This window comes from Lactuca virosa, chromosome 9, assembly GCF_052849685.1.
Source record: "Lactuca virosa cultivar CGN04683 chromosome 9, Lactuca_virosa_CGN04683_v6, whole genome shotgun sequence".
Lineage (NCBI taxonomy): Eukaryota > Viridiplantae > Streptophyta > Magnoliopsida > Asterales > Asteraceae > Lactuca > Lactuca virosa.
The window spans coordinates 36,583,256-36,655,344 of NC_136434.1; the positions used below are offsets into that span (position 1 = coordinate 36,583,256).

The window sequence follows — 72,089 nt, forward strand, 5'->3', positions numbered from 1 at the left end:
ATTGCTCGCCTTTACTAAGACGTACAACGATGTTGTGCTAAAGGCTTTTCTGGACACTGCTTTTGAGCAGTATACAGGAGCAATTGACAAATCAACGAAGGCGGTTGAAGCTTCCACATCTTCTTGCCAGAAGGCTACAACCGATGTTGCTGAACTTATTCACAGTTCCAAGATCTTTCTTGAATCCCTTAAGGGTCATGCTGATGTGAATGCAACTAAGGTAAATGCTTTGGTTGACTCTCTCTCCAAGTCACTTCAAGGGGATCAAGCCAAATTCGAGACTGTTCGTTCTGAAATTCAAGCTGAGAACACTTCTCTTCTTAGCTCGGTGAATTCTCGTCTTGAAAAGATCCATGCTGATTTAGCAAAGGAGAGCACATTGAGGGAGGATCTTGCTCGTCAAAACTTTACCGTTGAAGTCCAGAAGGCTCAATTGGCTCAAGCTGAGCGGGAGATTTCTTTGTTAAAAACTGAGCGTGCCATTTTTCGAAGTTGTGCTGGTGACGTTTTGAATATGCTGTAGAATGTTCTTCAGGCTCATGATCCAATTCTTACTATGACAATTCGAAATCACCTGACCTCCAAGCTTCTTCCTGCACTTGAACTTTTACATGAAATGAAGGGTGTTTCGGAGCGATTCGTTCCTCCAAAACAAGGGGGATAAGGTGCTCAGAAAACAGAACCAAAGATCACTGTCAAAACAGAACCGAAGGGTAATGAAGCTTTGGGTTCTGGCAATCAAGAAAAGAAGAAAGGTCTTGCTGATGATAGTGATGAAGATCAAGAAACTATTGCTGATGCCCTGAAACGAAAGAAAAGGGATAAGGACTTAGATGAAAACCTTCGGGTTGCAAAGGAAGCTGAAGAGAGGGAGCGAAAGAACAAGGAAGAGCATGATGCCTTAATTTGCAAAAAGGCTTTGTTTCCTCCTTGGACTAAGGAAATGCTGATCAAAGAAGCGATAGAATTTCCAAGCATGTACTGGCTGGAACCTGTAGCGTCGTTTGATTGTGAGAATACGAGGGACTCACAGTTTGATATGCCTATAACACGAAAGGCATTTACTTTTCACTGTTTTGATTCAACAGTTCAAGTTCCCTCACCTCACCCTCAAGTTGATCGTGAACTTATTGATTTTTATCTCAAGTTCAGTCAGCCGCAGTATCTGACTTGGAGTGCACAGAAGATTACAACTGTCAAGGTACTGAAACCTTCGCCTGCAGGGAAGTTTGTTAATGTTAATTTCAAGATAACTCGAGGTTCAGACAACTCGGTTTCTGTGATTTCCCTGGCAGATCATCCTAACTTGAATCCTCATGATTGGATTTTATTGTACAACATTTTGCTCACTAATGCGAAAGAGTATGAGACGATCCTAGATCATCTGAAGAGGATGTTGGCTTCCTATGTCCATGAAGTTGCTACAATGGATCAGGAGATTGCTAGTGTTTTGAAGAAGAAACCAACTGTGAAGCCGACTGCAAAGCCTGGAGATGTGAACAAGATGAAGCTGGGTCAAATTGATTCTACACATCTCACAGTGATGTTCACAAGAGGCGAAGCTAACAGATTTCTTTTCACTCTTGTTGATAAGCATCTGTTCTCAACTGACTGCTTGGAGCATATAATCAATATTATCCATCGATGCAAGCACAACAATGAGTCAGACAAGAAGAACTTCACTGACATGATTCGGTGGTATATTACTTTTCGTCATACTTTACTGGACATTATACCGAAGGTGTTCAAGACCATCAAGAAGTCATCTATAGCTCAACCGAATTGAGCTCTCGGCTCCATTGACGCAAAGGGGGAGATTGTTGGGTATTTTATGTTGCGTCATGGGCTTAGTTTTGTATATCCGGATTGGGCCTGTCCATCCGTGATTATTGATTAGTGTGACAACCGTCAAATTTCGGTCAAGTCAAAGTCAAACAAAGTCAACAAGTCAAACCGGTCAACTCCTTTAACCCTTGTATGTTAGGGTTTACATTATACAATTCGCTATTTCAATGAGAAAACATCATTTGAAAAATTCATGTGTTTGATTTTCCTTAGCCTTAACAGTGCTAAACAACGAACCAAAGCGATAAAACACTATTGCACAATCATCGGGATTGTGTAAGACACTAAATCATGGCTTAACGGGGTTTATGGACCTTTCGTTGCGAAGCCGGACACTCAAAAAGATCACAAAAGAAACCTCTCACAATCTCTTTCACTCAACCTCTCTCTATTAAAATCTCTCCCAAATCTCTCCCGAATCTCTCCCAAATCTCTCTCAAAAGTTCCTTCAACTTTTTGTAATCATTCGGGCCATCCCGACCCTTAACTGGGTCAAAAACCACTTGAAACGGGGTAAAAACGGGTAAAATAGGCTTAAGGACCCAAAACTGAAGCTTCAGGACCGAAGTCCCTGTCATAAAGGAAGACGACACACATTTGTCTGTCGTAACCTTACGACGCGCGTGTTGATGACACGCAATGAGTATCAAGGAAGCCCCTGTCATAAAAGAAGACGACATGCATTTTTGCGTGTCATAATTTTTCCGGTTTTTCGACTACGACTTCGTTTTAGGCCCGTTTTTCATCATTTTAACGCGGGATTTTCACCAAAAACTTTATTTTTACAGTTAGAACTCTATATTTCAGTAATCCCCACGTTTTTAGGGCCATTCATACCAATAATTAGTGGGGGAGGTGCTTGAGGTGGAAAGATGACTTTACTTTACTTTATGACACATGCCACCACTCACACCCACTACATGGCCAACTCTTTCCCACTACATGACCAGCTCTTACCCACTACATGACCAACTCATACCCACTACATGACCAGCCCCACTCCTTGTCTAAGTATAAAAACCCATCCCCTCTCTTCATACTTCTTTCATTCTCTCATTTTCCTCCAAGGATCACACTCCAAATTCTCTCACCATTCTCTCTCAATTCCAAGACTTCCAAGGCTGATTATCAAGCTTTCTTCCACTCTTGGTAAGTATAATTCATTCTTCTTATGATTATTACACATCCTTCTACTCAAAATCATAAGAATCTTACACAAACATCGTCACCTTCATGTTAGGTTCTCGATTCGTCAAGGCATCTTCTAAGTGTTCTTGGGTTGAACACTTCTCTTCTCCAACATCCATCCTCTAATAACACATAAGGGGAGTTCATACCCCTATATTTTCATGTTTTTCTTAAGTTTTAAGGGGGGGGGGGAATACAAGTTAAAACACCAAAAACACAACTAAACTCATTTAACAGTCTTCAATAGAAACGTTTAACTCCATTCACAGACTGTTTTGGTCAACTTAAACATTTTAGTTTTCAAACTGTTTCAGATGCATATATTTCAGGTTCATACCTTTAAAATGACTACTTGCACATCACCATATGATTTTTCTACGATTTATGGTGATTTTTACAAAACTGTCTATCATTTCAGAAACAAAACCGGACCAGTCTGTGAATATGAATATTTTCACACAAGTTGGAGATCACTAAAAATCATGAGAAAATTTATGAACAAACTAGACACACTTTCTAAACTCTCAGAATTTACGGTTTTTGATTTAGACCTTTGATGATTTTTCTATAAATTTTCTAAGAACAGTAACAGAAACGTTATTAGTAGAAAAATACCATCAATTTCATTTACGCCTTGTAACTCGTTGAGCAAGGTGTATATCAGTATGTAATCATATATTATTACATTATGTCATTTTGTCTTGGTAATTAGACATACATCAGAAAACAAATGGATTTTTACCTTCACAAGTATGGTAAATAATTAATTTTTATAAACAAAGTTTACATCCGTTATACACAAACATTTGGTAAACTATGACAATTATAGTTTATGAACACTACTACTACCCTTGTTGTGATAAACTATAATAGGTATAGTTTATGATACATTTACATAACAAACTATAATTTGTATTAATACTCTATTCTCGTTTAGCAGGTCCTAAACCAAAACTATTAATTATATTAGGTTCTACGCCATTTTGACCCGAACCGTCTATCGTACGACACACGCATTTCATTTTGGGACTAATGTGAGTAATCTACCCCATATTTTATAATTTTCAATACTTTTGGGGTATATCATGTGGTTCTAATATGTTCCAACTTCATTTTATTGTTTTATCACAATTGAGACATTGTTGGGACATTTATACGTGAGTCATTAATTGTACAACTATTGTTGTTTACGCTACATGTACTTGTAGTGCATTACCATTTTTAGTCTAATCTCCATGACTATGCCCGTATTCTTGAGGTACGTTACGGACAATAATAGCGCTATTGGGTTGACCACCCCGCATTGGGACGCTAAGGTGATTGATCGCACGTGGTTGAGTGTGTTTGATGATTAGATGCTCCATCCTATATATATTATATATATATATATATATATATATATATATATATATATATATATATATATATATACATATGTATATATAGGGTGAGGACTTATTGTTGTTGTTATCATTTGTTAATCAATTTTGGATTTATAAACCGTTATCTCAAATACAATTGTTTGCCGACTTAAAAAAAAAAACAAATTTCAAATTATAAATGTTTCAACTTCACAAATTTTCTCTACTAAAATTAGATTACTCACCAACTCTCGTAGTTGACCTGTTTTTACCCATGATGCAGATTTGAAGAATGAAGTTGATGAAAAATAGGTTGTGCCTTAGAAATCCACAAGACTATTTAAATTTGATGTAATAAATGTTGTTCGTATTTGGATTTGTATTTGTATGTTGTGGATCTTGTTTGCATACTTAGTACTTAATTGAATCTAATCATATTATAACATAGTTGTCATGAGACTTTGAACAATATATCACGCCTTGATCGATTCCGACAAGGATCGGGGTGTGACAATTAGGGTTAAGCTATAAATAGTGCATGCATGTATGCCTTAGATACGGTCGTGATTATTATCATTTATTGCTTTGTAACCCTAAACACCTCTACAATCGAAGTTCTTAATCGAGCTCTTCTGAGGTGTTAAAGCTTAATCATTCGACATCAGTTAAACCATTCCTATGTTCTTTATTTCGTTATTTATTGTTTTTCTGCTTAGAATCAATCAATCCTACTAGAACTTTGTTCTAACAGTATCCAAAGGAATTTTGTGGATAGCCAATGAAAATACATCTCTCGGCTTTGGGCTCAAGTTTTTCATGATTTTCTCGTCTCACGAGAGCCTCACAATCCCAGACCTTGATATGTGCGAGCGAGGGAACTTTCCCTATCCACATCTTATGAGGTGTTTTGGTAACCTTCCTTGTGGGAACAACATTTAGGATATGAACTTCCTATTCTTTACCTTTTTATGATCAATGTCCATGACAAGAGCACTTGTCGCAGAAGGGAGATGACTTTTCTTCATTCCCGATTTAGCAGTTTGCAACAAGTTTTGGAGTTGGGTCAATGTCGTCTACATGTTGTTCAAATGATAGGTCGAAACGAATTGATCATAACTAGGAGGTAAGGAGTTAAGGAACATGTCAATGGCTAACTCCTTATCAAAAGACACATTGAGTTTCTCCAACCTCTCCACATATCTCTGCATCTTTTGCACATGAGCGCAAACAGAGTTTCCTTCCTTTAGCTTACACACTATTAAGGACTTGACAACATTATAGCGTTCTTGTATCGCCTTCTTGTGAATCTTTTCAGCAAGATCGATGCATATTTCATATGGCAAGCTGTCCTCATAGAACTTCTGCAGCTCAGGTGTCATGGTTGCAACCATTATGCAAGCGACCTTAGTGGCGTCGTCAGTATGTTTGTTATAAGAAAAAATTTGTTCAGGAGTGGCAGTTGATTCATTGAGTTCAACAAGAGGTTTCTTGAGAACATACTCTTTGTTATCATAGGAAAGAGTCATCTCCGTGTTGTGCATCCAGTCCATGTAGTTTGGACCTGTCAGCTTTTCCTTCGATAGAATCGACAAGAGAGTAAAGTTGGAATTTTGAGTGGAGGTTTGAGCAACAGGAGCATCACTGTTTATAGACATTTATAATAAGAGAAATAGTTTCAGTTAGTTGATATAAATCCTTAATATTTTAACCCAATTTAATACTCAAGGCTAGGATCCAAAATACAACTCGAAATTAAGAAGAGGGATGCCATACTCTAATTACAAATTTATTAAGGTAGGTGAAATGATTTCACCAATTTCAATCTAATATGAACTCCTAGATCATTTGAGATTAATTGAATCAAGTCAATGGCATGTTTAATCTCAGATTATGCTCTTCGAGTTGTGACTGGGATACCGAGGATCACAAACAAGATGTGAATAACCATACAAACCTGCTTGACAACCTCGATGTCATTTATCATCTCAAGTTGACGTGATGGTAAACCACACACTCTATAAAAATGATAATTTTCGAGTTGTTCCATCATTTCAACTTCATAGTCCCAAATTAGTGTGTCAGTTAACCACACACGCTCCAGTAACGTCTTATTGAAGAAATGATGTGTGTTTTCATGGATTAACATACATTTCACATTTCTACTAAGGTAACTAGAGTGAGATTATTAAAGAAGGTTCTAGTACTTTATATCATTATACTTTTAATGAGGTTATGTCTGATAAACCCGTTCGGCTAACGACCCTCCACCACATAAAGGAGCGGTGGGTGAAAAGGACACCCGTTCAACGGTCATTTTATAGGATGTTTCCTTATACCCTTGTTATAGCATGGCTTCCCTACTATTGATTCGACAGACTTTTCTTATACATATAGTATTAAACGTTTAATAACTATATATAAGGTGTAATTTAAAACGTTTTTTAAAACACAAGGTTTAAATATTAATTATCTAATTTAATCATACAACTAATTAGTCAATTACAACCTATCATGGATTTATATAATTATCTTCTAATTAAATTTATTATTAAATCCATAAGGATAATTCAATTTAATTAATCAATAATTAAAATTATCTATTCAAGATTATCTCCTAATATTTGGGGTTTTATTTGTAATCATATAAGGCATTCAAAATTCGGATATTAGCATAATCAAAACTAGATAATCACTAAAAATAACCCTACTAATCAGATTAGGCAGAAAAATCCCGAAATTTGGTTTTATGCTGGTGTCACGTCATGGCAGAGAGTGTGCCACTTCGTGACAGACAATTTTCAAAAAAAAAATGTTCAATCCATCTAATGCACTTTCAATATTAGACAACCAGATTGCTCTGATACCACCAAAGGGTTTTATAGGTTATAAACACATATACAATATGGAAAAACACTTAACAATTAAGAGGGAACATGCAACCTATAAGGATCTATGTCATAACACTTTGAAGGCAACATACTATGAATAACAAAACTAGATGAACCCTAAAATAATCAAAATCATGAAATTAAGGTTACATACCTTTGATTTATTGTAGTAAACAAATCACTTCAATTCATTCCTTTGTAGATCTTGGAAAGAAAGCACCAAAATTATGATGCCTCTAATGGTTTGTACCCAAATCTTAGAACTTGAAGACTATTGAGGAGAGAGGAGGGAGAGGCAAAATTTGGCTATCTTTCTGGAAAAAGGAGTGGCCGAAAATAGGAGACCCAAGGCCCCTATTTATACCTGCTTAGAGCAACTCCAATGGGCCTCTAAAATGGTGCAAAGCCTCTAAAAACCACTCCAACGGACCTTCAAAATCATCATCATTTTTGTAAAGCCTCCTGGCGGCCTCCAAATTTGGCGTGTCTATCTTCCAACACCAAATGTATCATTATTTTATTATATATACTATTTTTAACACTATTATAATGATTATTTTAGTCTATATATTATTTCTAATGTAAAATTCTAGTGTGTGGTTGGAGTGAAATCTGCATTTTAGTGTTACAAAGTCACCATTTTAGTGTTCTGTAGTTTGAGTTGGTCTTAGGAAACCCTAGAAACCCTAAATTGAACATATAATAATAATATTTCAAATCCGGGTGGTTATCTAGTTTCCTTATCACCAGGAGGCTTCTATAATGCTTTTATTAGGGCATCCCAAAACTATCCATGAGGGAAGGTTCTGGAACTCATCCCTTGTTTAACTTTTGAATAATTACAACTCAACCCTTGCACTCTAAATTAATTCAAATTAATCCAAAAATAAATTCCAATTAATTTATGATTAATTCTTAATTAATTCTTAATACTTCCAATTAATGTATCAATCACAAACTATATTAACAAACCACTTATTACAACTTATTAATCATGTAATAAATTAATAAATCTTTCTCTCTCTACAAATATCATTCTAACCAAGTTCTAGTTTTGAAGGCAACCCAAAAAGGACTTTTCTTTTAATTACAGGTATATACAATTTAGTTATGAGTTTAGACACCTTAATCCAACAGACACAAACCCTAAAGTTAGCATCCTTAAATAAGGCTCAAGGCATAAGATCTAGGGTTTTGAACCATCCTTCATTGCGTTGCGGTCCATACGTGTAACTTCCCAAAAATTTCAAAGAGATTTTCAGTATATAAATAGATTAATCAAGTAAAACCTTTGTTTTAAAAAAACCATTAAGTAACATTCATTTGATTAAATCGATAATATATCACAGTTAAATTACAAAACCACGGAAACGAATATCTTCGATGCATGTGTACAGTCCCGGCGAGCTCTTCCCACGATCAACCTGCAAAACATTTAATGCACAACTATAATCATAAAGCTTAGTGAGTTCCCTAATACTACATATTCCACCATATATACAATGAATCAACATGCAATCCCCGACTCTAGCGCCGAGCAACCAAAACTTCTAACCACACACAACTTACATAACGGGCATCGCCCAAACATAAATAATTGGCCTCACGCAACTATATATAACGAGCCCCATCCAAGAAGTAAATGTGCCCAACCCAACCTCCACTGCCAGGAGCTACATCCTGGTCTTCTGTGCAAATGTCATGGGCCAAATCCTGATCTTTCATACAATTCATAAAGTCATATGTAGTCAGGGATAAGATAAGGTAATGTACCTACAAGCAAACAATCAGTCAAGAACATCACAATAAGGCATTAAACCTAGATTCCTGAAGCTATCCAACTTAAAATACATTGAACCCCAGCTACCACTACCACATAATCATGTTACATAAGCATAGAATATATACTAGCATACTACATACCCTTGGCACTAGCCTTCCTTAGTTACCCTGTCATTAACCACTTCTCAATTAACTCGTTCACCTGTCAAACATACATATCCTGATAACCAGCCTTCCCTAGTTACCATAACTTTTAACAACATCATACGATCAACAAACAAGACCCTACCAATCTTACCTACCATGCCTCCAAGTGTTCTACATAGACCATGCATAACAAGGTGTTATTCTAGTCAACTAGCATACTTGTTCTCTAACAGTACCCTTATCCTACCATGCAAAGGATATACAATTGGATACATGACATAGTGAGAAAACTTACTTGAATTGCAGAACTGGAGAAGTACCTCTTCGCTCTCGACTCCTTGCACCGATCAGACCCGTCACTCGTCTAACACCAAGAAAAAGGAAAACCTCAGCCAAAGACCCAACCCTAAAGTTTAACCTAAGGTCAAACCTAGTCAAAAGTTGAAAAGTCAACACTTGGTCAAAAGTGCGCCGTGCACTTCAAGAAGTGCCCAATGCTTCGCCATATGACAAAATAGTCGGGCACAAGGGTTTAAAAAAGCGTGACTGAGACAGTCTAGAAAGCACGTCGCGCTCAAGGAAAAGTGTGTCGTGCTTTGGCTTAATCTAAAAGGTATAACGACTCAATCCGTTAAGTCAATCCACCAAAACACAGATCTGAACTCCCTTAAGTTCTAAATGGATAATGTTTCCAACTTTATCTATCAAGCCTTTCCAAAACAAGCAAGATCTAAACTTTAAGTCCAAAAATTCCAAGAATGCACTTTTAACAACTTAATTTATTAAGTCCAATCCTCCGACTTTCAAATATGAAACAACATGATTCCAAGATAGATAAAGTTTGCAACTTTATCCAGAATAATGACACAAACTTACAAGATCAAGACTTTAATGCACTAGAAGGCAACATACTTTGCATAGCCAAGATAACAAGCGCCAAGATGCCAACTTTCTAGATTTAAATGGTCCAAAACATACTTCTATCAACTTAGAAGGAGCCAGAGTCACCTTAACTCCAAGCTCATCACCAAAATAGGACTAAATTGCATAACATAGATAAGTAACAAGATCTAACAAATGAAGAGGAAAGCTTGAAGCTTTATACTCACAATGGTACAATAAAGGTGTTAACGTGTTGGATCTATACTTGCTCCTTACTTCAATGCTTCAAAAGGAAACTTGATCTTCAAGCTTCAAGCACACTATGAAGAAGATAAGCTCCCAAAATGATTCCATGGCTCAAAATGAGAGAGAAAGGGTTAATGTTAAAGAAAAATCGTTCAAGGGGTTATTGGGGATGAGAATGACAAACCCTAGGGGATTAGTGGCCTTTAAATAGTCCCAAAAACCCTAAAAATCGCAGCCTGTTGGGGAAAAAGCATGACGCACATTTAAGAGGGCGCCTCATGCTTTTTCAGCTAAATTCCTGATTTCACGGTTTTCAGCGAATTCTTCAAACAACCAAAACTTCTTCGTTCTAACTCCGTTTTCAGTGATCTTTATATGCACGTAAAGGTATCGACTAGGCCCAAAATTCTATCTAATTACTTTTGACTTAAATCATACTTATCCAAATTTATTAATACATTCAAAAGTCTGAAATAAGAACTTCCTAAAACCGAATGTTACAACTCTCCCCCACTTATATTAGATTTCGTCCTCAAAATCCACCCATACCAATTACTTCTTAAATGCCTTTCGAACCCCTCATGGGTTTTCCAAGCCCACACCTTTCTAGATGAGCCAAAATGATCTTCCTTACCAAAGTCTGCAACTACACGCATAAGATCTCCAAAACTAGATGCATAAGCCATACTCAAGCAGAAACTTTAAAAGGTTGAATCCTCATCCACTATTTCACTGGAAAAATACTCTAAACAGGCACTTCTTCAGGGTCAAAGGCTGATTCAATCCTCAGTAAGAATTATGCAACCTCACGAAAAACGAACACAAACACATCACAACTAACAACGTCGAGAAGATCTAACATCCTTATCCATAATCTGAATACTTCAAGATCATTCTTGACTTCCAGGTAGACAAAGCTACCCCATACATCAACCATATTGACCAAAACTCACAGATCTGATCCAACCAAGTCCTCCCCCGGCCTTGGTTCGTGTTACTGATAACTGGGGAAATGAATTTTTGACTAAATGTCATAGCCGAAAAACTCACACTCAGACGTAAAAGCAAAACTCCAAACCAAATCCTAACTAACATATAAATGTGCCTTGCCCACAGGTCTCAACCAAGATAAAATATAAACGGGCCTCGACCACGGGTCTTACCCATGATAACATATAAACGAGCCTTGCCCATGGGTCTCACCCAAGATAACACATGCCTTACCCAACAAGAAAAGCTAAACAAGTCTGAACATCGATACGGATCTAACAGCCCTTAAGCCTAAAAAAAGGAGCGACTAAATAAACACTGACGAGTTTGCCTTAACCTAAGTTAATGTTGTGGCCCTCCCACAGTCTTACAATGCTCCTGAAGCTGCCATGGGCTCCCCCATGGTCCTTCAAACAAAATTATAAAGATAAAAAGCAAAAAATGACATGAGATGGACCCTTAGTCTACTAGACTCCATTAGGTGTTTGTGCTGTGCTTCAAACCCCAGGGACTTCATCAGACAAGAACAAACAGAGACATCCTTACATAACCCTCAACCTGAGCTTATTCACTACTTCTATCTTATGTTGCAATCAATGCTTCAAGTCTACCCGACGAGATAACCTTGAATCTTCAACATTTGCTTCCTTGGTCACATCTGACTACTGAACAATATTCTTTGCATAAACTTCATTCCCGTCAACGAATTGAACCTGCTATCATATATCCTTGAATGAGAAAATTTAGGATGACCTACACTCTAAAGTCCTTCCATTTGAGTAAGCGATTCTTCCCCACTTGGATATGGATAGACTTTGATGACTCTAAAACCATTCAAAATTTCGAGCCAACCCAAGACTTTACTACGTGGTTCTCAACAACCACCACTGAAATCTAAGGAAAAAGAGAGTCTGAATCCTTCAAACAAAATTCCAAGAGTTCCAACATACACCCACAGCCTCACAATAGCAACAATCCACACATACATCATCATTCAAAATGAAACTAGAGTTGATTAATTCAATATCATTCTACAGATCATCTATGTTTACAACTGAAATAAGGAAAACATAACAAACAAGATACTGATGACATCAACAAAGAAGCATCCACCCAAAACGAAGAACTATAATTCTAAAACCCGGCCCATGGGACTCCAGTTGTCCCGAACCGTCCATCTAGTAACTTCCAAGCTAAGGGTGTTGGATCCAAATCCACCTCATCTTCTCTTATGGAACAATTAGTCTTAACATGGCATGGCTAGCTACAAAATTAGCACACCCTCGACTCCCTCTGACTATAGTCCCGACTGTAGTGACCCTACTGACCGCATCTAAAACATCTTGTAACCGACGCACGACAAGTAGCCTGATGAGAATGACTACACCTATCGCAAGATCCGTGAGTCTCTCGATCTCATGACCGAAAGTCAGTCACCCTTGAATTTTTGACTGTTGCTGTTGATGTATAAATCCGATCATGTTTCCCCTTGTGCTACTAGGTCTCCAACTCTAGCTCTTTTTTCCCTGACTACCACCACCAAACCTACAAGAATCTTATGACTCGAGATACTCACATGCTTCTGGATCTCCGATCTCAACATTTCATGGCAGCGAGTCATCCTCATCTCCTCTGCAACTGCATACTGTAGGCAAAGAAACACTCTTTCTCTGAACTTGGTGGTGATCTTAGTCGCCGACTCTATAGTCTGATCGAGTGCCCAATACTACTGGGCCAACTGTTGAACCTCAATCGCCGGCATAAACTCTCTTGAATCTGGTGACAAAATCTTCCCATGAAATAGACTCGACTGCATCGGGCTCAAGGATCTGGACAACCTCACACCACCAATCCCTAGTTCTATCGAGCATGAGACACTTTGAAAATCTGACCTTAGCCTCAGCCGGACAAAATTTGGCTCTAAATAAACTCTCCACATCAGAATCCAACGCATACTAGTGATAGGATCCCTCTTCCCAAATAAACGAGGAGCTCCACACACATCAAACTCCCTAATGGTAACCTCTCAAGTCCTGAATCAAACCGAACTCCCAATCAGCCCGAAGAACCCTAAACCGCTCGTCCATCGTTGAAATCAACTCTTCCCTGACAGAACTGATCAAACCAAGCAGATACTCAATCAAGAACCCCGAAACCTCTATAGCGATGAAGACATAGACATCCCTCTCGCTCAAATCTGAATCTCTAACACGGAAGGTCTCCATCCTGAATCTGAAAGATAATGGAAATACATCAAAAATCAATGCACCGTGCAAACCCACACCATGCATACCCACCTACAAGCTCACTGGTATAACTGTATCACCTCGTTGACCCAAGTATGAATCATTTGATTTAAGTTGTACGAACCCAATACTACCTTCCACACCTATCCATACCCATTCAAAGGACTATTCCAAGACTCCCAAGTCACTTCGCATCACTCCACTAAACTCCCCACACACATGCATACAGCTAGCCATATGCATAATACTATACTTCCTAGACTTTCCTTCTACGACTCTTCCCTTCCCACTCGCTCCTGCATTGCTAGGCATCTCTACCAACATCACTGGTTGCCTCGTGCATGCAAGCTGTACACTATACATTATCAAATAGGATGTCGAATAAGTGATTCTTCCCTAAGATGAAAACCAAACAAGGAACAAGAAATAAAGCTAAATCAGTCATTCTAAGGCTAGATAATCCTAATAGTGTACAACTTTAATATATACACCTAGAAATTGACATTATCAATCTAGACTTCAAGCAGCACACAACAAACAATTCCCTAGGCTAATTGGCATTAAAGCTGCCATGCAATTCTATCATGCAACTCCTGAGCAGATCTACAACTTTCATTCTAGCATATATAACAGTTCATAGCACAAATACAAGATCATATGGGTATATTGGAAATTACTTACTTCCTGAGCTCCGACCGACTGTATGCATTGCGTTTCCCCATTGTAATAAAATATTTTTAGAAAATTGTTTTTTTTGCATAAAGGTATTTTCTTTCAAAAACTTATTTAAAAAATATCCCAGTCCTCATTTTGAGTTCAAACACGCCGCAAAATCCTAAGACTCTGATACCAACTTGTAACGTCCCAAAAATTTCAAACAGATTTTTTTAGTTTATAAATAGATTAACCAATTAAAACCTTTGTTTAAAAAACCTTAAAGTAACATTAATTTGATTAAAACCATACATTATTAGAGTTAAATTACAAAAATGAGGAAACGAATATCTTCTATGCGTGTGTACAGTCCCACCGAGCTCTTCCTACGATCAACCTATAAAATATTTCATCCATAACTATAAGCGTAAAGCTTAGCGAGTTCCCCAGTATACCACAAATTCCACCATACATAGAATGCATCCTCATACAGTTCTCAACTCTATCGACTAGCAACCAAAACTCCTAACCATATACATATGTCATACGCGATGGCCCCAACCCTACTCACATAACAGGCTCTGTCCAAACATACATAACGAGCTCTGACCAACCATACATAATAGGCCCCACCCAAGGAGTACACGGGCCCAATCCAACCTCCACTGCCAGGAGCTACATCCTAGTCTTCCGTGTAAAAGCCAGGAGCCAAATTCTAGTCTTTCATACAGTTCATAAAGTCATATGTAGTCAGGGATAAGATAGATGGTCGAACAGATGATCCACCCAATAGCGGACAATCAGACAATAACATTGAAATAAGGCATTAGACCTAGAGTTCTCAGGCTATCTAACTTAAACTACATTGAACCCAAGCTACCACTACCACATAATCATGTTACATAAGCATATAATATATACTAGCATACTACATACTCTTGGCACTAGCCTTCCTTAGTTACCCTGTCATTAACCACTTCTCAATTAAGTCTTTCACCGGTCAAACATACATATACTGATAACCGGCCTTCCCTAGTTACCATAACTCCTAACAACATCATATGATCCACAAGAAAGACCCTACCGATCTTACATACTATGTCACCAATTATGCTACACAACACATGCATAATAAGGAGTTTCCTAGTCAACTAGCATACTTACACTCCAATAGTACCCCTTTATAAGTTAAATAAAACAAACTTTGTGGCTATAGGTCTTACTATAGGTACTCTTTCAACCCAGTAGGCATCCTTAATGATCCAGCTAAGGTTTTAGGCAAAGATCATCAAACTCCCCAAACCCACAACGCATAACCCTGCAATGTCATTTATAAATTAAATAAAACATGAAACTAATACCATATAAATGTGTATTAAAACATGCATTATATTCATAACCAACACATTAAAGCACAGTCATGCATCATTCTTTCAAATAACTTAAGCTAGCATGTCATATACATCAAATTCATTAAAGTCAAAGCAACATAGAAATTAGGTCATAACATGGAAATGACACAAAGCATACAATAACATCACAAGTATCATATCATAATCAAACACAAATTATGACAAGGTCATCCTAATGTTAATCAAATCACCATTTATAGATTGTACGTTTCGAATATGCACCTTAGTAAGTTAAAACTATAAACTGACTTCAATTAGCAGAGTGAACCGTGGAAACTCCATCACACCAAGTCACCTCGTAAAACTCGTATAATATTAATCAAGATTAAAAATGGCTATTCCATACCCTAAACATCTAGACAAACTTCTAGACTCAGTTTCTACATTTTAAATCGAAACATAAGCTTGTTCAAGGCCACTTTAACACAACCAAAGCCTATAAAAGTTACAATATTTTTCCATATCCCAGTAATTTGGATTTTTATCTTTCCAGGGACTACTTGTACATGCCCACACGATTTTTCTACAATTTACTATGGATTTCACAAAATGAGATATCAATGCAACTAATTTCTGACCAGTCAGTGAAAATGATGATTTTTACTCTAGTTAGAGCCAACATTAGGTAAAGGGAAAAATCAGGAACATATTACACTCAAAATCTGAACTTTGAGAATTTACAAATCCTAAATCCGACTCTTGATGATTTTTCTAGAAGTTTTAAAAAACAGGAACAAAATAGGTATTTTCATACAATTTCCCAACTTTGACTTTTAAGGGTTAATTGGCATCTTAACTCCTTAAGCCATAACAAAAATGACTTCCAAGTTGGGAATTAATTTCTTAATAGTAGCAACACTTCATTGAGTCAAAATGACAATTCCAAATCTATACCACTAATTTTTTTTATTAAAATATTAAAAATATTAATATAAATCAATAGATTAAAACACTATCCAATTTCCCAGCACCCATCACCCACCCACCACCACTCTACCGATACTACGCCATAGACCGGCCATTGCTATCGACGTAACCACATAACGTTGCTTCTTCGATCATTCACCTAGGGTTTCGAAAGGTGATAACGATCAATTCAACATCGACGCTGTAAAACCCCAAAATATGAAGGTAAAAATTTCAATTTTAAAACTACCAAAACACCCATTTATCATTTACTCAAATATTTAAATGTATTTTATAATAAAAACAGTTATCAGAGTATAATCCCAAAATCTCAAGGTTGCGGAAAATATGGGTGTATGCGCTCCGATCAAGCCGGGCCCTTCCCTTTTGAACTCGAAGTACCTGAAACCATAAACAACAACTGTAATCACAAAGCTTAGTGAGTTCCCCAAAATACCACATACCATACACATCATACATGCCATAGAAAGTGCTATGCTAACCATAGTCTATCCATTTTTCCACGAGCTGGGTCATTGCCTTTACTTGTAAGGTCGGGGGCCAAAACCCTAGGTCTTACAGACAAGTGCCAGGAGCCACCTCCTAGTCTTCCATGCAAGCATCACAAAGACAACCAACCTACAATATACAACTAACTATCTACTTAACTACCAGGGTCCGAACCCTGGTCTTGCATACTGATTTGCCGGGAGCCACCTCTGGGTCTTTCATACAAATGTCAGGGGCCACCCCCTGGTCTTTCCATAATACATAAGCTAATGGGCCAAAATTGGTGCCTTCGACCCATAGTACAGTGAGGAGACTCACCTCGGACAACTGAAACCCCCAGATAAAACTCTGACTGCAGATCCACTAAAATCCCCGCGCTATCAAATACCAAATGACCACAAATTAATAATTGAGTTCCGACTCACACTATGAGTCCAAATTAGGATAAAAGACCTTTTTACCCTTCCTCTAATTTGGCCCACGGCCAAGGCCCAATCCAAATGTCCAAAAGCCCAAAATCCAAAATAAGCTTCTAAGGCCCAATTATGGCCCAATTTTCCAAATTGGCCCCAAACCCTATCATGGGCCTTTTCCCAAGAATTCCAACAAAATCTCGACAGCCCAACCCATGAATTCTAATGGCCCAAGACAACCAAGCCCACTCAAGCCCAAAATCAAAGCCCAAACAAGAGAAACCCATCCTACTGAGTACGCGGGGCATACTCAGCCTGTACGCTTAGCGTACTGCATAAATGGCTTGTACGCGCAGCGTACAAACTTGTACGCACATCGTACTCACCAACATGGCCAACTTTTCCATTTCATCTCTTAACCCATTAAGACTTCGATCCAAACTCAAATTTGACTTCAACAAGGTGGTTAATCACATAAAGTTTCCAACTTTATGTGCATGCATGGTTAAATGGGGCTTTAGAGCTCAAAAGAGCTTAATGAATGACTTAATACATGCATGAGACCCAAACCACCATAAAGTTTGCACCTTTATGCCCAAGGAACCCTTAATATGTCCAAATCTATATGGCTAAGCTCCTAAAAGGCCCTTAACTCCCAATCACCAACCAAAAAGGACCAAAATGACTAAAAACATGCCAAGAAGTAGATCTAAGAAAAGATATAGCAATGTTTGAACTTTATACCTCACATGCCCCCAAAATAAGCTGATAAAGTTGGATCTCAAAGCCCTCCTCCAAAGAATGAGTCTTAAAGCTTCTTCTTCTCTTACATAAACCACCACAAACACTCTTCCAAGCTCCAAACTCACTCAAAGCACTCTAGTGTTTTAATATAGGCTAAAGGGGATGGAGGCTGACCTAAAATGTCCAAAGGAAGGATATAATGTTGCTTATATAGTGGTAAAACCCAAAAATTAGGGTTCGATGCTGAAGGGAGTACGCCCAGTGTACTCTTTAGTACACTTGGCGTACTCAAGGAGAACCCGCGACCAAGCCACTCAGTACGCCCCGCGTACACGACTGGTACGCCCCGCATAGTAGATAATCCTCCATAACACTTAACTTCATTTAGCCATAAATGCTTCGTTCTAAATCCGTTTCTGACGTTCTTTATATCCACGGAAAGGTGACGAGAATCCCTACACTTCTATCAACTCTCCCTTGCCTTAAAAATTATTGGACAAAAACCCAAAATTGCATAGAGGACCGAGTTTCAAATTTCGATTATACCCTTGGGCTCTGAAACACAAACGAACACTCGGATTACTTAATCTATAACTCCCCCATCCAAAAAGAGCCAACACCTTCCTTCCTCAAGGCCCTAAGTCTTATAATCATCGGGCCACAACCTCGAATAATGAAATGATTCGAAACCGAGTGTTACAACTCTCCCTCAATTAAATTAGATTTTGTCCTCGAAATCATTCCTTATCATTCCCGACACACCATATAGTTTGAACAACAGGATCATAACCCCACGCGTACCACAACCTTCCCAATGCCAACCGAACCCAACCTTAGCAGAACTCTCAAAACTTGATGAAGAATGGATCCTTAATCCCTTGCAGAAAACCACTTCTAGCTGTTTCGAGACCTGAAATATTGAATTGGTTTGCCTCCCCGACAGACTGCCCATACTGAACTGTGACATCCCCATTTTCACGGCCAGAAAAGACCGATTTTGTTTATGCTTTATAAAAATCAGAGTACCTATTTTAATAAAAATGTTGCGAAATTTGTTCCCAGAAAAACATGATAAATGTGTTATCAAAGCATTTCCGAAGAAATGTATTTTTATTCATTTTCAAAACACTGGGATGTCATCGTCAATACAAAAACATAAGCATAAACAGAACTTACATTTATTATCACTAGTGATTTACATATCCTTAATCTCTCACTGTAATGTAACTTCATATCGACACCTGTGATACAAATAAGCTTGAGTGGGTCAGGTTGGGAAACCTGGTGAGTACATAGAGTTTTCAACCCACAATAATATAGTTATTATGTTTAAACATCAAACAGTCAACCCAATTACCCATCCCCATTATCTTCTTTACTCTTAAGAATCAACTATTCCTCGTTCATTCATTCCTAAGGATTATCCTAAAGAATGGGCACGAAGTACATCGTTGCCAGGATTTATACAACATACACTAAGTCCATAGTCGTCAGGGTTTATACAACAAGCACTAAGTCCATAGTCGCCAGGGTTTATACAACAAGCACTAAGTCCATAGTCGCTAGGGTTTATCTCGTTTATTGACAATATTATTTTCGAGAGTCCACTCGCAATACATGTCAATGGGTTTTTAGAGTACACCGGGTGAACACATCGTTCATAACACCTACAGGTTGCGAGCCTGCTAGTGTTCCACTGGACTATCTAGAATAGTCCGTGGTTGTCATCTATACTCTGCTAGATGACGGGGCCATCGCTTGGCTCATCGCTTGGTTCATCGCTTCTCACCATATTTTAATACTCATATATCATCGCTCATCATTCATCTCATCTTTCATCGCTCACCATTCATCTCATATTTAATCTACCTATATTTTACCCATCATAATTATAGGTATAAAATACAAATACAGTTTAAGAAAAATAAAACATGTATATTTTTGTTCATCCAGCATAGATATCAAGAAAACAGATAATATGCACATATAGCACATAATTTATATTAAATACTTCATATCTATGTGTAAGATGAAAGTAAATATGCACTCACCTGTTAAGGTGGTGATTCCGAACTCAGACAGCGCTTCGCTATTTAAAAATAATTTCCTTCGACGAAACCTAGTATTATTACCACTAGATTTTAGTCTAATATTTATCGTGACTAATTATTAGTCTTAGTATTATTATTATTATATAAGTGTTTAAACAATACTTCTCAACCACTATGTACAGACAGGGGCCAAACATGAAACACCGGAAGGCAGGACCATTTTGGCATTAAAGCACTTCTGAAATCCAACAACCCAGGAGGCCCTTCAAAGCAGATTCCCCGTACTGCGAGTAGTTAAAAAGATATTATAACGACACTTATATAAGTCATAATACTAGCCCAAATATTTATTATAAGTTCATAATAACAATACTAATTTTAAATATAAGCTATACTTAAAGTAGGGTAAGCATAACTTACTTACAAGGGGGTTTTAGCTTGGAGCCGGGCTCTGGAGGGGCAGAACTTCGTCGCTGAATCTTTCTAAGAAAGATTCTTGCAGCGCTTCAACGCTCACCTTACTATACTAAAACTACAGAAAGAGAAGTCGAATCACGAGGGACCAAAATGCTCGGGGGATAAGAAGAGAAAACTCTTGAATCAAGAGAATGGTGCAAGAAATATGAGATCCTAGAGGCTCTTATTTATAGTAACTGAATTTTCAAAACTACACTCTAAGTTACTTAATGATCTTATAGTTATATAAACGACTAAACACCCCTTTATAATACTATTCTAAATAGATTTAATGATATTTGTACTAAACTAATGTCGAAAGTACTCAACACCAATCTTATAACGACCGCATCGTCGATACCTTTCTAAGGATATATACATATGTATATATATGTATACGTATATATGATTTATACTTTATTTTAATACGTAAATATGCTATTATAATTTATAACTCGTTCATACGAACTCTGTTTTTGACGTTGTTTATATCCACGCATAGGTGGAGACGTACTCTACAACTTTCGTTTAGACTCTGTCGGCTAATTTTGACTTTATTTTTAAAGTTATATTTTTAACAGGCCGGGACAGGAAAAATCCGTTAAAAATTCATAACTTCTTCATCTGACGTCTGTTTTCGTCCGTCTTTTTACCGTTACACTACTATTAATGATATCTTCAATTCTCATTTAGGTTGCGTTGGCCAAAAATCGATCGATCTAAAATTTGAATTTCGAGCTGTGCATTGTTGTGCCAAATCTTAGAAAAATCATAACTTCCTATTACGAAGTCAGATTTGGGTGTTCTTTTTATGCATGCTCTCAGTTTAATGCATTCTACGACTTTCTTTTAGATCTATAAGGCTAAAAAGCACTTTATCGTAAACTCACTTTTTACGTCACACAGTGTCGTGACGATTTAGCCGTAAAACTTCAACGAGTCATAACTTCTTCGTTATAACTCGGATTTCAGCGTTCTTTATATGTACGGAACCCTTGTGACATATACTATTACATAGTTAAGATTATTTATTCGAAATAATCTTCTATCAAAAAGTCATTTTTGACACTTACTGTCTCCAAATTGACTAGCCCGAATCTACGGGCGTTACATGAACCACTACTAGGCCAAATCCACATTGAATTCCAGACTACACAAAATGCTTCCAACCCTGGATTATCTTGATGCTTCTATTGGGAACAAAACCACTGACCATTCATTGCTGCAGAACACTGTTACTTGACAGAAGGCTTAGATAATCCTTTGAGTAAAAGACTCATCCCTGCAACGGTTAGACTCAGACGAGAGCTGCACAGTAGTGTCAAATCAATTACTATGAGATTATTTAATCCAAGCTGTAAGTGACTTAGCATATTCTTCGAATAACAAGCGAATCCACCTACAAATCTCAAATCACTAATACCGCCTCGACTCATCTTGATGCCCCCTAGCTACTTTCCAAAAGCAGCCGAGACCTCCCTGGTCCCAACTTACCTGCCAACTAACCGATTCACAGGGTTCCACCAAATCCAATGCTAAAAGTGAATGCTACATGACCAACTGTAGTCGTATATCACAACCGGCCTCCAACGACATACCACTTTCCTAATTCCACAAATGTTGTGGACTTCCCACAATTTTGCAAACTGGCCTACTCTGGTCTACTCCATCCGAAGAAATCCATAACCAATCCGGGATTTGCCACGCTCTCGCCGCTGCGGTGAATGCTATGGGCCACCCCGCAATATGACAACACTCCCACAATAACTGCCTACCTAGTGAATGCTACGGGCCACCACACAGTCTTACAACACTCCTACACTATCAGGAAACCTAGTGAATGCTACAGGCCACCCCCACAGTCATACAACACTCCTATCTTTCCATGGTCACCGCTCATCTATCAACCCATCCATACTCATCCTGAGCCGGTCACGACTATGCTCCCAATCAGGTGTTCGGGTCACGCTTAGGACTCCAACATGGATTCATCTACATGCCTGCTATCCATCACCAAGAAGACGCTAACCAATGGTTGGAGGTTTCCTGAACTCCCAACTTACACGGTCCTCAATCCAGACGGCTACATGAGTCGTCTTCCCTCCCAACAGGAATGTGAAACTCATCCTAGTCCTCAATGCAGACGACTACATGAGTCGTCTTCCCTCCCCTCAACGTCGGACAGTCGGCCTTTTTATGGCCCACTTGGTTGTAGTGAAAACATAACGGGCTTGCCCTCTGAGGACAATCCCTACTGACATGACCAACCCTGCCACACTTGTGGCAGCCCATATCTCTAGAACGAAAAACCCCATCGTGCAGTTTCCTGCACATGCTGCACTGACCCCAGCCCTGCTGGCCCCTCAATCACTGGTATGAAGTCTTGGGTCTTTTCCCGGGACCCTAAACTGCTTGCACCTGATCTGGCCCCCTCTTCCCCACGTGCTCCAAATCGATCTCCCGCTCTCAGGCTCTAGAAATCATATCATTAAGGGTCTTACACCATGATATACTCACAAACTCTCTGATGTCATCCCTCAGCATGTCATGATACCTTACCTTCTTCATTCCTCATCTAATGCATACTGCGGAACCAATAAAGCCCTCTCTTGGAACTTAGCAATGATTTCTACCATAGTCTCAGTAGTTCGGCGAAGATCCTAAAACTCTCACGCCAACTGCTGCACCTCAATCACCGGTGCAAACTCAACTCGGAACCTGGTCAAAAAATCACCCCACGTCATCGCGTCAACAACATCATCCCCTACCTCACGTCCTACCTCCTCCCACCAGTCCTATTCCTTGTCCTTCAAAAGGCAGGAAGCAAATCTGACCTTCGACTCCTCAGGGCAGAAACTCGTCCTAAACGCGTTATCCATATATGCTAACCATCTCCTACTCGCAATGGGGTCCTTCTCCCAATAGAATGTGGGAGATCTGCAAGCACGAAACTCACGGAAGGAAAGAGTGTGAGCTCCAACGATAACCATAACCTCAGCACGGAATGCGCCCAAACGCTCATCCAAAATCTCCAAAATCCCCTCCTTGACCGAACCAATGAGCACAGGAGTCTGCTTCAAAATACCACGGGTAATCTCCGACGAGATGAACTCCCGCATCTGCTCGCTAACCGACTCAGTACCTGCACTTGAGCCGGACCCAGAACCTAGACCTCCTCCCTGAGTGCTCATCATCAAACTGAAATAAAACATGCAATAGATCAGAACATACCCAAGAATCCTCATCCCACAAGCTTCCTAGATTCTCCAAGACTCTCCCCGATTCGATTATGGATCCTGTGCTTTCATTAGTACGGGCCCAATACTACCTTCCACACCTATCCATACTTTCCTCAAGGATCATCCCGAATCCTCTAAGTTACCTTCTCAACCGATGCACAAATTGATCGCTAAACAGCAGAACTAAACCCACTGAAGCACTTCCTAGGCTCTCCTAGGTTCCCAACCTGACCCTGCTATCAGCTGCTGAAAGACTCCCACCAATGTCAACTAACCACCTCATGAATATAGTCACATGAAACAGAGATGAGATAATTCTTCGAGTAAAAGAATCAACCCTAGTCAGGTTGGACTCAGACAAGAGCTGCGCAATAGGGTTAATTCCATCACTCTGAGATTATTTAACCTATGCAATATGTGACTTAGCATATTCACTTAGTAGCTAACGTACATCCTTAAGAGTCCTACAAAGCACAAAGCAAGCAACATTCGGGCAATGGGAAAATCTAACCAACGCATCACTAATCAAGCCATTCTATCCAGTCATCTGAAAATCATACTAGCATGCAATCCTAAAAGCTCAAACAATCAGGCGTATAAAGGCATCTCTCCTAACATAAAATCATGAGCTGATACTTAGCCCTAATCTAACATGTAATTCTCATAATCATATCATATAACATAATAAACATGTATGGGTATTCTGGGAGCCACTTACTTGAGCTCGGCCGATTGCACGCATCACACCCCTTTCTTTGATTAGAAACCCCTTTTATAAAATATTTATTTTATAATATAATTTACCAAACCCTCAGTTTGAGTTCAGAAACACCCGAGAGTATGCCCGGATTGCTCAAACCAAGGCTTTGATACCAACTTGTAACACCCCAAAATATGATGGTAAAAATTTCATTTTTAAAAGTACCAAAACACCCATTTATCATTTACTCAAATACGTAAATGTATTTTATAATAAAAACAGTTATCAAAGTATAATCCCAAAATCTCAAGGTTGCAGGAAATATGGGTGTATGCGCTCCGATCAAGCCGAGCCCTTCCCTTTTACTCGAAGTACCTGAAACCATAAACAACAATTGTAAGCACAAATCTTAGTGAGTTCCCCAAAATACCATATACCATAAACATCATACATGCCATAAAAAGTGCTATGTTCAAACCATAGTCTTTCCATATTGCCACGAGCCGGGTCATGGTCTTTACTTGCCAGGCTGGGGGACAAAACCCTAGGTATTACATATAAGTGCCAGGAGCCACCTCCTGGTCTTCCATGCAAGCATCACAAAGACAACCATCATACAATCTACAACTAACTATCTACTTAACTGCCAGTGTCCGAACCCTGGTCTTGCATACTGATTTGCCAGGAGCCACCTCCGGTTCTTTCATACAAATGCCAGGGACCACCCCCTGGTCTTTCCATAATATATAAGCTAATGGGCCGGCATTGGTGCCTTCGACCCATAGTACAGTGAGGAGACTCACCTCGGATAGATAGATAAAACTCTGACTGCAGATCCGCTAAAATCCCTACGCTATCAAATACCAAATGACCACAAATTAATAATTGAGTCTTTACTCACACTAAGAGTCCAAATTAGGGTACAAGACATTTTTACCCTTCCTCTAACTTGGGCCAAGGCCAAGGCCCAATCCAAATGTCCAAAATCCCAGAATCTAAAATAAGCATCTATGGCCCAATTTTCCAAATTGGGCCCAATCCTGTTCATGGGCCTTTTCCCAAGAAGTCCAACAAAATCTTGACAGCCCAACCATGAATTCTAATGGCCCAAAATAGCCCAAGACAACCAAGCCCACTCAAGCCCAAAACCGAAGCCCAAACAAGAGAAACCCATCTTGCTGAGCACGCGTGGGATACTTAGCCTGTACGCTCAGCATACTGCATAAACGGCTTGTACACGCATCGTACAAACTTGTACGCCCATCGTACTCACCAACATGGCCAACTTCTCCATTTCACCTATTAACCCATTAAGACTTCGATGCAAACTCATATTTGACTTCCAAAAGGTGGTTAATCACATAAAGTTGGAAAATTTATGTGCATGCATGGCTAAATGGGGCTCTAGAGCTGGAAAGAGCTTAATGAATGACTTAATACATGCATGAGACCCAAACCACCATAAAGTTTGCACCTTTATGCCCAAGGAACCCTTAATATGTCCATATATATATATATATATATATATATATATATATATATATATATATATATATATATATATATATGGCTAAGCTCCAAAAACGTCCTTAACTCCCAATCATCAACCAAAAAGGACCAAAATGACTAATAACATGCCAAAAAGTAGATCTAATATATGAAATGGCAAGGTTTGAACTTTATACCTCACAAGCCACCAAAATAAGCTGATAAAGTTGGATCTCAAAGCCCTCCTCCAAAGAATGAGTATTCAAGCTTCTTCTTCTCTTACACATACCACCACAAACACTCTTCCAAGCTCCAAAACTCACTCAAGGCACTCCAGGTATTTAATATAGGCTAAAGGGGATGGAGGCTGACCTAACATGTTAAGAAGAAGGATATATTGTTGCTTATATAGGGGTAAAACCCCAAAATTAGGGTTTGATGCTGAAGGGAGTACGCCACACGTACCCCTTAATAAGCTGAGCATACTTAAGGAGCACCTGAAACCAAGCCACTCACTACACCCCGCGTACACGACTGGTACGCCCCGAGTATTAGATGATCCTCCACAACACTTAACTTCATTTAGCCATAAATCCTTCATTCTAAATCCGTTTTCGACATTCTTTATATCCATAAAAAGGTAACGAGAAGCCCTACACTTCTATTAACTCTCCTTTGCCTTAAAACTTCCCTAACAAAATCCCAAACTTGCATAAAGGACCGAGTTATCAAATTACAATTATACCCTTAGGCTCCGAAACACAAACGAACACTCGAATTACTTAATGTATAACTCTCCCATCCAAAAAGGGCCAATACCCTCCTTCCCAAAGGCCCTAAGTCTGTTGATAATTGGGTCATGGCCCCGAATAATGAAACGATTCAAAACTGAGTGTTACAGAGGTACTTTTGGAGTTAGTTGTCCCTGATTCCTCTTTAATTGAAGCCTCATTTGATGGCATCGTATAATTTAGGTCTACCGGTTTCACCCACCTATGAACAAATCATCGTTAATTGTCTTTGCCGCTAGTTCCAATTGACAATGGAGTTCGTTTGTGTTGATCCTTTACCGTCAATCGTTGCTGATGTTATTGTCTACAAACACGTTCCATGGGAGCTGCCTGGTACTTTTTTTTCAATCAGAAGCATAAGCATCTTACAAGGGAATCAGTTAATTTAGGGATAAGGGAGGAGTAATTAATCAGAAAAAGATGACTTCGTTGCACTATTGTAATTTATCCTCCTATTCCACCGCCATTGTTGATTTCATGTCCAATGAAAGACTCCAATTTAACTTCTCCAGTCTTCAAGCACTTCAAGTACTTATCCATTCTCTCTTCTCTGTATCACAAATTCACGCACATCAAATTATACATCTAAATTTTTTTTATTCGTTTTTATCATGAGAAGTAATCATGTATGCATAATAATTCATCATTCTGAGGTTTTAGAAAAATTACTTACAGGTTACATTGTACATCATACACCTGCTGTGTTTTGGTTTTACAGGTCCTTGGAATTAAGAAATCATCAAGCAGAAGTGGAATCTCTGAGGTTGTTTCTTGATGACATACCTAATGCACAGTTACAAATTATGGTTTTGTCTTGATCCTTGTAATGAATTTGATGTAGAGATAGAGGATACATGGTCTTTAAGGTAATTTTCTTGTTTATGTTTCCTCTTTGAGGTTGCATTTACTGGAAGTTGTTTTCTTTCCCCACTACTTCAAAATTATATGATGACAATTCGGATGAGGAGCCGTACATGGAGTTTAAGAATGATTCACATGAGGGAGATGGACATATGGATTCATATGCTGATGTCGCATATGAAGAAGATGATTCAAATAATAATGATAATAAGAATAATATGTTAACGGTACCTACTGCAAAAGGCAGGATGAGGAGGAAACACCATAGAGCATGGACATTGAATGAATTTGTGAAGCCAGTGGAAGGTGTTTCCGGGTATGGTGTTGGCAGGTGGTTTGAGATGAAGAGGATTTCCTTCTCAACATGCTTACATCAGAACAACTATTGAATCAAGAAATACGAAAAATAATTTTCTCCACATAAATCATATGTGATTTAATATATGTAATCACAAATGATTAAATACATGAGACCAAATATTGAATCAAAAACATGTAAGTGAATCTTATTTAGATAAATCCATATAATCACATATGGTTTATGTGGACAAATTTCAATTTTGTGTTCTCGATTAAACATTTTTTTTATGTATTTAACACATGTGATTATATATATTTAATCAAATATGATTTATGTGCATAAGATTCATTTTCGTGTTCTCGATTCAATATTTTTTCTTGGTCCATTTCATTAATGTGTAATTAAATACATTTAATCACATATGGTTTATTTGGAAAAAAATGAATCTTGTCCATATAAATCATATGTGCTTGAATATATATAATCACATGTGATTATATGCACAAGCACAATATTGAATCAAGAACATATAAACAAATAATTGTCCACAATAATCATATGTTAGTAAATACACATAATCAATATGGTTATATACACGAGAACAACTATTAAAACAAAAGCGTGAACAAATATTTTCCACATACATCATATGTGATTATATACATATAATCACATGTGATTAAAATACACGGGACCAACTAATGAATCGAAAATGCGAAATGAATATTGTCCATATAAATCATATGTAATTAAAACATATAATCACATGTGATTATATGTATCTTATCACATATGATATATGTGAACAAGATTCATTTTCTTTATTCTCATGTATTTAATCACATGTGATTATATGAATCTAATCACATATGATTTATATGGACAATATTGTTTTTTGTGTATTTAATCACATATGATTTATGTGGAAAATCTTGATTTCATTGTTCTTGTGTATTTAGTCACATGTCATTATTTGTATTTAATCACATATGATTTATATGGACAATTTTTTTTTTGTGTTCTCAATTAAATATTTGCTCTTGTGTATTTAATCACATGTGATTATATGCATTTAATTACATATCATTTATGGGGACAAGATTCATTTTTGAATTCTCGATTGAATAGCTATTCTTTATCCACAACAATCATATGTGATTAAATACATATAATCACATGTGATTAAATAAATGAAGAACATTTAATAAATAGAAAACACAAAAACGAATATTGTTCATATAAATCGTATGTGATTGGATTCATCATACATACAATCATATGTGTACACGAGAACAACAATAAAAAATGCGAGAAAAAAAATCTTTTCTGCATACATCATATGTGATTAGATACATATAATCACATATGACTAAATACACGGGACCAACTAATGAATCAAAAATACGAAATGAATATTGTCCACATAAATATATGTGATTAAAATATATGATCACATGTGATTAAATACACGAGAACAACTATTAAATCAATAACGAGAAAATGAATCTTGTCCACATTAATCACATATGATTAAATACATGAGACCAACTATTAAATCGAAATAATATACATGTGATTAAATACATTATCGCGTTATCGATTTAATAATTGTTCTTTGTCAACGTTAATCATATGTTATTAAATACATCTAGTAATGTGTGATTATATATATATATATCTGGTCACATATGATTTATATGGACCAAAAGAATCTTGCTAATATAAATCATATGTGATTAGATATATAATCACATATGATTATATACACGAGAACAACTATTGAATAAAAAACACAAAATCTTTTTCCACATTAATCACATGATTAAATATAATATAATCAAATTTGATTAAATAAATGAGAAAATCATTGAATGGAGAACATGAAATTGAATATTGTCTATATAAATCATATGCGATTAGATACATATAATCATATATGATTATACGTATTTAATCACATGTAGTTTATATGACTAAATACATATAATCAAACATGATTTAGGTAATTATATACATTCAATCATATTTAGTTGCAAATAGTAGATGGTGGTGATATGAGGGAGATGGGTGGTGGTGGGCGGTACTTAAGGTAGGGGAGGGTGGTGGTGATAGGTGGTGATGGTGGTGGTCATGGTCATAGGTGGTGGATGACGGGGGTCATGGATGATAATTGGTTTATGGTTGTTGTGGGTGGTGGGTGGTGGTGAAGGGTGGTTTGGGTGACCGATGGTGGGTGGTTCAGTGGTGATGGTGTTGATATGTGGGTGATTTATGGTGGTAGTGATGGGTGGTGGTTGCATGTGGTAATCGTGGTGGAGGTGAATAGTGGTGGTGGGTGGTGACTGGTGATTGTGGTAGGTGCTGATGGTGTTGGTGGGTGGCGGTGATGGGTGGTGGTGATGATGGGTGGTGGAGGAAGTGATGAAAGCGGGTGGTGGTGATAGGTGGTTAGCGGCAGGTGATGGTGGTGATAGGTGATGGTGGTGAGGGTGGTGGGAGTGGTGTAGAGGTGGAGGTGGGTGGTGGATGATGGGTGGTGGTGGTGATGTGTGGTGGGTGGGGTATTGGTGATGGGTGGTGGAGGCGGGTGATGGTGATTGGTGGTGTTGATAGTTAGGTGGTGGTGCGGATGGTAATAGGGATAGTAGTGACGGGTGGTAGTGGCGGGTGCTGGTAGTGATAGTGGGTGGTGGTGGTGCTGGGTGGTCGAGGTGGTGGTGAAGGGTGGTAGTAGTGGGTGGTAGTGGTGGAGGTGATGGAGAGTGGTGGTGGGTTGGTGGTTGTGATGGTTATGGATTTATGGGTGGTAGCGGGTGGTGGTAGTGGTGGTGGTGGGTGATGGTGGTGGGTGATGGTGGTGGTGGCGGGTAGTGGTGATAGTGGTGGAGGTGGGTGGTGGTGATGGGTGGATGGGTAGTGGTGGTGATGGTGGGTGGTGGTGGTGGTGGTTGGTGGGGATAGGTGGGTGGTGGTGCTGGTGGGTGGTGAGGGTGGTAGTGGCGGGTGATACTGGTGGCAGGTGATGCTGGTGGTGGTGGCGGGTGGTGGAGGTGGGTAGTGGTGGTGGGTTGTAGGTTGGGGTGATAGGTGGTTGGCAGTGGTGATGGGTAGTGGGTGGTTGGTGAGTGATGGGTAATGGTGGTTGGTGGGCGGATGGTGGTGGTTGGTGGTTAGTGGGTGGTGATGGGTGGTGGGTAGTGATGATGGTGGGTGGTATTGGTGGTGGGTGGTGGTAGATGGTGTTGTTGGTTGATGAGTTTATTTATTTATTTATTATTTTTAACTATTTTTTGACTTATATGAATACTATTTTATACTTTTAATAAAAAAAAATTGTGTGGTCCAGAGTTGTTCTCAAATGTTTTCGAAATAAGAAATATTCTCGATTGAACGATCGCTCTTCTCTCTCTCTCTCTCACACACTTTATATATATATATATATATATATATATATATATATATATATATATATATATATATATATATATATATATATATATATATATATATATATAATGGGATGATCAATAGAAAATGTATAAACTTAAAAAAACTGTAGATACAAAAAAAAAACTAAATAAAATACATAAAAAAATACTTGGAGACTTTTTTTTGACATTATAAATAAAAAAATCGCATATCTACGTACATTTTCGTTGATTTTTTTTTAAAAATGATATATATTTTTAAATTTTTAATTTTTTTCAGCGAATATATATATATATATATATATATATATATAATACTTCGAAATATCTAATATTTTTGAACTTTATAAACATTAAAATTATATATATATATATATATATATATATATATATATATATATATATATATATATATATATATATATATATATATATATATATGGTCCGGTTCGTGTGAGGACTCATTTTAAAGTGAGTACTCGTGATGACACGTTAAAAAAATTGAAAAAAAATACAAATCATAAAATCGAGCATAGTCCTATATCTGGAAGAAAAAAAAATTGGAATTTTTTTTTGCATCATTAAAATTGAATCATGTATCATAAAAGTTGAATAATGGATCATAAAAATGATCAATGTTTCAATTTAAATGATCCAATTTTGTTTTTTTATAATTATTTTTCTCTCCGATGTAGTACTATGCTCGATTTTATGATTTGTATTTTTTTTAGATTTTTTTTTAATTTTTTAAAGGTGTCCTTACGAGTTATCATTTTAAAAAGAGTCCTCACCCGATCCTGTTTATATATATAGTAGGTTATAGCCCGTGGAAACCACGGTTACAAAAATAAATAAATTTTTATAATAAAAAATCATAATTATTAATCAATTATTTTCAATAAATTATTAATTAAGATATTTACATAATTTTATTTTATATAAAATTATAGTCATTTATTCAAATAAATATGCAATTCACATATTGGTGTCTAAAAATATAGTCTGGTTTATGTCTCTTTTAAAGTAAACAAATTGGTGTTTAAAAAAGTATAAAACATTTATCAATTCTCAGTTTATGTACTTTTACTAACTATGTATAAGAGAAGTTCTAAAAAACATTTTTTTTAAATAATGTAAAATATAATTAAATGTCGTTATAATTTTTGTACTGTTATAATTTTATATTTCCCACTAAATACTAATGAATCATATGTAAATCTTTGGTTTTGAAAATGAGTATTCTTAATGCTTAAATATTAAAGGATGATCGAAGTTATAATCATTTAATTTTGTTATCACTTTATAGTGATAAATTGAAGAATGATAGAAAATAGAGGATTCTATCAATACCACAAATACCACAACTTACTATAATGGACATAAAATAAAAGCCATAGTTTAGGATACCCAAACAACAACAAATCAACAAAAAGTACAGGTCTATTTTATGAGTTTTAGACTGATTTCAAAGTGGAAAACATATATGGGCCTGACTGAAGATCTTTATGTTCATTAAAGCTTGATGGTTTATCCTGCAAATAGTAAGAACACAAAACCTACTTTACAGTAAATTAAACATGTTTGTATGTAATGTTTTACAAGAAAATCAATAAATAGTAATAAGATAACCAAAGAACTTGCAAGGTTCCGACATACATGCACAATTTTTAAACCCTACTTGAAAATCTAAAATTTCACTTGGTAAAGGTTATGTTCAATCAAATTTGTAGACAGGGAAGAGGGGCTTACAAACACGAGAAGAACATTGGAATATTGTCCATTTCATTCCATTTCTTCATGTGGAATTCAGCTCCTGCCTTCCATATTGACATGTTCAAGACGATATGAAAGCATACAACCCACCAATAACCTATATTATAACCTATATTATGTAATCACCACCGTTTTCTTTGAAACTTCAGTAAAAAATTACATTTAATATTGTCCATGGTTCCTGGTACAAAAAAGTAATTACATTAGCCAAGGCATATAAATCCATAAAATATTTTATATAGTTCCTAATAAAAAGTATTTTTTCACTTTTAGACATGATAACTAAGATACCATTAGAATTAAACATATATACATGATAAATTGCAAAAAAATACAAACATATCTACATTATGTTTGACTTTTATTTAATATAACATCATAAAACAAATAAATCTTAAGTATTTATTATATGTTTGATTTATGTGTTGTGTTTGTACAAACTAATGACATCATTATGCGGAAAGAAAAAGAACATCATTAAGCATCTAAAACACAATGTGGTCAAATACCTTACATTTATGGAAACATTATTAACCTGTTTCTTTTAAAGCTAGTGTTGAAATGAAGACCAGTCGATTAAGAAACTCATGTGGGCAGACCGACAGACCATGAGAACCGATAATGCAGAAAATGTATTCCCTCTTAGATTTTTTAAAAATAAAACAACAATGCGACATAAAGAAGTTTCCAAAACAAAGATGGGTTAATTGAAGAACTAAAGAGAGTCAATTTCCTCTTTGGCCAAACTTACCCATACCAATCTGCAAACCAATCCAATAATAAGGTGATAGCAAGGTTAATATAACATCAACTTAACACTCTAATACTCTATAAATGAAACATAAGACGCTTACCCACAATAATGGGATACCAATTTGTTAGCATGACTAATAATATTAGAGATCAATAAACACAATATGAATCCAACCTCATCTGTCAAATCAATAAACATAGTAGTCATGAATTCAAACTAAATTTTACATGTTCTTTCAAGCATTTCATCAAACAGTTGGTATGCATCTTCAATCCTCCCAACTTTGATACACAAAAAAGAATCTTGATAATCCATAAATTAGTTTTATTATCTTTTCACAGGCCAGGTTTGTTAAGAAAAAGCAAAACTGATCAATTTCCCGAATCTATTTTAGAGTTAGGTGGTTGGAAATTAATAAAAAAAATCCAAAAATACCCAAATCTGGGGTTTGATTTATGTAACAAAGAACTCCAAATTTTCAAGAGGACGGATAAACCAAGAAAGAGAATTGAACTGATACGAAGAAGAAGAAGAATAAGGTGGGAGAATACTGATACCTTAGGTTTAAGAAGAAAGGCGGCGATTTTACTGTGTTTAGACTATTATTTGGCTGATACATTGACTGATGCAATCGTCTGAGTTTCGAAGGTCCGAATCGGATGACTGATGTTGGTGGGGCAGTCGGCTGTGAATCGTGGACTGGTGGAGATAGTGATTAGAAAGGCGGTGTTGAGATGATCTATTGCTTTTTGCGTTCGAGTTATGTATGAAATAGAAGAAGCCCTAGTCAACCAGATTCAAATTTGGATATGATCTGCATGCTGATTTATTGCGATTTTTATGATATATTAAAGAAGATATTGCTGATTTTAAGGAACGAATGCTATCAAAATGAATGGAGATACGCGATAGAGGTAGACTATACTTTCAGCGGGAAACAAAATTAAAAGGTGGCTAGGAGTCTGACACGTGGCATCTTGCTTGTGTATAAGATGGACAAGTGGCGTTTAAGGGAGGTTTTTATTAAGTATGAAGATATATATATATATATATATATATATATATATATATATATATATATATATGTATAGATACATGATCGAGTGATGACTCTTTTTAAAGTGAATATGTGGCTGTCATGTACCTAATGTTAGATATAGAACAATAAAAAACTACACAGTTTTTAACAAAATGCAATCAAATCTTTCTACCATCTTTTTTACATCCTCTAGAGCTTATGCTAAGCTTTGTATATATTTTTATGGAATTTTATAAGTTTAATTTTGCACCACAAACCATGTATAATAATATTTTATCAACTACTTGTAGGTTTCCAAATTGAAATTTAATACAGAAAACTAAATTGAAAGATTGAAATTGTTCATTAAAACCCACTAAACCTCTTTCCATAAACCATCATAGAAAAACCATACAAGTATACATACGATTGGTATTGAAGGAAGTTATGAAACCTACTAGAGGTCTAATAAAAAACACATTTCAAATAGATAGATATTGGGAATGAATCACGAAATCAAATATAATATGAGTTCAAAGGCAATAGAAAGACTAACAATGAAAGAAAAATGTGTTTTTTTAATCAAAATGAAGTCAATTTTGATGGTTCTAAGAAGGAAAATTTTGGTACGAAGGTAAGAAATTTTTTATACACATATTTTTTTAGCAAAAAAATGAAATGAATCATTAGATGATTCAAAAGTAAGATGATTCACACGAAAAAATTCCGAAAAAAACACCTTCATGATTCATTTTTAGGTAAAATCAAGAAAAAAAAATTCACTTTTATGACAATTTTAATTAATATCAACAAAATAATCGTAAAAATGAATCATCGAAATGTTTTTTCAGGATTTTTTTTGGTGAATCATTTTATTATTGATTTCTCTAGTGATTCATTTGTTTTGTTCGCCAAAAATATTAGCCGAAAAAAAATTTCTTAATTTCCTACCAAAAAAAATTTGTTACCGGATCTATATCCTATATATATATATATATATATATATATATATATATATATATATATATATATATATATATATATATATATATATATATATAGGGGTGAGATCAGTTGACAACACATAGTTTCCCGAGAACCCGAGAACTAAAGGTGGAGTGTTAGATCAAAATTAACTCATTGAGGGCATGATCGTCATCTTGCAAATCTCATTTAATATTTAATTTTTTGTGTTATTGGAAAATATTAATAAAAATGTCTAAAAATTAGCATTATAAATCAAATTTTCGGATTTTTTTAATATAAATAAGAAATTTTGATTTTTAAAAAAAAAATGCATTTTTTATATTTTTTTAGAAAACATGATTTTTTTTTTAAAAATGTTATTTCTTTTAAAAGTGCATTTAAAAAAAAAGAACAGTAAGTTTTTAAAAATCAGTAAATTTAAAAAAAAATTAAAAAAAATTTGGAATATTAAAAAAAAAACTATAATTTTTTTAACCAAAAAAGTCAACATTTTAGGTCCATATATGCATATTTTTTCAAGTGCATATATGTTTATTTCTTATATTATAATATTCGTAAGTAATTTTAAAAAGAAAACTCATTTTTATGCTAATCTTTAAACACAATTGTACTAGTATTTTATTTGATACAAAATAAAATATAAAAAACAAAAAATGCTACAAAATTTCAAAAAGTTTCTATGTCTTCGTGTAAAGATTTCATTATTTTCTTCATTTTATCTTTTTCACCTATTCAATATTTTCCACAAATTCTTCCAAATCTACAAGAAAATTTCAAAACAAAATAATTAATGCAAGAATACACACAAAAATACATATGTATATATCATGTAAGATTTACATGTGATTATATAATGTGATATTCACATGTAATTGTATTTTTTAAAATTCAAATGTGAAATTCACAAAAAAAAAAATAAAAAATAATTAACGAAGAACACACACAAAATGCATAGACGTAATTTATATGTGATTCACTTATAATTTACACATGAATCACATGTAATTCATATGTGATTCACTTGTGATTTACATGTGATTCATATGTGAATTACATGTGATTTATATGTGAATCACATGTTATTTACATGTGAATCACATGTAATTCATATGTGATTCACTTGTGAATTACATGTGATTCACTTGTGATTTAAATGTGAATTATATGTAAATTACATGTGAATCACATGTAATTTATATGTGATTCACTTGTGAATTACATGTGATTCACTTGTGATTTACATGTGAATCACTTGTGATTTACATGTGAATTATATGTAAATTACATGTGAATCACATGTAATTCATATGTGATTCACTTGTGATTTACATATGAATTATATGTAAATTATATGTGATTTACATGTGAATCACATGCAGTTCATATGTGAATTATATGTAAATTACATGTGAATCACATGTAATTCATATGTGATTCACTTGTGATTTACGTGTGATTTACATGTTATTGTTCATTTAAATAAAACGTAGCATGCTATTTTTTCCTTACAAATGAAATTATATATGATACATCTTTTTTTCTTACGAATGTAATTCACATGTGATTATATCATATGAGATTCCATAAACTCAACAATTTAAAAAATTCGATATCCTTTCAAGTCATAAAACATACTTGAATTTCAGTAGTTAAAACCAAGTATGTTAGTTCATATTTAAGTCTTTTTTTTTTAAAATAGTAAACAATTAAAGATTAAATTACAAATGGTTACGAGTATTTCACAAATTTAAGTACCCCAAAAGTTTGGGCATTTACTTATTTTCTGAGAGTAAAAAATTAAACATTTACATATATCATGATATTAACAATCATATGGATCACATCTAATTAGTAATTAGGGAGGATAATATATTTGATTGACGCTTTAATTCTTATGGACGGCAATTGAAAATTAAACCCGTTTCCGTAAACAAGAAATTGGTTTATAAATCATGACCTTTTAAATATGGAAGAGAGTCACCAAATAAGTGTTTAGGTATACATCTAATTGGAAAAAAAGTTTTAGGGTGATAAAAAAATATTTGAGGATTGAGAAACATGGTAAAATGATTTAAGCTTTAAAAAAAAGGAAAAAGAAAAACTTACTCCATTGACATAGTGATGTTAGTTTCTTCATTTGTATATAGGTATGTGAAAGACTTGGCTTCAACAAATATTTTTGTATAACAATTAACATATATGAGAAGTTAGAACACTATAAAATGTTTTTGATTGTGTTAAATTATACAAGAAATTTAAAATATCAATAACTCCATTGAATTTCATACATACAAGAAATAAAAACTTACTCCATTAACTTTGTTTCCACTGTCAACATCATGAAGTTTAACCTGATCAAACATACATACAAACACAATATTATGTCACAAATATCAATGATTTAATAACACCGATTGAATTAGATAAAAGTTTCGATTAAACAAGGCATTTCATACATTAGAATATGTATATAGTGTTATAGGCTAACATATTGAGAAAATTACAATCAAGATGCATAAGATTGAAACGATTTATGTTTTTAAAATTCAAACAAACCTCACAAACAAGATCATGACTCCCAATGTTAAGAGCATCAGACAATACTGAAATATCTCTCCTCGAATCACTGGAATTGACTTAGATGCGACAATAAATTACCTAATTCACCGGGATCCAGAAGTAATAGCTTCATAATCGTTAATGGCGGAGGAAGCCATGGATTCCGAGGTCAGATCGTTGATTCCAAACGACGATTCTAGAATTTAGATACGTTAAAAACAAAAGATTACCTACATAAAAGATAGAACACTGTGAGGGCCAAAAATCGATGGTAGAAACCGAATGTGAAACGATTGTAGAAATCGATTTCATTAACATCGAGAAAATGATTGTACCGATTGCTTGGATGAAACATGAAGTCTGGAGGAAAGTGATGAAGAATCGGTGATTGTAGAAATCGATTTCATTAACGTCGGAAGCGATTGTAGGTTTAATTGCAGAGGAGACAGGCGGCAACAGATAAACTACCGATGGTTGTAGCATTTATTACAAATTGATTTCTACAATCGATCTGGAGAGAGATGCGAGACGAAGGAGAGAGAGGGAGGGTGGGGTTGATGTTATCCCTGAAATGCCCCTCATTCATTTTATTTACATGTCCCCGTGTCTTCTTTTTACCAAGTATTTACAAAACTGGCACAATGCATCTTAGCCCTTTATTATTTTAATCTAATGATTCTTGTTCCGTTTTCGGGTTCTCGGGAAACTATGAGTTTTCAAATGACCCTTCCTTTATATATATATATATATATATATATATATATATATATATATATATATATATATATATATATATATATATCTACTCTAATAAATGAATGTATTTTTTGTCACATGTCACATTCTCATTCAATTTGCCAAATGTGGTTGTTTTGAATTAATTTCTTTTCTACATGTCATTTTATGAGTTTTTTTTTATTTATTTTAATAAATTCCACATAAAGTTTAAATATAATAATTACAATAAATATAGTAACAAATAAATATTAATTTCATTCATGGACTTACATTCTTATTTCAAAATTCACAAATTAAAACCCATTAGTTTATTTTGTTTATTTATTTAAATTTAAAAGATAAAAAAATAAATTTTAATAATTCATTATTTTTCTTATTTTCTTATAACTCTAAAGTTCTTAAATATTTAAACTTTTATATTTAATTTTTTTTAATTAACTCATTTAATACATGGGTCTTACACATAGTGTGTGTGTGTATATATATATATATATATATATATATATATATATATATATTGTAAGGGTCGAAATGTTGTAATTAGTCGAAGTATGTTTTGTACCCTTCGAACATTTTGTAATCTATTTTACTAGGGCATTGTATTCGAAGCATAACGCATAGTCCTTAGTATATTTTTTGTACGCTTTCCTCTCCTATAAATAGGAGTGTTTACTAGAGTTATAAGTAGGAGTCTTTACAGGATTGTCATTTGTACTCTGTAAAACTTGAGAGCGTAATAAAGCTGAAACAAGATCATATTTACATCTGTGTTCAAATCTCACAATTCTACTTTGATCATTAAACTCTGATTAATTTCATACTCGATTCTTTGCTTCATCAATTGGTATCAGAGCAGGAATCATATCTCTGATCTAATTTTCATCTTTTCAAAAGTTTTTAAATCAATTTTTTTTTTGGTTTAAGAAATTCCGCACTTTTTGAAAGTGAAAAATTCATTGGATCTAAGTCTGTGATTCGATTCTGCACTTGAATCATTGAATCGAGTGTTCTGCTAGTGATTCTGATTTGAATCATATAGTTTGTTGTCAAATTCTCAAAGTTTCTTCAAAAATTCTCAAGGATTTATTCCGTACATCAATGGCGTCTTTCAATCTTAATTCCATGACTTCATTTTCTCATCTTCTAGGATCATCCACCAAAATTCCTATGCTAATCCCTGAGTATTACGATCAATGGGCTGATCGTATGCAGGATTATCTCAACGGATTGGATGAAGAACTGTGGAATTGCATTTCTGGTAATCTCAATCCACCAACGAATGTTCAACCAATTGGACCATCTTCTGGAAGTTCCGAAGTTGAGAATCAGTCTGATCGTCTGAAAAAGCTAGAGAAGAGATGCATGAGAGAGCTAAGAGGTGCTTTGCCTCCAGTTGTTTACAACTATGTGAGGAGTTATACAACTGCAAAGGAGATCTGGAACATTCTCAAGGAGAAATTTCAGGGGAGTGAGAAGACAAAAGTTAACTCTGTGAAGCAATGCTTAGTGGAACTGAAGGACTTCAGACAGAAAGATGGTGAAACGATTGAAGTTTACTACGATCGTCTTAATGAATTAATCTATCGATGCAATCGATATGGTATCACCAGATCAGCCATGGAGTTCAATTTAATTTTTGTTATGGGTCTTCGTAAGGAGTGGCGTAGTGTGAGCATGATGGTTAAGAATCAACAGATCTTTGATACGTCAACTTTGAATGACTTGTACAATCAGCTGAAGTCTCATGAAAGCGAAGTGAACGAAATTGCTGAAGAATCGAAGGCAAGTTTGGGAGGTCCACTAGCTTTGGTTTCGAAGATCTCTGAAAGGGAAGCTGAAAAAGATGTTTCAGACGAAGACGAAGGGTTCATCATGAATTCAGATGATGAGGCGATTGCTTTCTATTCAAATAATCGTGTGAAAAAGTTCTTCAAAAAGCCATTCAATCCGAAGGCAAAGTCATCTGAGACAAAAGGGAGTTTTATGAGTAAAAGTGTTGGGGATGAGAAGAAGAAGGAAGAGAAGAAAGATACGAAGTTTGTTGAGGGAAAAACAGAGAAGAAGTTAAAGGGAGATGCTGGGATTGATTGTCATTATTGCAACGGGGCTAATCATTTAGCTAATGAGTGGATGCTAAGGAAGAAAGATGCGAAAAAGAATAAGACGAAGGATGAAGCGTATTATGTGGAAAAGTTGGAGGAGGTGCGTACGAAGGCAAATAATCTTTCATTAGTTGCTCGTGGTGAACAAGAAGAAGATGGAACTTATCAAATTTGGTCATCTGGATCAGATGATGAGGAAATGCGAAATCCAACCCACGGAGCAATGTATGCAAAGATGGAAGAAGAATCAGATGAGGAGGAATACGAAGTTCATGGGAGATGCTTTGTATCAAAAGTTGCTGACAAATCTCCGATGACCACGAAGGTACGTAATATTCTTGAATCTTTCAATATTCCAGTACATGCTTATAATTCTTAATTAGTATCTTTCGATGAAACTGTTACTTATTTTGATTCAATTGTGGTATCTGCTAGCAATGAGGCTAAGAAGTTGTCTATGCAGTTGCTAGAGACACAGAAGAAACTAGATTCGAAAATTACTAAGATAGATTGTTTAGAACTTCAAATAACTAATATCTTGGTGGATAGGGATAACTTGTCTAGTGAATCGAAACTGTTGTTAGCCCAGAGGAACATTTACTGTAATTCGGCTAAAAGATTGTATGGGAAATTAACTGAACTACATCATTCATGCGAAATCAGTAAAGAACAACATAGAAAATTGCTGCCATTTTTAGCTTATGAAAGAGCTACGGTAGATAACATTTCGTATGACTGTGAAAAAGAAATAGCTGATTTTAACAAAGTTCCGAATGATAAGTATAGATATGGAATAGTCAAAGTAGATGAATGTCTTGATTCAACTGAATTGGTTAAAATTGTAAATGACACTTTGACTAAGTCTGAACAAATTCACATCTTGAAAAAGACTGAGAATTCAACATCTGATTCTCAATCTAATTTTGCTGATATTGAGGATAATTCTGACAATATTAGTGAAATCAGTGATATTGAGGATGTTGATTGTTCTCAGTTGTCTATTATAAATGTTGCATCATCATTTAAAGGAAAAGAAAAAGGTAAGGATTTGTTGGTTGAGATTGACACTGATCAACCCTCAACTTCGAAAGTTTGTGATATGAACTTCGTGGATCTCAAAGACAGTCAAACTGATGATAGTGATGATGAAGAAGAAAAGAAAATTGAGAAGGAAAAGGAAACTACAAAAGAAGAGGCAACTCGTCGAATAGTAGTTGATCAAGTGTATGGAGATACACAAAAGTTCGAAAAAGTAATGAATGAAAAAGGTGAACACTATCTTGAAACAAATAAAGTGGTTTATCCAAATTTCAAATGTACAGATGATGTCATTTTTCCAAATCAAGTTTTCGTAACTACTAGAAATGTTGAAAATATCAAACCCGAATTAAAGAAGTTAGTTGAGGAGGATAATTCAAAAACAACTGATGAAGGCTTTTTCACAAATCAAAACACAGTTGAAAACAACTTAACAAAGAATTTGTATGTGTTTCAACGACAAAAACCACAAAGCCAATGGGTTGAAAAATCAAAAATTGAAAAAGAGAATACAAAACATGTTGAAAAGGAAAATGAAAAAGTTGTCAAACTAAACTCTAAGGAATTTAAAGATCAAATTGACAAATTTTCGAAGGAAAACAACATTTCAAAACGACAAGCAAGAAAGAAAATATTTTGGCAAAATATTGAGTCTCAAAAGATGTCTGAATCACAATCAACCAAAAATGTTTTCAAAGATAAAAATTCTTATTTTTCAACAAAAACTCAACATTCATCTCAATCCATTCATACAAGGTCTGAAGAGAATAAGCAACCAAAGTTTTCGAAAGTTTCTGACACTAACAAATCAAGAGCATTTTCAAATAAATCTAATTCAAATCAACAAGTCTTTCAAAATCAACATTTTAAATCAACTGTTGATACATCATATGCTCATCCCAAAGTTAATTTTGTTCCTCAAAAGCCAAATTTTCCTAATCATACGAAGAAACAAACACTAAAGGCTTTGAATGAAAAAGGCATAACTTCAAGGAAAAATATAGATCACTAGCTCGAAGGACGAGGAAAAGTTTATCAATCCAACAAATACTCAGAAAAACAAATCAACAAAGCTTATGAAAAGTATGTCAATACTTCTTCGAATGGAAGTTCATCCTCAAAAGATTTGAACATCTCCATCAAAGCTTGGAGACCAGTCCCAAAAGCGAAGACAGTTTAGTCACAAACTCAAAATGCGAAGGGTAAAGTCAGTGTACATCCGAAACCAACAAAATCTTATGTTTCGGCTCCTAAAAATGATGATGTGGACATTATTGATAGTCTCAAAACTAAAGTTTGTGACTGGGTCAAAAATTCTTCATTTAATTCCTGTTGAAATCTAATTTCCAAGGACCCAAAAAGTCTTGGGTACCTAAATTTTTCCACTGATTGTAGGTACTATGTGACGAGCAATATGATAACAAGTGGTACATTGATAGTGGTTGCTCTCGTCACATGACTGGGAAGAAGGAAAATTTACGAGATTTTCGAAGTCTCAAAAATGCTGGAGTAGTAAAATTTGGGAACAATCAAAAATGTCAAGTCAAAGGATATGGAAAGATCACAAATGGACAATTCACAGTGAATCGTGTTGCATATGTTGAAGGTCTCCAACATAACTTGATAAGTGTTTCTCAACTTGTTGTGGGCACTGGCAATCAAGTTCTCTTTAACGAAGAAGGAAGTATTATTTTGAATGTCAACACAAACGAAGTGTTACTGAAATCCAAAAGGAAAGGTGACATGTTCACTCTGGACATCAATCCTATTGTAGGCAAACCTTCTGTATGCCTTCTTTCGAAAGCCACATCTGATCTAAGCTGGCTATGGCATCGAAGACTTTCACATCTCAACTTTCGAAACATCAATAAACTGGTGGTACAAGATCTGGTAAGAGGTTTACCTGTACTTAAATTTGATAATGATTCTTTATGTGCAGCTTGTGAAGTTGGCAAGCAACATAAACAAGGTCATCCAATTACGATAGATTCGAAAATTGTTGCACCTCTGGAGCTTTTACATATTGATTTGTGTGGTCCTTCGACTGTTTCAACTCTCAACAAGAGAAGGTATATTTTAGTTATTGTTGATGATTTTTCCAGATTTACGTGGGTTTATTTTCTCAGGCTTAAATCTGAAGTTGCACAAATCATGATTGATTTTATCAAAAAGATGGAAACAACATTAAAGAAGATTGTTCGAAAAATCAAGAGTGATCATGGAACTGAATTTAAGAACAATGTTCTTTATTCATTTTTGGTGGACAAAGGGATTTCGCATAATTTTTCATCTCCTTACACACCACAACAAAATGGTGTTGTATAACGAAGGAATCGCTCACTGTGCGAAGCAGCAAGAACCATGTTGGCATATGCGAATTTACCTCAATATATTTGGGGTGAGGCAATATCCACTGCATGTTTTACTCAGAACAGATCTTTCATACACATGCGTTTTAATATTACACCATACGAAATTCTGAATAATCGTAAACCTAATGTGAAATTCTTTCATGTTTTCGGATGTAGGTGCTTTATTATGAATCTCAAGGATCATCTTTCGAAATTTCAAGCAAAAGCTGATGAAGGGATTTTTCTTGGATATTCGCACAATTCTGTCGCATATCGTGTGTTAAATAAGCGAACACAAAAAGTGGAAGAAACTTTCAATCTCACATTTGATGATTACTATGTTAAACAAAATGAGCATAAATTTGCAAATCATCCAATTTTACAAGACACACAAGTTGAAACTGAATCTTTACAAATGGATGATATTGATTATGATTTGATTTTTGGAATTTCAGATCATGCAGTCAATGCTGAAATTCATGCTCCTGATAATCACATACCCGAATTTGCGAAGTTTACTGATGAATCAACATCAACTCCTCAAGAAATAAACGAAAATATACAAAACAATCCAGTGGAGGGGGAGCACTTGGATTCGAATACTTTGGATGATGACGAGCATTCTTTCGAGGGGGAGAAAGAAACATTAAATGATGATGTTGAGGGGGAGCATAATGTTGAGGGGGAGCATATAGAAAATATTGAAAATAATAATGATTTTGATGATGTTTGTTCGATTGCAGGTTCTGAGAATGATGATATATACGAAGATCCTCCTTTGGAATTTGATCCATCATATCCACCAATGGAAAAATGGACAAGAGATCATCCGAAGGATCAAGTAATTGGGAATCCACAAGAGGGAGTTTTAACAAGAGATCAAATTCGTGCAAAGAATGAGGTATTGAATACTCATCAAGAATTTTGCATGTTCAATGTTTTCATATCTAAAATTGAACCAAAAACAATTAAGGTTGCAATGGAACACTCAGATTGGGTTGTTGCAATGCAATCCGAATTGTCTGAATTTGAACGAAACAAGGTTTGGAGATTAATTCCTAAACCTAAAAATGTTTCGATTGTCGGGTTAAAATGGATTTTCAAAAATAAAACTGACAAAGATGGAAACATTGTTAGAAACAAAGCCAGACTTGTTGTTAAAGGATATTCACAACAAGAAGGAATCGACTATGAAGAAACTTTTGCCCCTGTCGCAAGACTCGAGGCTGTTCGAATATTTCTGGCTTATGCAGCTCATAAAGATTTTGATGTTTATCAAATGGACGTGAAGTGTGCATTCTTAAATGGAGAGCTTGAAGAGACTGTTTATGTAGAACAACCCCCAGGTTTTATTAACGAAGAATATCCAAATCATGTTTATATTTTAGATAAGGCAGTTTATGGTTTAAAACAAGCACCAAGAGCATGGTATACCACTCTTACTTCGTTTTTGAAACAATCTAAATTTAAACAAGGATCTGTTGACCCCACATTATTTCGAAAGAAAGTTGGGAATCATCTAATGCTTGTTCAAATTTATGTTGATGATATTATTTTTGGCTCAACTGACCCTGCTTTGTCTAAAGAATTCGAAGATTTGATGAAAAGTAAGTTCGAAATGAGCATGATGGGCAAAATCAATAATTTTCTTGGATTGAATATTCGTCAAAACAGAGAAGGGATTTTCATCAATCAAGAAAAATATATGAAGAATCTGCTCGAAAAGTTTGGATTGACAAATAACACGAAGTTACGTGTTCTAATGGCAACAGGCATAAAGTTGACACCATCGTTAGATAAACCTGCCGTTGATATAACACTTTATCGAAGCATGATTGGTTCATTACTTTATCTCACAGCAAGTAGACCTGATATCATGTTTTCTGTGTGTAATTGTGCCAGGTATCAGTCTAATCCACGAGAGCCACATCTCACTGCTGTGAAGAACATATTTCCTTATCTTAAAGGAACAGTTTCGTTAGGATTGTGGTATCCTTCGAAAACTGGGTTCTTTGTACAAGCATATTCGGATGCAGACTTGGGTGGTTGTAATCTTGATCGAAAAAGCACAAGTGGTGGATGTCAATTTCTTGATGACAAATTAGTGAACTGGCAATCGAAAAAGCAAACATGTGTATCAATCTTAACAGTTGAAGCAGAATATGTGGTTGCTGCTGCTTGCACTTCACAAATAATATGGATTCAAAGTCAGTTACGTGATTATGCAATTAATATGAAAAATATTCCATTATATTGTGATTCTCAAAGTGCAATAAGAATTTGTCATAATCCTGTGCAGCATTCGAAGACTAAACATATAGCTCTTCGTTATCATTTTATCAAGGATCACGTGGAGGATGAGAATATTGAAGTACATTTTGTGAAAACAACTGATCAGTTAGCTGATATTTTCACGAAGGCATTAGATGAAAAATCTCTTGCGCGAATTATAGAAGGACTTGGAATGATCGATGGAAATTCAGTTCCATGCGAAAAAGAAGAATGATGGGTGACAAAGCATGAATCAGAGGCGCTGAATAAAAGATAACGCAAAGTCATTCAGCATTCAGCGGTTACTGTTCATAGTCAACGCTTCGACCCCTTCGAATTCGCACGTTTGTCACTTATTTTAAGGGTTGATTCAGTGGTTACTGTTCATAGTCAACGCTTCGACCTCTTCGAATTCGTATATTAATCACTTCTCAGGGGATGATAAAATTTCGTGTTTTTGCAACAAGTACAGTATATTCTTATTTTCGAAAAATCAACACTCCAAAAAGATTTTCTTTTGTTTTGTCATTTAAATTTTCGAAAATTCAAAAAATCCAAAAATATTTTCTTTTGTTTTTGTTCTGTCATTTCATTCTCGAAAATTCAAAAATCCAAAAATCCAAAAAGATTTTAGCTTGTTCTGTCTTTATTTTCGAAAAATCAAAACAACAAAAATATTTTGATTCTTACTTCTTTTTAGTATTTTGTTGCAGATTATCATGACAATACAGAGGGGAATTTGCATGCAGTATTAGGGTCAGGTAAATTTTTTCGTATGAATTGATCAATATTTTTCGCATTTTGAACTAGTTAAGTTGTCCCTAGAAGCATGCTGATGCATGTTGTCCAAAAGCCTCCAATGACTCAATGTGTGTGTACGAAAGCCTTAATGAAATTCTTCATACGAAAATTTCTTCCCAATCAGGCTTATATTCACATTAGTCTCTGAGCTACCTGACTCTTCTCAAAATGAGTTAAGAGTTTCCTGTTTGGTCCAACAATAACAGAGGTACTTTTCGTGTCTTAAATCCATCTTTTTCACCCAAGAGTTCTTACACGATCACACACAAAGACATATGTCCGAGAGGTCTCTGATCAAACCAATCGAGACTTAGACATATCAAAAATCTGTGTTTATGATCTGACATCATGAGACCGTGATGAAAGTGAAACCCAATTTTCAACATACTTATAAGGAATTAACGGGGAACAATGTTCCAGATTTTAATGAAACTTTTGTTTCAGTACCAATATTTGAAACTCCAAATCATATTTTTTTTTTCAAATGAGAGATCTTGATCAAACATTCGAAACCCAGGATGTTTGTCACCCAACAAGATCCAGTACACATATTTTTATGAATATGATTTCCGTGTGAGTTTTATTCTAAAGCCAAAGTTACTTTAAACATTTTTCAAAACAAACTTGTCAATGACTACACTGGTTAAACAAGTAATTTCTGTTACAATTTCTCACCTTATGTTTAGGTTGACATGTAACGAATTTTTTTTCTACCCACGAAGCCTAATAAAAAGAAGCCCTTTGATACTTATCAATAAGTATTCGATTGTAATTCACGGGAACCCACACAAGCAATTGATCATTTCTCTTAATGATTAATGAAGTAATCTTTGCCCGGGATTTAATCTGCTTTTGTGTCAATGGTTTGACATCACATTATCCCATATTTTTCTTATATTTGTTTCTCGTCTATATTCTTTGGAACACTGCACTCACGAAATCCTTGAGGTTCTGAGTAATACCAACTCAGGCTGATGATTTCGAACTTCTGGCGTATGACTTCGCTTTTCAACCCAAAAGTGAAAGAGCCTTGCTTCCATACGAAGAGTCATAACGGTTACAAATCATCTTGGGGATAACAATACAGGCTGTCTACATATGACGTATGGGATTCTGTCCGATTCTCAAGGAGATGTGACAGTTCCTTTTTGACACATGGCTACTTTTACGCAGTAATGGTCCGATTTTCAAGGTGCCACGTCGGATCTCATTAAATGCATCCCGCTTCAAATTCAAAAATTCAAGGTTACATATAAAAGGGGATTCAAAGGCTCATTCTCAGTTTACGCGATCAAAACGAAAAATTCCCAAATTCTCTGTTCATCATCATCTTCAAACCCTAACAATGGCGAATTCTGCTCATGTTGATCCTTCCACTGAAGATATTTCATCTGCACCAGTAATGAAGATTCAATCCACTAACTATTATGTGGATGGTGAAGTTTCTCAATACCCAGAAGAATTGAAGATGCTCATCGTTGCTTTGAAGCACTCTGCTTTATCTACGACAATGTTCAATTCTTTTTCTGTTCCATTATCCCGGCTTTCTCAAGCAGGATCCACTGCGACTTACAACAAAGCATCTGATACAATCACTTTCCATCTAGTGAACGACAAAAAGGTTAGGCTAACCAAGAAACTCTTCTGCCAGATTCTTGATATTCCGAATTCGCCTCCTTATGTTGATTTCACATTCCCTCAAATTGTCTATATGTTTAATGAGATGGGATATCAACCACCATTGTCCAAAATAAGTGATTTTAAGAAATCTGGTCTTCCAAGACTGTGGAATTTCTTATTTGGTATTTTTCTACGCTGTTTAACCGGGAGAACAGTTGGTTTAGACAAAGGAAGAATGGAGGTGTATGTAATGGTTGCAGGTCTATACTACGATCTTCAAGTGGACTATTCTACACAATTATGGAAGGAATTCCAAAAGGGTGTAGAACATACGAATGCCCTTCACGGTATTTCGTGTGCAAGATATTGGAGCCTGATTCTGCAATATTTTTATAATAAGGAAGGGATTTTGGTACCAAATGACGAAGAAAAAGTTGCTTTTCAATCATACTATTATCCAAAGGAAGTTGTAGATAATGCTGATGATTTCCCAACTGTGGCTCGAATTCCAGATGCGATGCTCAAAGGGGTTGATCCTATGAATTCTGTTTTGGTGGCATATTTGCAAACCATTGATTCTTCTGTTCAGACTGGGATTTTGTTGCCTAGGGAAGAAAAGAAGTCTAAAAAATCAAAGAAGTCTGATCCTGCTTCATCTGAAAAGAAAACCAAGGATTCGAAATCCTCGAAGTCTCCAAAGAAAAAGCCTGAAACTGGTGAAGTATCTATTGATGAGACCCAAGTGATTGAGCCTATCATTGCAGAAACTCAAGAGAATGTCATTATTGTTGGATTAATGTCTAAGTCCATAACTATATTTGGTATGTACTTGACCCGACCCGTCATGGTCAATTTGGGTTGCACTTCACCGACACAATTTATATGGATAGTCTTTTGAGAATAGTATATTTATGATTTATATTAATATATTATAAGTTCTAATATATTAATATATAATCATATTATTTAATTAGTATTGATCAAGAATTAATTTATAATTAATTAAGTGATCAAAAGGAACTAATTAAATATGGACTCTTAGATATATATATATATATATATATATATATATATATATATATATATATATATATATATATATGTGTGTGTGTGTGTGTGTAGTGGGCCAAGTTCATTTAGGTTGGGCTAAGTCTTCATGGATAGTCCATGGAGCTTTAACCCATGGATCCTAGGAAATGAAAGGTCATGGGTATTAGGGTTTAACCCTAATCCTCCACACTATATAAAGGGTCTTATGGTTCATGAAATTATGCTAGTGGCTAGTGTGGATACACTAAAGAGGGCAATAACCGATTTCATAGTGTGAGCCAAGTATCCATATTCTCTAAAGGTTTTCCAAGGTGTTTTGGTGATTTGTGATTCCACTTGAGGCTTCCACACTATTGGGGCTAAGCTCTTAAAGCTTGAAGACATCAAGCTACATCAAAAGGTATGTCATCTAACTAGAACTTTGTAGTATAGGTGCTTCATAATATGCTAGTTAGGATGAAACCTTGGAATATTTAATATTTGCATGTATAATAGAGAAAACATAGATCCAAGGTTTATAGGGTTGCATGTACACCATAGGAGTGTTAGAATGCTCAAAACCCAACAGTGGTATCAGAGCCATGGGTTGTTTTCTGTTATATTGATGCAAATGTTTTATTTTCAAAGTTGGAAAAAAAGGAAAAAAACATGACGTTTGTCAAATTTTAAGATAATTACTTGTTTTTGTGAAAAACTAATTATTTGTAAAATTTGAATCATTTGCTATATGAGTTGAATTAGGTCAAATTTAGTAAAAGATAAAATGATATGATTATTTTATTAGTTTTAAAAGTTTGATCTAAAGAGTTTTTTGAAACCTCCATAAGTTATGCATATGAAGAGGTTTTAAAAAAAAATTGATTCAAAGTTTTTTTATGGAGTTACAAAACTTAGTCTTAATGTTTTAAAGAATTCCATAACTTGTTCTTAAGTTATGGAACATGAAAAGTTTCATCATAAAACAAGTATTTAACTCTATAAGTTATGGAATTCAAAAGTTTTCAGGAGTTACAAAACTTGCCCTCAAGTTTTGGAATTTGGAAAAAGTTTTTTTATGATAAAAAAAAAGAATTAAATTCTAAAACTCTTGGGTTCATAACTTAAACAATTAATTAAATGGTTTTAATTTTGAATTTAATAATTGGAATTATGATGTTTTTATTGAATAATTCAATTAACTCTTATGGACTTTATTAATAGATAATTAAAGTGTTTAATTAAAAGAGAATTAATAATTCCATAATGATATGGTTTAAATTTAATTAAATTAAGAGTATAATTTAATTAATAGATTAAACCACCAAGTATTTTAAATGTCTAAAATACACCCTTATACTATTATAATATTAAAAGTTTAATATATTATATGTATAAGAGCAAGTCGTCTTACCATTAGTAGGCCTCATTCACGAAGCCGGTCTATAAGGGTGGTAGAAGGTTACTGCCTATAAAATGGCAGTTTAATGGGTGTCCACTCTCACCCACCGCTTCCTTGACTGGTGGAGGGTCGTTAGCCGAACAGGTAGGACAAGGACTATAATTCTCCCTTCATTAAAATTATTAATGATAAATACTAAGTAACTAAACTCTTAATAATACCCAATCTTAGTTACTTAGGAAAATGTGAATTTGGTGCTAACCCATGAATTACACTTTGCACTTTGCTTAAGTCAGTTAGTGGAGCGTGTGTGGTTAACCGGCACACTAGCTTGATTTAACAAGGTAGGCAAAGGGTAACTTAATGTTTATCATAGTATCGGTGGAGCGTGTGTGGTTAACCGGCACATCGATTGAGGGGTAAATATTAAGGGTACCAAGTATATTTGCATGGTTATTCACACCTTGTTTTGTGATCCTCGGCATCCCAGTCACAAAACCTGAAGGGCACACTCGAGATTGAAACATGCCTTTGAAAAGTTCAATGAATCTCAAAAGAATCTAGGAGTTTCAAAACCAATTAAAACCTAATAATACATTTCGTTTATCTTGGTGGAAATTGGTGAATCTTCATTCACCTACCTTCAAATATTTTATAGCTTGGATTACGGCATCCCTCTTCCAAGTTATAAAATAGTTTGTTGGGTCCAAGCCTTAATATTTCATATTGGGTGTTATATTAAGGACTTTAGATCAACTATCTTGAATATCTCCCAAAAAGATGTATGGTTCAGACATCTATGATCCTCCCAAATCTCTTGGAACTTCACTTCCTCCACCTCCTCCAATTATTCTCCCTAACCCACAAGTTCAAGGTCACTCAATCCCTAATGGCAAGCAAGGTCTATGTGTGATCACATCTTAGAGATGAAGTCACATATTGACAAGCCGGGAGAGTTGGGTGTCAAAGTCTTGAGAAAGTTGGATGTTCAATCACTTTCTAAGTCACATAGTGAGTTCCTTTGGGACTACTATGAAACAAACTATGACATGAACCTTAATGATCATATCTATTTTCTTGGTGCTGCTGAATCAGCAATGATTTGGAACGATAGTAAAGCAAATTTGATTAGAAGATCAACTTCCTAAAAACTTTATGGACAGTGACATCCAGAAAAAGCATTCTCTTCCCAATGGAAAGGGATTGACCATAGTCAACCCGGTTGACCAAATGGTAAAGAGAAAGGCTAAGTCTGAGATAGTCCCATTACCAAAGGGTCCATATGTTTATTTTGCCAAAGGAAGGGGCGTTGATTGCAAAGCTGCCAAATTTACCTACGGATGTTAAAGTCAATAAGTTTGACTCTACATCACGTAGAGCCCATTATCTAACTCTGTTAAGTTCTATTCTGAGATCCTCATTACATGATGTGACTGGGTCACATGTTGATGTTTTAAGAATCAAAGAATAGAGAGAAATCTTAAAGGAAGTATATGCTGATTCTGATCGCGAAGGTGGATTTCGATCGCATCAGAATTTTGAGCAGTTGCTTAAGAAGTTATGATATATTGCTAAGGAATAGATAACAACAATTTTCCATGTGGATTGTAAGGATAAGTTTTTCCGCAAAGTTTTAAAATAAAAGAAAATTGTTTAATTTTATTTTTTTGAAGTATCCTTACAATGGTATTTGTGGAAAATTGTTGCTTATATGATTCCACTGACAGCAATATTGGAAAATGGATTTGATTCTTTCATTTATGGTAGTGTCTAAATTTACCAAATCAGGAAAGTTCCTCATCACCCAAGTTTCAATTGGACCGAAACTTGGAATCATGCAAGTTGAATAGTATGATGAATGAGAACTTTCAAGCATTGGAAAATCAAGACTAATTACTTGTTCACATGGATGTGTGAGTTAAGTGAAGGACTAAAGGGATCGAGTACACATTCTTGTGCACTGGTCATGTCCACCACAAAGCTCGTTAAGACTATTTGATTTACTAAAGTTTAGTAAATATGGTTATACTTACAAGTTTAAGTATAATTCTGAAACATTGGAAAAGTCTCAATGTATGGCAGAACGAATGGGAAGAATCAAATTAGGCAGAAAGATAAAAGTTTCTCAAATCTGAAAAGATGGGAGAGTACTTTAGTATCATGTTTGTGATCATCTTAATGATTTAGAAATCATATAACAATTAGTCCTCTAAAGGTCATCTTAGTGCATTATTATGACTAAGAAGAGGAGTCATGATATGTTGAAATGGTTAGATCAGGAAGATGAGTTATACTTCGTTCCAAAACAATTCTTAGAGTCATACTCCAAGATTGTAACTTGAGTGACATATCTTAAAGAAAGGTTTAAAACACTTGTCAAATGTAGGAGTAAAAGTATCCTACTCTTGTACATTTGAAATTGGTAAGTTGTGATGTTTTGGATAAAACAAAGACCAACTAAGGCCAATTGTGTGAAGTGTTTGTCTTGATAAAGAATCCGCACTATCTCTTGAATATTTGGCAAGATAGTCTTATATGTCAAGAGGATAGTGGGAGTCTTAAAGATCCTAAAAAGAATTTCAAAAACTAATCAACAATAAAACCTGAGGTTCTTCACTAGCACACGACTTGAGGTTATAACCTATCGTGTTGACATATTCTGTGCCCATTCCAGTTAAAGTTGGCTTTGCATAGGAGTTCTGAGAGTTCTCAATTGGTTGCATAACAACTTGGAAGCAATGGCAGGCCCTGTACTGCCAGGTGGCAAGAAGTTAAGATTGCATAAGTTCAGTCCATATGAGTTTGGATTTGTCATTATCCTTGTCTTGTGACTATGGTTTTGACGATTCACATGGATAAGAACACATACACCATAACATCTAAGGGTCATAAGGTTTCTCTCCGATTCATGAAAATAATGGTGAGGAAACACTTCCACCAAGTAGATTTGAAGCAGATGTCAAAAGGTCTAAACAATTGAGACTATGATTACGACATCCCTTTTCATAGTTCTGTAATTGTTTAGACACACATGCATGCCATCTAAGGAAAGGTGTATGATTTTGATAAAGTTTTATCAAAGCATCTCGTATCAGAAGTCTGAACTTTGGTAAGAAAGTCAATAAAGTATTGATTTCTAGAAGTCCAGCTGATTTCTGAGTACATGTCAAAGCTAGTGGGAGCATAAGTGTTATGCTAATAATCATCATGTTAGTGGGAGCATGATAAATATTGTTAGTGTTGCAAGTTAGCAATGTTAATTATAGAAAACAAAAGTTTCAATTCGTGAGGCTGCAGGGATTGAAAAAGTTGTTTTGCTATAATTAAGGGAGAGGATATAATTCATTTCAGTTCTAAAGGCTTAGATTGAGACCTTAATCATCTTTAGTCAAGAATATATATATATGAATTTCATGTTGGATTGGTTCAACTTAAGGAAATTCTATATATTGCGTTCTCAAAATTCGATTATGATTACGGCATCCCTCTTCATAGTCAAATTTTGAAAACATGGCACATAAAAATATTGTAGCAAAAGACTGGTCTAGAATCATGTCTTTATGTGAGACATCATGAATCGTGTACCATTTGCTTTGGGTACAGGATCGATTGCATGTGCTATAATATTTGCCATTTCTAAATTTTTCCAAATGCCCATAGGCATTAAGAAGGGAAAAGGTCTAGAATTGGATATGACTAAAATGATTAAGCAATTGTCGAGGACAATCTGAGGTTTACCAAAGATTGGTTGCTCAGGGACAGTTGGAAGTATAGTGCTAATTTTGGAAGACCCATATTGACATATTCTGAAAAGAGGCATCTCTTATTCAGAAGTGATAGTCAAAATGAGAATATGGAGTTGTCTCCATAGGTGGAAGTTATCTGTGTAAGATTAGAAAACTTAATGCAAGAAGCATGTCCAAAGCAATGTACTTTGAATATGAGACTTAGTTTCCATGGAGTTGATCTCCATTGGAATACCTTATAATGACTGTTGACAAGTCTTTGTGACTTTGTACATATTCATTACAGGAGGGTCAGTGCATATAAGTTTAAAATCTAAACAGATTTCGATAAATGATAGGAATTTGAAATTCTCACATTTTTCGATAAGGATTTGGGAGTGTGAAATTAGAATCATTGAAATTATGTTCAATTGGTTTATTTTATAAAGTAAGGATCATAGACAAACATAGAGTGCATACTTGGTGTATGGCAAAGCTATTGTTTAAGAAAAACATAGTGTACATGCTTGGAGCATGGGACAACTAGTGTTTTTAATTCAAGTATAAAGTTGATAAAACCGAAACAATGAATAATGAGTAATCAGTATGGTGATAAATAAAAGTGTTTATTTATATTCATAGGGTTTGATACCATATTTGATTCATTTATTCTTGTGTTTCACTTTGCATGTTTTGACTTCCAGAATAACTAAGTCACTCCTCCTGAATGATTAAGTTATTCAAACCATCCACAGTCGGTCATATGTTGGAAGTAGATATGAATCAAGACTGACATGGGTTGGTTTGTAGAGGTCCAAGTTGGTGGACAAAGTGGTGCTACAACACTCATGAGTGCTCATAAGTTCTGAGTATTGGATTCAACCCGCGCTCATTTAAATCACTTCATGGATTTTATCACGAGTGATCATGAGACGATAATATCTTATATGCTTCAAACCTAGAGATATGAGTTGTTACTATGAGTTGGTTATACATTGATTGCACGAAAACACATTGGTAACTCGATGTTATAAAACGTGCCTTTGTGTATGATTCAACAAGTAGTAGAACAAGCCATATGATTCGAAGTTTATCCATTCCTTTTACCTTCGGGATAAAAGCGATATCTGTGGGCCCCTCGATGATTTAGCGATGACACATGTGAGTGCTTGGCCAAGCCAGGACTGATTTGATTTGTTCAATCAGTCAGTCATCATAAATCGAAAATCGGGAAACAACAAATGGACAGAGAGAATGATTATAATCCATGTCTCAGTCCATATGATATCTATAATGGAGGAATATATGATCCCTTATCTAATGGACAAGTCATTGACAAAGGTCAGAGTTCATTGACAAGATCAGAGTTCGACAGCGGCTTTAAGAGCTACGATTGCCAGTTGGTTTTTGAAGTCATACTCAATAATAGTTTTAGACTTATCCAAGTGGGAGACTGTTGGATTAATGTCTAAGTCCATAACTATATTTGGTATGTACTTGACCCGATCCGGCATGGTCCATTTGGGTTGCACTTCACCGACACAATTTATATGGATAGTCTTTTGAGAATAGTATATTTATGATTTATATTAATATATTATAAGTTCTAATATATTAATATATAATCATATTATTTAATTAGTATTGATCAAGAATTAATTTATAATTAATTAAGTGATCAAAAGGAACTAATTAAATATGGACTCTTAGATATATATATGCGTAGTGGGCCAAGTTCATTTAGGTTGGGCTAAGTCTTCATGGATAGTCCATGGAGCTTTAACCCATGGATCCTAGGAAATGAAAGGTCATGGGTATTAGGGTTTAACCCTAATCCTCCACACTATATAAAGGGTCTTATGGTTCATGAAATTATGCTAGTGGCTAGTGTGGATACACTAAAGAGGGCAATAACCGATTTCATAGTGTGAGCCAAGTATCCATATTCTCTAAAGGTTTTCCAAGGTGTTTTGGTGATTTGTGATTCCACTTGAGGCTTCCACACTATTGGGGCTAAGCTCTTAAAGCTTGAAGACATCAAGCTACATCAAAAGGTATGTCATCTAACTAGAACTTTGTAGTATAGGTGCTTCATAATATGCTAGTTAGGATGAAACCTTGGAATATTTAATATTTGCATGTATAATAGAGAAAACATAGATCCAAGGTTTATAGGGTTGCATGTACGCCATAGGAGTGTTAGAATGCTCAAAACCCAACAATTATTCCTTCGAAGACTGGAATGTTTCGAAGAATTAAAATGAAGTCCACTCACAAACGCAAGTCTCCTACACAGAAAATGGTTCGAAAACCTCAAATCACTCATCAAGGAGTGTTAATTCACGAAGTACCAGCACCTGTCTCTCCGGTGTCCAAGAAAAGAATGGCTGAGGATATGGCCAAACGTTTGTCCAAGAAGAAAAAGAGGAAGACTCGAAAGCTGGTGATTACCACTGAGTCCACTGAGGATGATGAAGAACGAATTCCTGAAACTCCTGAACCAACTCTTAATGATCAGACTTCGACTCCTGAGTAAATACTCATTTTACCATCCGAAGATTCGATTACCAAGTCAGTTTCTGAGGCGGTTCGAACTTCAGGCATCCCTGCACGCGTATCTGATACGGATGCAAATGTCGATATGGGTGAAGACGGTTCGAAAAATGCAGCTTCAGGTCATACTACTTCTACTCCTTTTGAACATATTGTTTCGTTACCATTATCCACTACTCCTCTCACATCAACTACACATTCCCCAACATTCGAACATATTCTTGATCAACCTTTTACTTCCATTTTTTCTTCACAATCTACTGAGCCACCCAAATCAACTTCTCCTATTCAAGACACTACTTTTATGGAGACAGAGACTGACAATGAAGGGTTTGGAGGAACGTTTGAAGACTTGGAATTTCAAGATGAAGAAGAACAATTTCCAGATCACATGTTGATGACCATGAAGCAGTTTAAGATCTTAAATCAGAAGTTGAATTCCATACTTCAGTCTCAAGCGGATATGGGGGTGGTTCTTCTGTTTCAAGTTTGGAGGTTGACACTATGATCAAGATGTTCGAAGCCAGAATGGTGAGCAAAGTATCTGGCATGATTAAAGATTCTGAATCTTGAGTCTTGGAGAAAGTTGATCTCAATGATCAAAACACTGAAATTCGACTCAATTCTCAAAGTTCGAAATTTGCTAGTGATTTGAAAGAGTTGAAGAATGTAGCAAAGGAACGACGTGTGCTTTTTGTTCAAGATGTGAAGAAAGTACGAGAGGATGTCAACTTGCAGATTGACGAACTTCGTGACGATATGAAAAGAGAAATCGCTACGGCTCAACAAGACTATGCTTCCTTGCATCAAAAAGTTGATATAATTTGTGACGCTGTCACCAAATTTGTCAAGTTGTATGAAAATTTTAGTCCTCAAATTTCTCAAATTTCAACAACAGAAAGTGCGAATTTTGAAGAAGTAATTTCTCTACTCAAGGAGTTAAAGGAACTTTCTGTCAAGCCGGTTTCGTCTCCACTGATGACTCCTGAATTTTTGTCTCAGAAGTTTATCCAATTCGAAGCCATTCTTAACAAACAACTTGCTCCTCTCTTTCGCATATCAAGTCTTCTTCCAACCACAAATGCCCCACCTGCTATCACAGGGGTGCAAGGGGGAGAAAGGAAAACCAGTGAGTCGAAGACTAGTGGAGAAGATGCGAAAGTGGTGGGAAAAGTCTTTTCTTCGAAAATCCCAACAACAAAGCCAGTAATAGTTTCGGCTAGGATAGTGACTTCTACAGTTGTAACAACATTACCCATTACAAGAACTTTTTCGAAAGGGATTGTAATTGGTAAATCTTCGGAGACTGGTGGAAGTGGTTCAATTCCAAAAGAGATAATTGATAATCCAGCATTGAAAGACAAGGGGAAATCGATTGTTGTCGAAAAGTCGAAGGAAGAAAAGAAGGCTGAAGCTGAAGCTGAGATCGAAAAGCTCAGAATCGTTCAAAGTATAATGGCTCAGCGAGCAAGTGATCCAAAGGGAATGGATAAAGGGGATCCAACGAAACACTATAACTATGAAACAATCGAAGCCAAGGTTGCATTCAATCACATGTATTGAAAAGAAACCAAAGCAGAGTTACCTGGTCACGAATACTGATGCAAGCCAGCTGGATTTCCCGATAAATGAAATGATGTTTATTATGCCTCAGTTCAAGGCAGAAGGGAATTTTAAAAACAAGGATGAAGGGACACACATGAAAATTCGTTTTCATGCTGTTCTAGGAAAAGCCCCTGAGGATGTTTGGTCTTTGATCAAAATCAAGAAGGTGATAAGTATGAAAAAGGATGTGGTTTTCGAAAACACAGTCCAAAATTTTAAATATGTGGTTGCCAGGGCAGATGGAAAAATTTGCGAATTCACTGTTGCAGATTTTCCATTAATGAACTTGTATGATCTTATACAAGTTGCATTACTTTTGAAAGATAAATCCTTTTCATTCCTTCAAAACACAGAACCAGAAGAATTCAAGATTGGAGTTGCTCACATCAAAATCTTCATCGAAAATTACTATGAGTGTTTGGCAATGACTGATGTGGAGTTAGCAACAGCTAAAGGAATGGAAATAACTGCTCCAATGGCTCCTTCGAAGACTCAGGCTGATTTGAAGAAGTTTGCTGATGGTGAAATTTGCCTAAAGCCTTTTGGATTAGTCTTCGCAGGAAAAGACAAAGCTAGAAAAGCGAAAAGGTTTTTATTCCAGGCAAGTGAATTGGAGAGGTACACTACGTCTCAATATACGAACTTAATTGTTCGTATGAATCACTGCAAGAAGAACAATGAAGGAGATAAGAAAGAGTTGAAGAAAATTATCTCTTGGTACACAGAGATTCGAAGGGTGTTGCTGTATTCCATCACACTTCTTACAAACTGAAGACTTCGACTATGATTACAAAGGGGGAGATTGTAAGGGTCGAAATGTTGTAATTAGTCGAAGTATGTTTTGTACCCTTCGAACATTTTGTAATCTATTTTACTAGGGCATTGTATTCGAAGCTTAACGCATAGTCCTTAGTATATTTTTTGTATGCTTTCCTCTCCTATAAATAGGAGTGTTTACTAGAGTCATAAGTAGGAGTCTTTACAGGATTGTCATTTGTACTCTGTAAAACTTGAGAGCGTAATAGAGCTGAAACAAGATCATATTTACATCTGTGTTCAAATCTCACAATTCTACTTTGATCATTAAACTCTGATTAATTTCATACTCGATTCTTTGCTTCATCATATATATATATATATATATATATATATATATATATATATATATATATATATATATCATTATATACTTATAAAGGATGCATTTTTCCAATCACCTCACACATTTGAAACCCCCACACAAATTTCCAAACACCTCATGCATTTGAAACCCCCACACCTTTTCATCTTCAAAGTAATTAATAACACATCACACACTTTATATAAATGAAATTTTGAAGCTATGAATGGAACTATGGATGGTGAATTTAGAGCATGACATGAAGGAACAATTGATTTTGCTCCTTCGTACTTATAAATATGTTCCCAAATGAAAATTTGGCAAGAATGATGAAACAAAACCTGCTCCTGCATGGGAATTAAATCTTTTATGTCATTCATTCCATACCTTCCACTCCTTTAGTTTGCTCTTGCTGTATGGTAATTAAATCCCTTTATATCATTCATTGCATAACTTCCACTACTTTAGTTTGTACAATTTCAAATACTCTAAACGGATTATGAATATATGGCAGGTGTTATAGGATAATATGGATTGGGGATGAACTAAAGCAGACACTATACCCTAGAAATGAATCCAAGTTGTCCGATCAATCGGTCGGTAAAGGCAATATTTTCTACCGGAGTTAAAGTCTCAAGATAGAATATCAAAACCTTTGCATTTCAAATAGGTTTCCAGAACTATATTTGTTCCAATATTACTAAAGAATGCAAGAACAGTCTACCCACAATTCTTGAAGATTTTGAAACTCCAAGAATGAAAGAATATTTAAAACCTTTAAAAATGAATGAGAAACTCGAGCATAGAAATTAATGGCGGAAATTCACAAGTTGTACAAATTCTACAATGAAAAAATGCGAAATTAGATGTCTTAAATTACCAAACATTACAGGCAATAAGTAAGTTCTCTAATCATTTTCAGTAATTTTCAAAAAATGTGATTCAACACATGTGAGGTTTAGTTAAGAAACTAAACGCACACGACCACAAATGACAACCCATATTTACTGAATTATCAAATAGTTACACATTAGATACTAATGTGTATATAAACATTACATTTACAATTTTAAACTAATAATAAATTCGAATTATTTATTAGTATAAATTATTTGTAAATCAAAAAATAAACATACTATTTAATCGCATACAACCTTTATGTACAAACTATTTAATCGCATATTAATTATAATGTAATAATTTTGTTAATTGCATTAGGTTAGCATCTTATTTGTTTCAAAATCACAACTTCTCAATTAACTATATGCTTAAAAAGAATGTTAACTATTTATTTTACCATAATATATATAACCATATTAAACTACATAATTATTCCACTGCGAACGCGTAGGCATTCGCCTAGTATATATATATTTGCTGCATCGACCCATCCAGAAACCACTTCACCTTTTTCATTAATTTTAATTTTATTCAAGAAAATACATGCAAAGTATACAAAATGAGAGTGACGATTACATGATCAAAATCACTAGTCCCTCTATATATACCCCTTCACTCCAAAACCCGTTACAACCAAACCCCATAAAACAGAGAGAGAGAGAGAGAGATAGAGATGTCGGCAATGGAGACGGTGGTGTCTCGGTCAGCAGCTTGCAGTGGTAGCGGTAGCAGCAGATGGTGTCCGACACCAGAGCAGGTGATGTTGTTAGAAGGAATGTATAGAGCAGGTCTAAAAACACCGACTGCAACGCAGATACAGCAAATAACTTCAAGACTCTCTCTATACGGCAGAATCCAAGGAAAAAACGTGTTTTATTGGTTTCAAAATCATAAAGCTAGAGATCGGCAAAAGCTTCGAAAGAAATTAATGGCGATTTATCAACACCAACGGCTTTCCTCCCCTTACAACTCACCTTACCATCATCCCTATGCACTCCAGGTAACCTATTCAATTCCTTTGGTATGTTTAAAGCGTTAAAATGGTTGAAACGTGTACACTAATCGATACATTGTAAGTTTATATCCTACATTAAAAAATATGGTAAGAGGATAGAAGATGCATAACTTGAGGCTAATCTCTCTCTCTCTCTCTCTCTCTCTCTCTCTCTCTCTCTCTCTCTCTCTCTCTCTCTCTCTCTCTCTTCCTTTTTTTTTTTTTTTACTGTGTGTGTGTGTGGATTTCTAGTAAATGCAAAAAGAGGTCCTTAAAATTGGTTTGTTTGGGTTTCTTAACATATCTTTGATGAAATATTGCCTTGCTTGTAATCCTGCTGTGTCTGTTTTGTTTGGCCTTGTTCTAAATAAAAGATAAAAATACTTGATGCTTTTTGTTTTTGTTTTTGGTTTCTTTGGTATTAAAAGGTTTTTATATACGAGCGTACTAACCTAGTTAGCGTTTTAATTAGATGTATTTGAACCGTTTAAACTGAAAAAACCCATCACTCATTGTCAATTGGTTTCTAGCTAACGAGTAACGTGTGCTTAGTATTCAAATAGCAATGGTTATCTTTAAAAACTCATATGCCAAATGCTTCGCTGACAAAATATACATGATTTATCTTTAGAAGCTCAAACCCATCACACGATTTTGCATAATATCAAATAATTTTTAGTAGCTTTACTTACAAGTGTATAATACCATTTACTGGGACATGCATGCAATATGATTAAAATATTTATACTAGTTAATTGGTAAATTACAAATAGTTTATTTTATGAATAAGAGTTTTTATAATAAATGAGTTTATCTAAAACAGAACCAGGTTCACAACATACAACATGGGTAAACATTTTTATATATGTTGAGTTATGAAGATGTATCTTTTTTTGGAGAAAATAATATCAATATGAAAGAATTAAAAATTCAAAAACAAAGAGGGAGTACTACAATTTCAAAATTAATTCAATCACAAACTTACGCTCTTGATCTGTGATTGCAATAAACGCATATGAGCACGTGAATATCTGTTTTATAATATAAATAACCTTGCTCTTAATTTTCTTTATATATAAGTTTGTAATTATCATAACCACTCATGGCATACATACAGGGTGATTTTGGTGTAGTCGAAGATACATCAATCTGCAAGGACAGTGTCAACAAACGGAAGGTTGATCAGACCTGCAGCAAGGAGGTCATGTGTGATTGCCCACTCATGCCAGTGATGATGATGGAGAGTACAAGTCAATATTGCACAAGAGTACCACCCAAAACCCTACAACTCTTCCCGACCACAACCACTGCCACCAGTCTCAAAGACGATCTGTGCACCACCTCTAAACCCTAGTAAACCTAAATGAAATGGACAAGACAGAAACCTTTGACGTTAGGGTTAGGTTTTCAAGAAGATTTAAATAAAGCAATTCTTTCTTTAGGATATCAAATCAAATTAATTCCGAGTAGTAGTGTTGTAAGGTCGTTTTTGTAAGGACTTGTATATAGTGTAATAAAGATTGTACCGTGACATATGGTGTTGTGACTTGTGGGTTTCTGTTATGTCACTAGACATTTGCATGCCATCAGTAGTAGTACTATATAAAGAAAGATGAAAGATCTGAATTGCCATAGAGTCTAGCATTTAGTGATGGAATTGAAATGTCCATTTCACAAACTTGGGATATGCATTGGGATTGCGGAAAGCTTCTGTGTTTGGTTAATTCAACTCCTGTTTTATGTTCTTTTAAGTTTTGAATAAAAAAAAATTCAGGTAATCTTTCAACTCTTTTGATAGAGATAGCTATGGACTTTACGTAGAACGTTATTTATATATGTATCCAACGAACTCTAAGCATTCTAATTAGACGATTACGGAAACTATACAATTTGAATTGATGAAACCACATATACGACATTAGACAATTAGACAAACAGTACCTGAGGAAGCTGGCAAAGGTTCAGATGGTCGATCAGTACTTTATGATTTGCATAGACATGTCTTGGGAAGAAGTCAGGCCAAATTGACTTGTGTTTTAAGTTTTGTCAGCAAGCAAAGTAAAGTCAAATTGCAATGCATGCAAAATTCAGGATACACCAATAAGAAAACACACCAACAAAATGTAAAAAAACTTTCACTTACTTTTGAGAATTTAAAAAGCGAAAACTGGTCATAATAGATGTCTAGCCTAAGTCAGTTAATGTAGGTTAACGAAAAATCAAACTACTAAACCATATATATATATATATATATATATATATATATATATATATATATATATATATATATATATATATATATATATATATATATATATATATATATATGGCTTATAATGTGGATGAACAACTATTGTATGGACGTATGAATAAGCTATTTTATGAAAATTACTAAGAGAATATGTTGTTTAGTAATGTGAATACGTTCAATCTCACAGAACTATTGTTATTTTAATGGATTCTCACCAATTCTAATTCATTTTTGTTCTCATTCATCGTTTTTTATTTATTTTAATTCTTACATAATACGACTCAATAAACATCCTGATAAAATTATGACAGAATGAGAATAATTAAAAAAAGTGTATAATAACCTTATAGACGATTTAATTAGTGAAAATGCCTAATAATTAAAATAATTATATAAGATTGAACGTATTCATATTATCAAACAACATATTTTCTTTGTAATTCTCACAGAATATCATTATCCACACGTCCACACAATAGATGTCAATCCACATTTGAACTTATATATATATATATATATATATATATATATATATATATATATATATATATATATATATATATAAAGAGAGAGAGAGAGAGAGGAGAGTTCAATTGAGAAAAAAAAAGGTTGAGAATGGGGGAATCATTATCAACCACTCATTTATTTTTGCCGCAAAACATATTTCCTTAAACTATGCTAATCATTACCTTAATATATACAAAAACATAGTTTTTTTTTCGTTTTTTTTTTTAATTTTTAAGAAGCTATTTTTATCGAAAAATTATTTTAAATATACCAAAATTCATGATTTTTTATTCTCTACAAATAGACATCCATATTGATATAGTTTTAAGATAAAATAAAAAATTTAGTTTTTTTTATATTTTCAGCTATCGTTATTCATAAGTGAATAAAAATGCACCAGGTTTTATTACAGTACATTCGTTATTCACTTATGAATAAAAAGTATGATTAATTTTTTTTACAATTTAAGTATCATTCATATATGAATATAACATATAATAAACATAGTATATTCATATTTAAATATTAGACGATGCATTCACTTGTGAATATTAACATAGTATATTCACTTGTGAATATTAGATGATATATTCACTTATGAATATTAAATGATATTTTCATATGTGAATATTACATGGTATATCACATGTGAATATTACATAGTATATTTACTTGTGAATATTAGATGATATATTCACTTATGAATATTACACAGTATATTCACATATGAATATTACAAAGTATATTCACTTGTGAATATATTCATTTATGAATATTAGAAGGTATTTTCACAAATATATATAATTTTTATATGTTATTCACATATGAATAACATACAAACTTGCATATTTGTTTTGTGTTTTTAATAATCATATACCGATTCAGGTGAGAAAACATATTCATATGTGAATATAACGTGGTAATTTAGTTTATGCATTTCATCAAACAGTTGGAGTGCATACAAGTTAACTATTTTAAAAATATTAAAAACATGATACTTCCAATTCAAGTTATCAATTCCAAATCATCATATACTTCCGATTTCGACTTCAGATGCGACATCCTATGTCTAATCGATTTCTCATTTTGATTTTGATTTCCGAAAATCCGATTGGGAACTTGCGAGTACCTATTCTGAGTCCTTCAATGTCGACTGTGACTACGAGTCCAGAACTCCGATTCCAATTTCATGAAGAGCGAAGAAATTCTGTTTCCAACTGAGTTCGTTTGCGAATCTGGGAAATTCCAGTTCCAAATCCGTTATGAACTTTAACAAATGCTTGCAATCTACGAACATTCGAAGTATTCAATAAAGAAATCGATGAAATTGATGAAGTTGGGTTGCGAATCTGTCTTGAACGGCGAACCTCCCAGCCACGAATATCGATGATTGATTAACACTGGATGACATTGATGATGGTTTAGTTGAAGAAATCTGGATGATTGGTTAAGGTTGGAGGAGAAATTTTGATGATGAACAAACTGTTATCGAATTCTCTATAGTTACGTATTTGAGATTGAATGTTATTAACATATTTACAAGTTTGCCACCGTGTCTTTTTATGCTTAGATTAAATGAGTGGCTGAGAATGATTCCCCCATTCTCAACCTTTTTTATTTTCTCAATTGAACTTACCTCTCTCTCTCTTTCTCTCTCTCTCTCTCTCTCTCTCTCTCTTTCTCTCTCTCTCTCTCTCTCTCTATATATATATATATATATATATATATATATATATATATATATATATATATATATATATATATATATATAGGGCTAGGTTATTTTGTGGATGGTATATAATGTGTGGATATAGGGATTAATGTGGACCACTAGTTTAAGTTTAATTAAGGGATGTTATTTAAAAGGGAATTAAATTTAAAAGAAGAGAAAAATACTCTCTAAATAGAGAAAACGGCCATGTAATTAAGGGTAGAAGTGTACATTTGTGTTTGATGCAAATTAGTTAACCCCTACTTTCTAGCACACAATTAGCTGCTACTTAAATAACAAATTGAAATCATTCTTGCACTAAAAATAAAAAAATCGAGCATTCAGATTTTAAATGTTGAAATTACTTTTGGTTAGTATGATTTCAATATTGTTTTTTTAATATATCCATGAAGTTGGTAAAATTTTATGTCCTAATTCTGCCCGAATGTAATTGGTATATTGAGATTTTATTTTTTGTTACTTTGGAATTATCTTTTTTGTTAGAAAATGTAAGAATTTAGTAAGTTTAGTACTTCTGGTGTACACATTCTGACACAATGAATAAGGTGAATTGGTTAATAGTATAAGATATTTGTAAACAAGTTAGATAATTGCTTTTGAAATTATAATTCTAGTAGAGTATTTTATAATGAAATAGGATTAGTGTTTTGGTATACACATTCTACAAGAATATGTATATTGATTTGTATATTTTTTTTTGTTGATTATACATCGATAAAGTTTTTAAGTTTTATGTATTAATATGACAAAATAAAATTGTTTTATTGAGAATTATGTGCATTCTGAAAAGAATATTAATAGGAAGTCAATTTTTTTTAAAGAAAAATGCATTCTTGGTAGATTGTAATACACAAAAACATTCTTTAAACTAATAACATATCAAATAGTTATATTGTATAAGAATTCCCATTTTGTTTTCGTTTAGAATGAGATACTAAAATCATTATGCCATAATACACTCTCATACTTTTTTTTGATGAACCTCACAAACAAGGTTTTAACCTTTGCTTGAAATAATCGTCATATCAAATGTTGAAATAATCGTCATATCATCACATTCTGTAAGAACTATTGTCATGAAATTGAATTCTTTCATAATGAATTACTTGAGAATAAGAATTCTTTACCCCTTGTTTATGAATTGCAAAAAAAAAGAGACATCATGTGAGAAAGATCTATGATTAAAACGAATAAGAGGCATGATAAACATCTATGATACTAAATGAAAGGCAAAATACCAACCTGTCATAAATTGATAAAGACGAATGATAACAAAATGCCAAATTTATTTGATCTAAACAACTTTACTTGGAATACTAATTAAGTTTTTATATAAATTAATGATGGGCGTACCTTATTAACATTGTTTTACCAATGCATGCTACCGAACCAATCAACATGTTTCTTAAAATAATGAAAATTAGAATAGCAAAAATTAGCTTGATGATAAAATCAGAATTAGAGGTTAAATTAATAATTGAAAAATGAGAAAAAGTACCAGGAACGAATTATGGATTCGGATTTGACAGAACCTTTTACTCTCATTGTCGTTTTTCAACTTTTTGGAGTTTTTAGTGAATGAAAACTTCTGTAATCTTCCTATCTAGAATCTCTATCTTCACTTGGCTCCAAATCGTTCAAGAATAGAAGCAGTGACGATGAAAATAAAGACGTGGTGGTGGAGACAAGGAGGAAGGCGACTCACGGTGGAGAGGGAAGATGAAGAAGAAGATCGACGTTTTTTGGAGGCTCGGATCGATGCATAGGGTTATGAACCATTGAACAAAATTTCCAAAATAAAAGGCATTAATTATTTAATTATGTAATTATCAAAATTAATTAATAGTTAAGATTACATTTTTACCCTTATCCATGGTTTTGAAATAATTGGTCTATATTAATCCCTACATCCACACAATAACTATTCATCCACATTTGAACCTACCTCTCTCTCTCTCTCTCTCTCTCTCTCTCTCTCTATATATATATATATATATATATATATATATATATATATATATATATATATATATATATATATATATATATATATATATTCCGCGAACCTGAGAACTAAAAATGGAACGTTAGATCAAAACTTTTAATGACTTAGATCAAACGTGGCATATTTGTAATTATTAACAATTCCAATGGTAACATTGACTTTTTACAATAAATTACAAGGGTAGTTAAGGAATAAAAATTAAAATACCTAATAATTAATCAAAATTAATTTTGAAAAAAAACAACTCTCTCTCTCTCTCTCTCACCGTCTTTCTCTCTCCTTCATGTTCATCTTCATCCCGGATTTAGAGATGAAATCGCCGAATCTCACCTCTATATCACGTCCCAACCTCCACCGACAATGATGATGAATGTGTTCCATTATCTTCCTCAATCGATCGAAGTCGTTCATCATTTATCAATTCCCCCTCTGTATATTTCCTCATGAGGTCGTGGTGCACTAATCAATCGTAGTTCCTCCTGTATTGAGTAATTCCTATGCCTCAACCATCCACACTCCCTACTCTCCACATTGTCAATGACGAATTAAAGAAAAAGCAGATCGTCGATGACCTAAACTGTTCGGTGGTGGATCAACGGAGTACTCGTCGTTGCCGCCTCTACCTCCATCAAATGGTTCTGTCCGATGGCGTCGTTGCCGCCTTCACCTCCGTCAGATCGACAATGATCCTTATCTGATCTAATTCAACACCTAATCTCCATGTAGAAGGAGATCAATGGTGCGCATTCATGTCTTCGACGACCTCTCCCCATTTCCTCAACCCTGTCTTTGTTGGATTAGGTGTCTAAGCCCATAACTATATTTGGTATGTACTTGACCCGATTGTAGCATGGTCCTTTTGGGTTGCCTTCACCAGAGCAACTTGACTGGATGATTAATGTAGAAAGAAGATATTATGGTTTATTAATATATTATATGAAGAATATATTAAAGGAGAAATCATATTAGTTAATTAATATTGGTCAAGAATTAATTAAGAATTAATTTTGTGATCAAAAGATATTAATTGAACTTATAGGGACTGGAATTGCAATTATAAGATAATTGGATTTTGGGCTGTGGATCCTTAGAAAAAGGATGGATGAAATTAAGGGGGAGGCCCACCTTGAATTCGTCCAAGGCCTTGTTCTGGAAGGTTCCTTTGGACTGCTTAAGGCCTAAGCTATCCAATTAGGGTTTTGACTGAAACCCTAGCAACTCACCTATAAAAGGAACCCTAGGGCTTCATAAATCGGCTACCAGAAAACCCTAGAGATCTAAGAGCCGATTTTGAGCCTCCTTCCCCCCTCTCTAATATCATCCAACTTGCTTTGGTGTTTGTGATCGATTAGAGGTATTACATTTATGATACTACGCACTCGAAGGTTGAAGATTCTTGCTACTATTGAAAGGTAATCATCTAAACATGTTAAGTTATTGATTTCGATTTCAGTATGCTAGAATTAGGGTTTATAAGCTTTGGATGATTTGCATGTACAATTAGAGAAACCTAGATCCAAAGCTTTAGGGTTTGCATGTGCACCATAGGATTGATGTAATGCTCAAAACCCATCAGTGGTATCAGAGCCTAGGTTGTTTTCTATTGTATTTGATGCCTTGTATGATTATTCTTTGCTTGAAATCGAAATTTCTGCCTTCTGACTGATAAACTCGTCGAGTCACCTGATGAACTCGACGAGTCAGATGAACTCGACGAGTCCAGATGGCGACTCGGCGAGTTGGAGAGTCAGAGAGCAGATATTTCGGGATTTTGACATATTTTGGTTTGAGATAATTACCAAAAATGTTTTTGATTAATAAAATCTGATTTTTATTAAATTGATGTGATTATCCTTTTCAAAATTAAAGATAATTGTCAATTATTTAGATAATCATTGCCTTATATGATAACTTTAATTATTTGAATTATTTGATTGAATTATCTTGCCATGAAATTGAATTAGGTCAAATTTAGATAATTACTAGTAATTGTTTAATTAAATTATTTGTATTTTGATCTATATAGTTTTGAAAAGTTTCAAAATTTGCCCTCAAGTTTTGGAATTTAAAATTTTCATTAAAAGTTTAATTTTGAAATATTTAAATTCTAGACCCTAGAATTTTACAAGTTTAAAATTCATCACTTATACTATTATAATATTATAAGATTAATAATATATATGTATAAGATTAAGCTAGTCTTACCTTTAGTAGGCCTCATTCACGAAGCGGATCTATAAAGGGGGTATAAGGTTGCTGCCTATAAAATGGCTGTTTAATGGGTGTCCACTCTCACCCACCGCTTCCTTGATTGGTGGAGGGTCGTTAGCCGAATGGGTAGGATAGGGCAACTAATTCCTCATTGTATGCTATTCCATGAAATTGCACTTTGCACCTTGTCAAGTAGTTAGTGGAGCGTGGTGGCTAACCGGAACACTAATTTAGGACTAGCTTGCATGGCAAAGGGTGGATCGATGTTTATCATAGACTAATGGAGCGTGTGTGGTTAATCGGCACATTGGTTAGGTGGTAAATGACATCGAGAGCACCAAGCACATTTGCATGCTTATTCACACCTTGTTTGTGATCCTCGGTATCCTAGTCACAAACTTGAAGGGCATAATCGAGATTTAAACATGACATTGAAAAGTTTAATTAATCTCAAAAGAATCTAGGAATTTCAATTCATTTAAAACTTAAAGTCTTTTTCGTTTTTCATGGTGGAAAT

The 72,089-nt window shown here is 34.8% G+C and overlaps 2 protein-coding genes and 1 long non-coding RNA gene across 3 annotated transcripts; 1 reads left to right on the forward strand and 2 right to left on the reverse strand.

Annotated features, from left to right (window-relative positions):
* Nucleotides 1-5,467: 5,467 nt before the first annotated feature.
* LOC145139126 (uncharacterized) lies at nucleotides 5,468-6,049 on the reverse strand. Its single transcript, XM_079073057.1, has one exon. The coding sequence runs from the start codon at nucleotides 6,047-6,049 to the stop codon at nucleotides 5,468-5,470; it is 582 nt and encodes a 193-aa protein (XP_078929183.1).
* A 27,025-nt stretch (nucleotides 6,050-33,074) lies between these two features.
* On the reverse strand, nucleotides 33,075-34,952 carry LOC145141035 (uncharacterized). The gene is made up of 2 exons (XR_013722409.1): nucleotides 34,614-34,952; nucleotides 33,075-33,483 (listed from the first exon to the last, which is right to left on the reverse strand). It is a non-coding gene; the product is annotated as an uncharacterized LOC145141035 (long non-coding RNA).
* Nucleotides 34,953-62,545: 27,593 nt separating this feature from the next.
* On the forward strand, nucleotides 62,546-64,220 carry LOC145139127 (uncharacterized). The gene is made up of 2 exons (XM_079073058.1): nucleotides 62,546-62,872; nucleotides 63,984-64,220. Exons 1-2 carry the CDS (start codon nucleotides 62,546-62,548, stop codon nucleotides 64,218-64,220), a joined length of 564 nt encoding a protein of 187 aa, XP_078929184.1.
* Nucleotides 64,221-72,089: the final 7,869 nt, after the last annotated feature.

Excerpts from the sequence above, each read along its gene's own strand:
- LOC145139126 (XM_079073057.1), bottom strand. The coding sequence starts at position 6,049 with ATGTCTATAAACAGTGATGCTCCTGTTGCTCAAACCTCCACTCAAAAT.
- LOC145139127 (XM_079073058.1), top strand. The coding sequence starts at position 62,546 with ATGTCGGCAATGGAGACGGTGGTGTCTCGGTCAGCAGCTTGCAGTGGT. Across the intron at positions 62,873-63,983 it reads ATCATCCCTATGCACTCCAG|GGTGATTTTGGTGTAGTCGA; the intron begins GTAACCTATTCA and ends GCATACATACAG.